This window comes from Miscanthus floridulus, chromosome 16 (genome assembly GCF_019320115.1).
Source record: "Miscanthus floridulus cultivar M001 chromosome 16, ASM1932011v1, whole genome shotgun sequence".
Taxonomy (NCBI): Eukaryota; Viridiplantae; Streptophyta; class Magnoliopsida; order Poales; family Poaceae; genus Miscanthus; species Miscanthus floridulus.
Genome location: NC_089595.1, coordinates 22,788,535 through 22,860,623, shown reverse-complemented (window position 1 = coordinate 22,860,623; position 72,089 = coordinate 22,788,535). Strand labels below are relative to the sequence as shown.

The 72,089-nt window shown below is 42.6% G+C and overlaps 1 protein-coding gene, 1 long non-coding RNA gene and 1 pseudogene across 11 annotated transcripts; all 3 read right to left on the bottom strand.

Annotated features, from left to right (window-relative positions):
* Window positions 1-25,321: 25,321 nt before the first annotated feature.
* On the bottom strand, window positions 25,322-35,142 carry LOC136512961 (uncharacterized). 6 transcript variants are annotated; one of them, XM_066506961.1, is made up of 9 exons: window positions 34,979-35,142; window positions 31,187-31,270; window positions 29,053-31,045; window positions 28,525-28,772; window positions 27,182-27,311; window positions 26,688-26,973; window positions 26,448-26,580; window positions 26,287-26,373; window positions 25,322-25,679 (listed from the first exon to the last, which is right to left on the bottom strand). In XM_066506961.1, exons 3-9 carry the CDS (start codon window positions 30,998-31,000, stop codon window positions 25,563-25,565), a joined length of 2,949 nt encoding a protein of 982 aa, XP_066363058.1. In that variant the 5' UTR covers window positions 31,001-31,045; window positions 31,187-31,270; window positions 34,979-35,142; the 3' UTR covers window positions 25,322-25,562. The 6 variants fall into 6 exon arrangements, 4 of the variants coding, with proteins under 4 accessions (XP_066363058.1, XP_066363059.1, XP_066363057.1 ...); XM_066506962.1 differs by lacking the exon at window positions 34,979-35,142 and adding an exon at window positions 31,725-32,251; XM_066506960.1 differs by lacking the exon at window positions 31,187-31,270.
* Window positions 35,143-37,400: 2,258 nt separating this feature from the next.
* LOC136512452 (uncharacterized) lies at window positions 37,401-55,558 on the bottom strand (annotated as a pseudogene).
* A 5,488-nt stretch (window positions 55,559-61,046) lies between these two features.
* LOC136512776 (uncharacterized) lies at window positions 61,047-64,150 on the bottom strand. 5 transcript variants are annotated; one of them, XR_010773207.1, is made up of 4 exons: window positions 63,319-64,150; window positions 62,581-62,683; window positions 61,318-62,472; window positions 61,047-61,224 (listed from the first exon to the last, which is right to left on the bottom strand). It is a non-coding gene; the product is annotated as an uncharacterized lncRNA (long non-coding RNA). The 5 variants fall into 5 exon arrangements; XR_010773204.1 differs by having other exon boundaries at window positions 61,318-63,492; window positions 63,602-63,669; window positions 63,752-64,150; XR_010773206.1 differs by having other exon boundaries at window positions 62,581-64,150.
* Between the last annotated feature and the right edge of the window lie 7,939 nt (window positions 64,151-72,089).

Below are 72,089 nucleotides of genomic sequence, written 5' to 3'. Positions count from 1 at the left end.
TTCATGCCCGAACTTGACAAGTTCATGGTCATGTTTATCGATGACATATTGATTTATTCAGAAAATGAGTCAGATCATGAAGTGCATCTGAGGATTGTCCTATCTAGACTGAGGGAACATCAGCTATATGCCAAGTTTAGCAAATGTGAATTTTGGATGAGCAAAGTACCTTTCTTAGGTCACATTTTATCAAGAGATGGAATCTCAGTAGACCCATCTGAAGTACAAGAGGTCATGGATTGGAAAGCCCCAACTTCGGTTCATGAAGTTCGGAGTTTTCTTAGGTTAGCAGGATACTATCGCCGGTTTATTCTAGACTTCTCAAAGATAGCTAAGCCTATGACTAGACTACTTCAGAAAGATGAGAAGTACAAATGGACACCAGAATGTGAAGCAACTTTTCACACCCTCAGAACCTTGTTGACTACAGCACCTGTGCTAGCACAACCAGACATTGAAAAGCCTTTTGATGTATTTTATGATGCATCAGGAATAGGTTTGGGATGTGTGCTTATACAAGAAGGGAGAGTAATTGCATATGCTTCTTGGCAATTGAGAAAACATGAAGTCAACTACCCTACACATGATTTGGAACTTGTAGCCGTTGTCCATGCATTAAAGATATGGAGACATTACTTGTTGGGCAATGTATGTCATATCTATACTGACCACAAAAGTCTCAAGTATATCTTTACCCAGCCAGAGCTGAACATGAGACAACGAAGATGGTTAGAATTGATTAAGGACTATAATTTAGAAGTGCATTACCATCCGGGTAAAGCTAATGTAGTAGCCGATGCACTCAGTCGGAAGTCCCATTGCAACACTGTGGAAGCATTGTTGGAAGATGGATTCAACTTGCTACATCCTGCTGTACTACACAATATCACAATCAGTTGTTTACTTGAGGGCAAAATCATAGAGCTACAGTAGACAGATGTAGGAATAAGTCACATCAAGAGAAAAATGCAAGAGCAGGAAACCAAACATTTTAGATTGGATGAAAGAGGTGTATTATGGTTTAAGGACTGACTAGTGGTACCAAAAGACCTTGAGCTGAGGAGTCAAATTTTAGATGAAGCTCACTCATTCAAATTGTCTATCCATCTAGGTAGTAGTAAGATGTATCAAGATTTAAAACCCCGTTTTTGGTGGACTAAAATGAAGAAAGAGATCGCAGCCTATGTTGCTAGGTGTGATAACTGCAGTAGAGTGAAAGCCGTCCATATGAAAACTGCTAGATTACTTCAGCCATTGCCTATTCCAGGATGGAAATGGGAGGAAATCAGCATGGACTTTATCACAGGCCTTCCAACGACACCACAAGGTCACGATTCAATATGGGTAATTGTTGATCGTCTCACCAAGTCAGCACATTTCGTACCAGTTCACACAACATATCACGTGGGGAAATACTCTAAGTTATATGTTTCCCAGATCGTGAGACTGCATGGAGTACCTAGGACTATAATCTCAGATCGAGGACCACAGTTCATAGCTCACTTCTGGGAGCACTTACACTAGGCTTTGGGAACCAAGCTAATAAGAAGTTCGGCATATCATCCACAAACTTTAGGACAGACAGAGCGAGTGAACCAAATCCTAGAAGATTTACTTAGAGCTTGTGTTATATCTTCAAAAGGTTCATGGGAGAAGTGGTTACCTTTAGCTGAATTCTCCTATAACAATAGTTATCAAGCGAGTATCAAAATGGCTCCATTTGAAACCTTGTATGGCAGAAAATGCAGAACTCTATTGAATTGGATTGAGCCCGGTGAAAGGAGATACTTTGGTATTGATTTTGTCAATGAAGCCAAAGAGCAAGTATGTATCATCCAACATATGAAGGCAGCTCAATCAAGACAAAAGAGTTATGCCAACAAAAGAAGAAGACCACTGACTTTTGAAGTGGGTGACTATGTATACTTGAGAGTATCACCCATGAAAGGTGTGAAAAGATTTGGGATGAAAAAGAAGCTTTCACCAAGATATGTAGGGCCATACAAAATTTTGGAACGAAAAGGGAAGGTTGCGTATAAGTTACAACTTCCACCAGAGATGAGTGCAATCTTTGATGTGTTCCATGTTTCTCAGCTAAAGAAATGTCTTCGAGTACCAGAAGAAGCTATTGCACCCACCAACGTGCAGCTTCAATCGGATTTGACCTATGAAGAAAAGCCAATTCGAGTATTAGAGGAGATGGAGAGAGTAAGACGGAGTAAGATTATTAAGTTCTATAAGGTGGTGTGGAACAATCATAGTGAACAAGATACTACGTGGGAAAGAGAAGATTATCTATGAGAAGTTTATCCCGCCTTTTTCCAAGAATGGTAGGTCTTGCAAATCTCGGGACGAGATTTTTATAAGGGGGAGGGGCTGTAATACCTTGGGTGTTAGCCTTGCATAACTTGACTTGCATAACTTGAGCATGATCATAAAGCATTCATATACAAGCTTTGACATTTGAAACATTCGATTGAAACATGTGCAACATTCTTATTATTTCATGTTTCCATGCGTATGTGCATATGATCATGAGTGTAAACATGTAGATGATTGTGTGACCTTGCAATTAGCTTAAACATGTTTAGAATATCATCATGAATAATTTTGGTATTTAGGGCTAGGGCTAATTTGGTCATTAAGTCATAGTTTGAGTATGTAGCATCATTTGAATGTAACATGTTTGACCAAAGTTGAACTAGGTGTTAGAGACCTTGCATGGAGGAGATCACTAAAGCAAAGTTGTAGTGTTTGACATAAGGAACAACTTTTATTTTTAGGTCATTGACTGATTCAGCTCCTAGCATGCTTGAATAGGTCCCACAAAAACCAGCAAAATCAAGCTTTCAACACTTAACGAATTTTCTAAGTCTTTGATTGACTGACAGACTGACAGGCCTAAGTTGGGGGTGATTTTTCTCAATCTCGGTTGAGAATTGGAGCATGATCCTTGAACAAAAGTTGTAGCTAGTACATTGGTTTATCATTTCGGTTTAAAGTGTTTGCACGTTGGAGCTACTGATTAGCTGTTAAATCGTCGTCAATTCTCGCTGTCAGGCTAATACGCGCGCGACTGAATCAGATGAACCACCGTCGTTAGTGGCCGACCGGTTCAGGCCGTGGCCGCCGCGTGGCGTGGGAGATGGCCACGCGTCGCCGTTGCCCTGACCGCGTAGGCCACGACACGCCTGAACGCGGCCTTAACCCCGCCAGCGCCTGCCCGAGCCATCCCACGCCCTCATTTCCCATTTCCCAGCCTCTTTTCCTCGCCGCAGCAGCAGCCGAGCGCCTCCTCGCTCCGCCGTCGCCATAGCCGTGCGCAAGCTCACGACGAGCCATCCATTCTTCACTGCAGCAGCACCACTAGCTCCCCAGCAACCTACTACCTCCTCCCGTGTCCATTGGTAGCGCTTGGTAAGCCACCGCAATGCATGCGAGCTCGTCGGAGTTCCGCCGCTAGCCCCGTCTCCGTGGCCACGTCGCCACCGTCCACCCCAGGCCGCGTTAGGGCGCTAGATAGCTCCACCACAGCTCGGTGCTGCTCGGCGTAGCGTTCGATCGAGCCACCGTAGCCCCCATCGGTGTACCGCCGTTGTCTAGCTCCGCCATGCCGCCATGAACGCCGCCACCGTACTTAGCTCCGTCAATAGGCTCGATCAAGTAGGTCACTAGCTCCGGGAAGTAGTGGGGGTCATGTCTTGAAGATGTCACCGCCGGCGGACTCGCCATCGATGAGCTCTGGCCGCGCCAGCGTAGTGCAGCGCCGCTGCCCTGTTTCGAGTCACTGACTCGTGGGGTCCCCTGACCAGCGGGTCCCACCGGTCAACGACAGTTAGAGTGTGTGATAGTTCATTTGGTCTAGTTTTTGAATTCTTTTGTGATTTTTGTATCTTCAGTTTGCTGGCTCCAAAAATTGTGAAATAAATTTGTGAGTGTTCCTTAGGAAGTGTAGTATTTAGGAAAAATATGTTCTTGACTTGTACAGTAGAAATTTTTGGAGATTTAAATAGGGATTTGAAATGTGCTTTTGAATGCATTCAAATTTGTTTATTTTATATCTAGAGTTCCTGTGCTCCGAAATTTATGAAATTTTTGTGGTAAGCTAGTATTAGCATATATGAACTCTGGTAAAAATTTGAGGACCAGTGCATGTGTAGATCTATAGTTATAGATTTTTCTTTTATGAATAATTAATCCTTGCATGAATTTTTATAAATTATTTATGAGTCCAAAATTCATAAAATTTGTTGGAGGTAATCCTAGTAGTATATGGATGCTAAGAAAAATAGGAAATCTGTTGCTTGACACTTTTCAATAGGGTTTTCCATTTATGCTATTTCAAGCCTTGCTTCCTTGTCATTTTTGTATAGGATGTTCTACTGGGTAAAATGCCATGAAATTTTTATAGTAGTCCTTTGATAGCATTAGTAAGGCACTGTAAAATTTTAAGAATTTATGAAGTACATCTGGTATATGTTTATTATTTAACCTAGATATCTAAATAAAATAATAAAGGCAATTAAATAAATAGTTTGGGCTTCACCATTATATTACCTTAAATGTATTTGGTATGCTTAAACTGTTGGTAGATTCTATGTTGTCAAATTTTGAATGATTACATGAAGTAGAAGTATTGTTACTTTGTATTGCATATTGAATAGTTTCCGGACAGATTCTGGAGTTTGATGAGTTGCATGTGGAAAATGATGTGTACTGTAAAAATGGTTAATAACAAAATGGTAGAGAATTTGATAAGCTTTCCAGAAAGTCTAGGATCACTATATTTGGATTAGTAGAACTCCAGTTATGAGTGAAACAAGTAGCTACTGTTTTGTGGCATAGTCGATGCATTGTAGAAGTAGTTAAGTAATAATCGAGAAGAGATATGCACCTACTCAATAAACATGATGCACTTGTTAACATATATGCATTCATAATACTTATGCCACATTCATGCATCTAGGATTGGAGGAAGAGATCACGTTGCTGGAATTCAAAGAAGCAGAGGAAGGGAACCAGCAGGAGGATCCGCAAGCTGCAGCTCCCAAAGGCGTGGAGTAGAACCCTAAAGAGCTTCCGGAGTGCCCTGACCACCGCCCTACTTCCTTTTTGTGAGGCAAGCCCCAGAGCATTATAAGTCTCCCAGTAATTTACAAGTGTTTACTTACGTACTTATGATTGGTGCATTAGGTTATAAGAGTTGAATGGAACCACTTGATGCATGTACATTCCTTGTCCAGATATTACACCTTTAACCGGTATAGGTCTAGGATCGAATGTATGCTTAGCCATGCTTAGACCGGTAGAAGTCAGGTGATGTCCTATCACCTGCGAGATATAGGTGGATACCGGAGCACGGTTGGCTATATCTGCCATCGTGGAACAGAACCATGAGGTAAAAGTAAATCAAGACCGGACGGGAGGTTGATAGAGAAGCAACAAGGCATGGAGGTCTTGGGTGTGGATCTATCCCCGTCTGTGTTGATCAAGGACCATACCATTGTTGGAACTTCTGACAAGATTGAACGCATGCCTCTCACTTAGCTGGCCAGATAACTCGTTCCAACCACGAAGCCGAGTAATTCAACTCAGGCTGGGACCCATTCTGTTGTGCGCTCCTTCCGGGGAACGATCAGACTGAGCCCAAGGGTAGGCTTGGCCTGAGCATCCTGGCATCTGGTGTTCTGAATTGTGCGGTGTGGTACGGACCCGCGAAATGTGTACCTGAGTTGTACCAAAGGTGACCTAAGGCTATCATGGCTGGTAGACCTGGGTTTGTGTTAGGAATAAATTCCCAGCTGGTTGAAATCGATTCGAATCGCCGTCTCTCCTAGATAGTGAGAAACTTGACTAGCTCCAACATTGTAGTAACTGTGTTATGAAACATGATGGTTCGGATGAAAATGGAATTACAATTCCTGCTATGGTTACTATTGTATGCTTCTAAATGATATACCACATGTTTGGCACAGGATAGTTGCAAATCTAGAAATGGATAGTTATAATTAACTTGATAAAGGAATCATAATTGTACAATGGGTCAATTGCCTTTTACGCAAAATGCTGTCAAGTTACATCTACTTATACAGCCTTGCATAATCCTTGGAGTCATTTTATTTCTGGTTCATGACGGGTAAGTCTAGCTGAGTACCTTCTCGTACTCAGGGTTTATTTTCCCATTGTTGCAGATGGCACTGTGTATCATGGTTATTGCAAGAGTTGCTTCTATCCCGCTGTGGATGAGGAGTAAGCCTTGGGCAGGCTTCTTTAGTAATTCCTATCTTTGCTTTTGTGGACCGTGATCTTACTTGGCACTGTATCAAACTATGTTGGAAACTTTATTTTTGAACTTATTTGCTTCCGCTTTAATTATCAAACTCAGTTTGTAATAACTTTTATTTGTACTCTGATGATGAAATGTATCTGCAAACTTTATGTAATATGTGGCATGTATGTTGAATCCTGTACGATCTTGGTTGTTGTAAATCGTTTATCGAGACCCGTCGTGGTACTCGACGGACTATCGGGTTTATATGGGTTCAAGTATGACAGTGCAACCGCTTGCAGGCTGCCATTGTACTTGTATTCTTATAAATTGGTCGGTTCTACGACACATAAGGGCATAAATGTAATCACCACTGAAGGTTTAGGGGTTTAAACTAATGAATTCCACGAGCTTTGGTGATTTCATGACTGCGGGAGGATTTATCTAGAAAATAGCTTCTAGGACTACTGTCATACACTCCAAACAAGCAAACCGACGACAACAAGTGACTCTACCTGTGACACCTACGAAAGTCGACTCTAGATGGAGCCCAAGCCTCACCACCAGAAGGAGGAGCCCACCTAGCACCATAGTGGGCCGGCCGGCCCACTAGGGAGGCTGCACGGCCCATGAGGGTGGCCCATCACCCTTCGCCATCGTGTACTCCTTCCTAGGATCTACACCGTTGATTCTAAGGCGGGTTTAGGTTAGTTCATCCAACGGTGGTCGGGAGAGTTGACGTGGATCAATGATGTGGCAATTCCTTGCCCTACTCCTCCTAGAGTCCTTGCCCCTTACTCCACCTCGATTCCTTGGACACTACTCTACCTCTAGCCTATATATAGCAGCCCCTACCCCTTCCCTTATCAGATCCTAAAACCCTAATTCATATTCTCCTCGTCAGGATCAGAGCCAGCTATCAAGAGAAGATTAGTCCTCCATAGGATCTAGTCTTATAAATAAAAATAGTGAGATAGAGAGTGAGGGAAGAGTTTGGAGGAGGCACCGGCTATCGGTGCTCTCTCTACGGCTTGTACCTTGGCAGATCCAAGTTCTATCTGAGCTTGCCTCTGAGATTTCTCTGGTAATCAACTTCTAATTCAAGTAAGGTTCTTGTTTATATTATTCATCAGGTTCACAACTTGTTTGAGTTCTTTATACTTTATCCAAAAAGAGTAAAGTAGTAATTGTAGTGTAAGCGTGGTGCTTAGACTCTAGTTACTTGTGGATGCATCCTATATTCCGGATCAGTGGTAGCTCACGAGGATGACTCTTATAGCCTCGTTGAATCCTCTGTAGTCCACCTCCTGTTTGTAAGGGCACGTAGGACACGGTTGCGAAGGAAAGCATCCTCTGCTAGTGTCTTTCCCTAGTAATGTCCCTAGTTGAATAGTAGAAGACATAGCTTATCCAAGTTAGAATTAGAGAACCTTAGTTTTCCTCTCTATGCTACTATTTATCCTAACCTTGTTGCTACCCTTAGTATTGTTACCCTTAGTTAAGTTAGACCATAGTTAGTCTCACATGTTTCCCTGTGGATACAATACTTGGAATACTTCTGGGTAAAAGCTACAGCGGTATCCGTGCGCTTGTAGATTTATCTATGTGCGTTAAAATATACCAACAAGCTTTTTGACGCCGTTGTCGGGGAAACGATTGCTGAATTAACTTCGAGCCTAGCTTAACAATTTTTAGCATGGATTCCACTCCTATTTATCAATATACTAAACCCATGAGCGCAAGTCTAAAGCCACTAGAATCCTCATAGCCTATCATAACATCTGGTTATGAGCTACGCCCGTGTTTAATAAAATTGATTCGGGATAAATCCTTCTTGGGAGAAGGTGATGAAAACCCCTACTCACACCTATGAGAGTTTGAGCAGATCTGTGCATACTTGCGTATCACTAGCATGTCTGACAAGACCTTAAGATGGAAGTTATTTCCGTTCTCTTTGACGAGAAAAGCTAAAACATGTTATAGTCAAACCGTAGGAAGTGTGCAAGGAGATTGAGAAACGTTATGGCCTAAATTTTGTTTCTGTTTCTTTCCCATCTCTAAAGTGGTTAGCCTTTGGAAAGAGGTTCTAAATGTTAGACAACTAGAAGAAGAATCTCTTGGTAGCCCGTAAGGGGTCGAGAAATGAAGTTCAGACAGGCCACAACTACGAACCCAACGCACACGCAACTCAGTACTTTCACAATCACTTCATGATCACAAAAACACTCCAGGGCTATTGTCGGGGTTATAACTCAGGGTGTCTCAAGGCATCAATTAGTTAGCAGGCCGAGCAGCCCATAGCACACCAGCTAGCAAAAGCCCAAACGACCGAGGCCTAGTTAAGCCAAGCAGACTAGACCAAACGCTAAGGCCAGGGTTGACCACGACCCCTCTCTTTTGCCTTAGCCACATAGCCACACAAAGGCTCATGACCTCTCCTCCGTCCAGACCCCTGAGATGAACAAGGAGAGGTCGAGCCCAGCTAAGCGTGTCTGCTCTGACAAGAGAAGGCATGCCACACTGACCCTGCAAGGACCGAGAGGACAGCAATCACCTTGGCCTGGTCAGACGCCATCCCTATGCCTCGCAGTTTAGACAAGACAACACCACCTAGCTATGATGGCTAGTACAATGCCCACCGTCCAAATATAGCCCGACAAGACGTATGTATGATTCTACCCACTATAGGATGGGATCCACGATGGAGGCCATCCAAGCCAATAAGAGCCTTGACCCCAGAGCTCGGTATCATGGCCACCTACTCCACAAGCTAACCGGGTGATCGATGACCTAGGGGTAGCTACCAACTCCTATACAATGCCCCTAGGAAATCAAGAGATGATGACGAAGGCCACGACAGAGACCACGTTGCATAGGATGGCTGGCGAACCACCACCGTGCCTACAGTGCTGCCACAGTCGGTACAGTAGCACCACACCACACTATGCCATGACATGGCCACAAGACCATGACGACAACCATGCCTAGACGTGTGCAACAAGATGGTGTAGCTTGTAAGCCAAGTTAGCCAAGCCCCTCCCTCAGGCTCATAATCCCTCGGTCGGGAGAACCTTCTTCTTTGTACATGCCCTGGCCCCAAACTCTATATAAGGGTAGCCAGGGCATCCTTCCTAGGGGAGATTCACTAGGATTCATTCTGATTCATTCCTCACACTATCCGAACTCCTGAAGCTTCCCTTCATGTAGTTCACCTCCTAGATCTAGCTCTCCGACCTCTTACACCATTCTTGCACCCCCCATTGTAAGAACTTCAGAGTATTCAAGCGAGAAACATGCACTCGATCATCTCTGAGACTAGACATAGGGCTTCATCCTGAACTAGTATAAATCCTTGTGTCTTTTGGATGCTACCATTATCTTCCTAGAGTAGCACGACAATCATATAAATTTACTAGTCCGGTTTACAAAACATCGACACAAACTTTTCCCTTTTCTGACATAAATTCAAAATCACAACTTCAAAATCATTTGGCAACAAGCCACTTGTCATGAAGTTGATGAAGTCAACAACATGACAAGAGCTATTTATCTAAATAAAATGTTGTTGAATAAAATAAAAGTTGAGTTGAATTCAAGCCCCGCTCGAATTCAACACGTAACCAAATCTTATATGATTTATTAGATTTTCCTAAAAACAAAACCCTAACTCTTCTCTCATCTCAATCAATGTTTGAGTGCCTTGAGTTGGATCTTCTTTGGGTGTTTGATTGATTGTTGTTTGAGTCAAAATTGCCTTAGCAAGAAATGGGAAAAACCTCTTGGGCCCTAACCACCCAGCCAGCCTAGCCCACCTCTTCCCTTGTAGTCTAGCTAGCCCGCTTGTCCTCTCTTTCCTCGTAGGCCCACGCAGCACCATAGCCCAACTAGCCTTGGCCCAACAGTAGCCGCAAGCCAATTCCCACGCCTAGGGCCTGCTCGCCCCCACCTGGCCTAGCTCACGTTGCCCTCCCTCTAGGCCTACCCCACGGCCTAGCTTGTGGGCACATGCGCCCCCACCTGGAAACCCTATTGGGCGCTCCCAGGGCAGGAGCCGCCATCGCCAGCATCCTCCTATCATTCATACCTTGACATCAGCGCCCACCTACCTGCTCCGTCCTTCTATGAACACCGAGGCATCTACGTCCATGCCACAAACCCTAGCCGTGGTTGTGCCTATAAGAAGCTTGTTGACGGTCGTTAACACCAATTATAAACCATCAACATATCCTGCATATGTACTTAATTTCATCACCAAACATAGGTATAGGGGTTTAAACTAATGAATTCCATGAGCTTTGGTAAATATTTGTATGCAGGAGGATTTATCCAGAAAATAGCTCCCGGGATCACTGTCATACAAACTGATGACAACAAGGGATTCAACCCATGAAAACTGCGAAATACAACTCTAGAAGGTTCCAGAAGACACCACACCAAAGCTTGGGCCAAATGGTCATGAAAGTCGGCCAACCGGCCCAGCCCATAGGCCGGCCGACCTGCCACGGAGCCCGCTCACCCTCCACCACTTTGTACTCCTTCCTACGATCTACACTGTTGATTTTAAGGCGGTTTTAGGTTGGTTTATCCAACGATGGTCGAGGGAGTTGACGCGGATCAATGATGTGGCGATTCCATGCCCCCTACTCCACCTCGATTCCTTGCCCCCTACTCTACCTTAGCCTATATATAGCAGCCCCTACCCCCTTCCTAGAGCCATCTTGAAAAACCCTAATTCATATCTCTCATTCAGATCAAGACACACCAGGAGGATTAGATCTAGAGCTCTCCAATGTAATAGATTAGTAGCTCAGGAGTGAGGGTCGAGTTGGGCTCATGTTCAAGTTCTGGACCTAGTCTTGGAGGCTCGACAAAGCCTTGTATCTTCACTTCTACATATTGTAAGACTTATTATCAATTTATCATATTCTTATCTACATGGCTATGTTTACTTTGAATATATATCTTGCTTAGTTAAAGGTTATCAATACTTTTATGTGTGGGTTCATAGAGCGCTTAGGTTGCTAGTTTACCGGTTAGGCTAAATAGCCGAGTCTCGTGTAAGCATGGTGCTTATATGATGCTCTGCCTATGAGTGCATCCTATTCTCTGGTTGGGTGGTAGTAGCGGGAGGTGATAGTCCCGTCTATCCTTTGTAGTCCACTCCAAATTAAGCAGGTTCTTAAATTGTAGGACCGTAGTCGCGTCAGTAGAGTTATGTATTGTGGGTGCTCTACCGTCTAAGCGGCGTCCCGAAGTGCACAAGAATAGAGTTAGTCTTAGCTATAGTCAGGTATATATACTTTGATCATGTAATAAGAATATCATAGGAATCTACCTCACCTGTTGTTCTCCTGAGTTGACAAGTTTACATAATCTTTATAGATCTATCCCCTAAGTGTCATTATGCTTAATTCCTATCTATATATTTACCCTCTACTTAAGCTATGCTGGTATGTTGATAGATATTCCTCTATTACTCAATAAGTCTTACTCCATTGTTTCCCTGTGGTAAAATATAAATAACGATACCTAGAATACTCCCGGTAAAATGCTACAATGGTATTCTGTGCACTTGCGGAATCCTTCATATTCTTTTTGCGTTAATAAATACCAACAAGCATTTTTGGCGCCATTGTTGGGGAAACAATTAGCGTAAAGATTTAGATCATTAGCATACCACTAGCTTTAGTAGGATTACCCCTATTATGTTGAATTGTGGAATAAGATAGGACAGTAGACGTCGTTTTGACCTTCCGGCAAGCTTCCACATGAAAATAAGAAACATTGAAGAACCCAGGGTGCCTGAACATTCAAGATCCATCAACATTGGAACTCTGCCATCTCATAGGTTTGCATAAACATATATATGTAACCATGTGTAGATTGGAGCAAAGGTCGACGTCACAAGAATTCAAAGCACATCTCAAGTGACGAATATAGACACTGCACTACTCATAAATTCCATCATGTGAGTCATGGTAAGTATGATCAAGAAAGATGAGATAGTCTTGCTCATGGACTTTAGACTTAATGAGTAGTTATCTTTTAATTTTTGCATACCACTGCATGTTTACTTTAAATAATTCATGCATCCACTCCGTTTAGTTTGAATTCTCTCATATCAAATTCATAGCATATTTAGTTACCTGCATATATCCTCTTGCATCCTTTGTCTTAAAAAAGAAATCACTCACTATGATCATGCTCTTTCATCTCTATAATGCTTTCATGTTATCTTTGTCTGCCATAGTATGCTTTAGTTTGGGAGTGCTGATCTCACTTGCAAAGGCTTTTTAAATTAAGCGTGGTGCTTAGGTTAAAATGCCTTCCTTAATCAAAATTAGACATGGAGTTTAGTTTGGTTATTGAACTAAAACTTGTTGTAGTAGATACTGGTTATTTTGTTGGACTAACCCCTGTAGAAAACTTTCAAACTCAAATTGGGGAAGTCCTGAGATAAATTCACACCAGAGATGAAGCAAGGTGAATTCCAAAAACTTTACACAAAGAAGACCCAGCTCATTCTTCATGGAAAAAAGAACTGTGAGTATCAAGGTTTATTCACTTATCTTTTATTGCAAGTTATCTTAGCCTTGAACCATGCTAGAATGTAGCCAACACGTAAAATTTGTTAATAAATAAAATCTATGCTAAAGCAATCCTAAAACCATCCTTTCAGTAGCATAGAGGAAAACTACAAAAGTTATGGACAACAACCTATAATGCAAATTTGTTGTATTCATTTGCAAGAAAGAATGAATATAAGTTGTGCCTATCCATGGTTTGGTATGAACATGCGAACCCAAACCAAACCACCACTTTAGATTTGGAACAAAGAGAAAGACAAGTGCCACAAAAAGGATCTACAATAGAAGCACTCACTCATAGGAAGTGGACGAACAAATCAATAGGTTACAGTAATGTCGAAGGCAACCTAGCATTGAGCCTTTCCAGGACTCAAGCTAGGAGGCTGATGAGAAGCAAGGTGCAACCCACCTCGTATTAGCCAGAATACGCCTGCTTCCATCATCTTCAAAAAGACCAGCTCGCACGTCATCAACAAGGACAAGACAACGAGATGCCACTACATCATGGCGTACATTCTCATGCCAACAGACATCATCAATCAATGGTTCATTGCCGATTGTGTCTCGTAAGTCCGAGAACGACCATGGTCACACAAAAGACATCTCTAGGTCATTGAAGATGAAGCTTTCACGCAAACACCAATAAAGTTCATTCTTTGATCTTCAAGACGGCTGGCGTATCGCTAACAAACAAAGAAGAATAACTTTCCGCCATGTCGTTAGACAATCAAGGAAGAACTTGAGTTGCATATCCAATGAACACCAATTCATCAACCAAGAATCAATAGAAATCAAGAAATGTTGATGGAAGAAGAGCATAAAATTGTTCGTATCCTCATCTCTAGGATCGAGGCTTAATACAAGAAAAGGTCCTGCTTAACGGATTACGAGCTCTCACCAACAGGTAAATTGGATAGGCCTCCTTCAGGTATGCTTGTCACTAATCATTTCAATAAAAAGAAGGAAAACATAAGGTATATCCAACCAAGCATTATGCAACATAGAATCACATTCATAGGAGAATTTTATCATCCAAACTTGATTCTGCATTTCGTAAAATTCAAGTGTGGGAGATAGAGTTCTTCAAAACATCTCATGTCATGTTGCTAGTTTGTCTTGGTCATCCCTACTTTTATGATGAGCTCAACTTGCTAAATCACTAACAAGTAAAAATTTAAATAATCATGCTCCTTTGGGTCGCCATATATAATCTTGTTTCTACTTGAATGAATCTTTTTAGTCTTTTAAGCTTCCTTGTTCTGTTACAAGTATGCTTCAAAATATTATTTAGGCATGATTATTGAATCAAAACATACTTGTATAGAATTTGGTTGTATATATGGACTAACCCTTGTAGGAAAGTATTCAAATTTTGTTGGGAATGGTAGGAGATCATTCGTAGAAATAGATCAAGGTTTGAGGTATTCTTCAAAACAATTTTACACATCTTTGCCTTAACCTTGTAGAAAATTTGAAGTAGTGGTGAACAATCAAGGTACATTATTTAAAACATGGGATAAAGATTCTATGCTAATTAAAATGTAAAAACTAACTCTATTATAGCATAGAGGATGACCTTCAGCTCTATGACAACACTATCCTTGCTTTGAAACATTTGTATATTCCTTCGGGTATGTGTTGTCTACTAATCTTTTGCAGAGAAGAAACAATAAAAGGAGCAGAAGGTCCAAACAAAGTGCTGAGATCCACAAAAGAAAGGACAAAGAGACATCATGACAAAAGAATGAGAAAGAAGGAGTGCGACATAGGAGACAAGATGCTCATGAATAGCTCAAGCAAGGAAAGCTTCAAGCATGAAGAAAAGACCACCACAGTCATCTACCTTCATCACATGATGTCATCACGCTCTAATGATGAGGTAACATCTTAATGTAAGTGGTCATTATTTAAAAACCTTTCCTTTGACCTTGCTATTCATACAAATAAAGAAACAAACATGTTTGAGTTACAACTTTGCTTGATCCAACCTAATTAACTCAACATGTTTTGTTCCTTAAGTTTGGTCATAGTACCACTTTCTTGATCTTATAGTCTTCACCAAATGAGCTAAAATTTTGCATATCTTATCTTTGGAAGATGATAGTTATAATCATGTAAAGTTTGATACATTTTGTAAAGATAAACAGTCCTTCCATAGGTTAAGCAACTCCACTCTTTTTGATAAATGTATTCAAATGCCACATTAATACTCATCCTTCTGATCTTATCACCCATGTTATAAGAACGAATGCACATAACATCAACCGTAACATGATTCGATGTGCCTAAGGTTAGAGAAGAATAAATAAGTTTTGGTTCTGTTGGTCTTTTTCCACTAACAGAGCCCATGCACTTGATCTCTACCCTGTCTTTATGAGCAGAACACACTTCAAGCAAGTGTGGGGGAGTTGATCCCCCAAATTCTACAAGTGAAAGTTCTGAACCGACAATAATGATGCACATAAGATGTCGCCAATTTCTACTACTGATGGTTGATTTTGAAACGCTGAACAAGGAGGAGGAACAAGTCAGGAAAGGATGAATCTGTCAAACCTAGATCAAACTCAAAACTAGAACAGGTTTGGCAAAATAAGGAGGCACCACCAGTGGAAGCGCCACTACTGGAGGCGCCACCTTCGGAATCCTCATCTTCAAGAATGAACCGAGGGTATCATGACTCTTAGGAGGCCTACCACCGATTCAACAACAGACTCGCAACCACTAAAGAGACAAATGCTACCATACAAGGTACGTTACATAATCATGCACAATGGTAGGTAAGCATGGGACACGAGATGGCCAGCCTCCAGCAACAATAGCAATAGCAAAATCAAAATTGGGAGGCTCTGTTCCAGCACGTCCACATTCGGCCACCTCGTTGAGCAACCACAATAACAACCAGCTTGGGGGAGAAGGCATCCCCCATGTATGCAGATAAGTATTTCTTTTCCTTTTATTATTCTCAGTTTTCTTTTTATATATTAGAAAAAAGATGAATAACTGAAAACAAAATAAAAGAGTGTGTCTAGTTTACTTTAATTTATTTTTAGGAGCTGAATAAAATAAAAAAGGACTCTGAAGATAATCTCTTATAATGGAAATGATGAATAAGTTGCTCTGTTGTAATTCCTTTCAAGTACCTAGTTTTTAGCCTTGAATTCTCCCAAGTTTTGGATAAAACTATTTTGATATAAGGATTTACTCTGAACTTGAAACTCGTGGGTAGCATATGCTTGATCTAAGTCTAGGTAATTGATGGATATGATATGAGAAGGTCTGAGCTATTGTTTATCTTGTTCCAAGTGATACTAAAGTTCTGAGATTTATCTTTTCGAAAAACATAAAAATGCTACATGATGAGTTTCCTGTATGACAAAGCTTGAATTCCTACCAGAGCCATACATGTTATTTAGGCTAGGAAAACTTCCGCGTATATGCTGCTTGCTTTTACAGTGAGTTTTGTCAAGCTTTGTTGACCCTTATGAGAGGTTTGTCATGCTCTTAAAATCAAGATCGCGTACACACCATCCAAATATGCACTTACTCCTACTCAGGGGGTAGGCGCAAAAACATGTCATCCATCTAGATCTACCCAAAAATGTTCTACTCCTACACTGGGGGTGAACACAAAAACATGCTTGTTAGGTTTTCCATCCACCAAATAAATGCTCCAAGTTCTTGTTGATGTCTCTCTCAAAGTTTTGTGGCAGAAAAGAGGCATGGGGCTATGCAAAAGTTATTCATAAAAAAAAGAGAAAAAAGAATTGAAAAAATGGACAAGTGTCCGAGATATCTAAAACAATGGGTACTTAGATGCCCGTCTGAAAAAAGAGATAAATAAGATAGCCCCTGTTCTCTTGCAAAATTGTTTCCAGGTTTCAAAAGAGAGATAAGTTTTCAAGGAGCAAAGTAGAATTAGGTTAGCCACCATGTACATCCACGCACATGCACATCTTGATTTGATTGTATGACTCAACTCTCTTTGGATCTATTGTTTGACTTTACAATATATGCATTGCAAGTATGCTCTAGCTTTCTCCCTACCTATGAACTCCACATAAGCTTTAGTGGTAGAAAGAGAAAAGGCATAACATCTTTATTGCCTTGGTGAGGATCCATAAATATCACAAATATTGAGAGACTTGAGAGTGTCATACAATGGAATCTTTGAGTTTTATTTTGAAAATTTATAAAAACTCCAGAACAATGGTAGAACAAAGAACTTGAGACATAGTGCTTGACTCGATCATTCTGTCTTTCAATTGCTCAAGACCCAAGTGAAGGCTAAGAAGCTCCATGGTTGAAGGTAATATGGGTAAGTTTGAAAGTCATATCAGTTTATTCTAATTTGGAGGAGAATTTTTGATTGAACACCTGTGTACTTTTGAGGCGTGAAAACATTGTAGCAACTCCTGATCCATTACTGAGTTTGGCTTTGCTCAAGGGACTAGCGAAGGTTAAGTGTGGGGGAGCTTGTTGATGGTCGTTAACACCAATTATAAACCGTCAACATATCCTGCATATGTACTTAATTCCATCACCAAACATAGGTATATGGGTTTAAACTAATGAATTCTACGAGCTTTGGTAAATATTTGTATGCAGGAGGATTTATCTAAAAAACAGCTCCTGGGACCACTGTCATACACTCCAAATAAGCAAACCGACGACAACAAGTGATTCAACCCATGAAAACTATGAAAAACAACTCTAGAAGGTTCCAGAAGACACCACGCCGAAGCTTGGGCAAAACAGCCATGAAAGTGGGTTGGCTAGCCCATCCCATAGGTCGGTCGGCCTGCCATAGAGCCCGCTCGCCCTTCGCTGCTTCATACTCCTTCCTACGATTTACACCGTTGATTTTAAGACGGTTTTAGGTCGGTTTTATCGAACGGTGGTCGAGGGAGTTGACGCGGATCGATGATGTGGCGATTCCTTGCCCCCTATTCCACCTCGATTCCTTGCTCCCTACTCTACCTCAGTCTATATATAGCAGCCCCTACCCCCTCCCTAGAGCCATCTTGAAAAACCCTAATTCATATCTCTCATTCAGATCAAGACACACTAGAAGGATTAGATCTAGAGCTCTCTAATGTAGTAGATTAGTAGCTCAAGAGTGAGGGTCGAGTTGGGCTCATGCTCATGTTCTGGATCTAGTCTTGGAGGCTCGGCAAAGCCTTGTATCTTCACTTCTACATCTTGTCAGACTTATTATCAATTTATCATATTCTTATCTACATGGCTATGTTTACTTTGAATATATATCTTTCTTAGTTAAAGGTTATCAATACTTTTGTGTGCGGGTTCATAGAGCGCTTAGGTTGCTAGTTTATCGATTAGGCTAAGTAGTTGAGTCTCATGTAAGCATGGTTCTTATACGATGTTCTGTCTATGAGTGCATCCTGTTCTCTGGTTGGGTGGTAGCAGCGGGAGGTGACAGCCCCGTCTATCCTTTGTAGTCCACTCCGAATTGAGCAGGTTCTTAAATTATAGGACCATAGTCGCGTGAGTAGAGTTATGTATTGTGGGAGCTTTATTGTCTAAGCGGCGTCCCGAAGAGCACAAGAGTAGAGTTAGTCTTAGCTATAGTCAGGTATATATATACTTTGATCCTATAATAAGAATATCATAGGAATCTACCTCACCTGTTGTTCTCCTAAGTTGACTAGTTTACATTATCTTTATAGATCTATCCCCTAAGTGTCATTATACTTAATTCCTATCTATATATTTACCCTCTACTTAAGCTATGCTGGTATGTTGATAGATATTCCTCTATTACTCAATAAGTCTTACTCCATTGTTTTCCTATGGTAAAATATAAATAACGATACCTGGAATACTCCCGGTAAAATGCTAAATGGTATTCTCTGTGCTTGCAAAATCCTTCATATTCTTTTTGCGTTAATAAATACCAACAAAGCCCAGCCATCGTCGCTCTCCATATTCCTTGTAGCCACCGTCGCACCCACCTGCTCCCTTCCTCCCCTTCACGGATTTGAGCCCGTACCTCCCCATGGAGGCTAGCACCGCCCTACCCTGCCGCACTGATGCACTCAGCCGGCTGTAGCCAAGAGGTGCTGTTCTTCTCCCCCTTGGGTTTGGATAAGAATGTGGCCCGATGGCTGCTGAGGCAAGGCATGAGAGGGAGTTCTCCTTGCCGCTTAGAGAGAGTGGTGGTAAGATGTGAGAGTGTGGTATGACTGTGTTGGATATGGGATGGGATGGATGGATGGATGGTTGGTTGGGTTGAGATACTTAGGCCATGTTTGGTTAGATAGGACTAGAGACTAGTGAGCCCATTTAGTCCCAAATAGTCCCTACTTTGCCAAACAGGGGACTACTAGAGGGACTAAAGTGGGTTTGGGCTGTAGTCCCTTGAGGGGTGGCTATTTGAGACTACTAGTCCAACTTAACACTCCATGCCCCTCCCTCTCTCCACTTTATTGCGTCGGGACCATCCCACCTAGGGTATTTTAGTCTTTGTTCAGTAGCTTTAATGCCCTTTAGTCCCTTCTAGTCCCTGGAACCAAACACGGTAGGAGACTAAAGTTTAGTCCCTATTTTAGTCTCTAGTCCCTGGACTAAAGAACCAAACAGGGCCTTATATATTATTATACTTGTTGTTACTCTGCATGCGCTAAGGATGAAAACCATAGCCAAACTATTAGGATCACCAGATCCTTTTATTTTCTCTTCCTGCACACTTCTGGTAGTGTGCAGAATTCTCGACCTGCAGTGATGATTAGTTGGATTCGTTCTACACTCAAGGTGCCTCTTGATTGGAGATTCGTCAAGCTTCACTTCCATGATAGAATAATAGTGTTTTGTTTATTGTTAGTTGTACCAAATTGTTGTAATTTATTTATGTATTTATACACTCTGGGGTTGTATGACTCTATAATCAGCTAAAAATTAGATGCCGGTGATAGCCGAGATATCCTAGGACTATTACAGAGGGGCAAAAGAGTTAGAATTTCTATTTTGGGAATCCTGGTCTGTTTTACTCCTCCTTCTGGTATCGGCTGGGCATCCGCCGTCTCCCCCTCTCTTCTCGATGCTGGTGAAATTCAGAGTGACGCGGGGCCTCACATGGGCACGTGAAACTATGCGAAAAAATGACTGCAGGTGAAAGGATCAACATGCCCAAGAGGGGGGTGAATTGGGCTCAACTAAAATTTCTTGCAATAATTAAGCCCTACACTTAGCCCATTTCACCCCCTGGTGCCTAAATGTGTTCTCTATTGTTCTATCGCACAAAAGTTTTGTAGCCTAGGTTCCAATCCTACTCTAGCATGGCAATTCTAATAATGTAAAGACATGAATTAAATTGCTCAAAAATAAATGCTCAAAGTAAAGAGAGGGAGAGGAACACAACGACGTTTTTCTTAGGTATCAGAGAGTTGCCACTCCCCACTAGTCCTCGTTGGAGCACCTGCGTAAGGGTGTAGCTCCCCCTTGATCCGTGCAGGGATCAAGTGCTCTCTATGGGCTGATTCTTTGACACTCCGTTATAGTGAATCACCCACAACCGCTCACAAGATGACTTGGGTTATCCACAAGCTCCGACGGATGATCACCAAGCATTCAATCACCACCGAGCCGTCTAGGTGATGACGATCACCAAGAGTAACAAGCGCAAACTCTCACTTGACCATGACAAGCCTAATGAGAAAGGTGGATGCACACTTGCTACTCCCTATGCACTAATGAGGTCCTTAATCTTGGATTATCAAATCTCAATCACCCCACTAGACTCTTGCTCTTTCTTGCACTTCAAAGTGTTTCCTTAGCTGAACAAATAGGCAAGAGAGCTGAATTGGGCGAGTAGGAGAAGTATTTATACTCCCCACTTTAAAACATAACTATTGGGGTCCCACTTAGCACATTACGAAGTGGCCAGACGCGTCTATCGATGTGATCGAATGCGTCCGGTCAGTAGCCAACAGCTACATGACGTCAACTGTCAGAGAGTATCAAAACAGTGATCAGACCCTAGGGGAGCTCGGTCCTCCCTTACCGGATGCGTCCGGTCATTAAAAAGTTGTTTTGTAACCTCTTTGATGTTGATCGGACACTGGCTCATGAGAGTCCGGTCACTAACCGGCCAGCGTCCGGTCTTGCCTTAGTGCCGAGCCCTTTCTGCTACAGTGGGACCGTCGCGTCCAATCTCTCCCTTGTGCCTGCGTCCGATCTTGTTGAAGCACTGTCGCACAGACTCTGGCACTGACCGGACTCAGCACCTCAGAGTCCGATCACTGCCACAGCAGAGTCTGGTCCTCTATTACCACTTCCATTCACTTCCAATTTGAAACACTTTGTGAATGGGATCGACTCCGAATGATCTTTGGGCTGTCCTTGAGCTAGCTAGTGCTAAGTTTAATAAGTGTGCACGGTACCCAAACCATTAGACTCACATAGGTCAAGCTACTAATTCATACCCCTCTTAATAGTGCGACTAAAGGAAAAACAAAGTCATAAACTACTCTAAGTGTCTCTCAACATCAAATGACACTTATAACTAGTCTGTCCTTAACCCTGTCGTTCATCCTTGAAAACCGAAACAATTTCCATCGATATGGGCATGAAAACCATTGATTGCACAAACAATCACCATTATCATGACCTAACTCAAATTGCCTATACAAAATACACGTTAGTCATAATAATCTTATGTCATTATTAATTACCGAAACCCACCATGGGCCTCGATGCTTTCAGTAGGAGCGGGCGGTCGAACGCCCCATCCGCCCGGACGCTAGCAAGCTGTCACGTCTATCTGGACTCTGAAGCATTGTTCGTTTAGCAGGTCTCCTTGGCGGTGCAATAGGAATGATCGGACATTGGGACTGTCCCGCATCAAAGGCTTCGTGGGCCATGGGCCTAGTCTAGACGTGACATCGGGGCCAGACTGGGCCGCATCAAAGGCTTCGTGGGCCATGGGCCTGGTCTAGACGTGACATCGGGCCCGAGGCCCGTCCGACCAAAACTTCAAATCTCCGCTTCTTATATAAATGCTTCTCAATGTTTCTAAAAAAATATATAAATGCTTATGAATTTGTCCTGCCTTATTGGAGTAAACACTAAGCAGTAATGCACGTGCCTTATTGGAGTAAGCAGTAATGCTCGGGTCGTGCTTCGCATCCATCAGGGTGGCACCTAGCGCCGCGCCGACCAGCTTTTTTGTTTTCGGCATCCGCGCGGCCTCACTTCCGCACGTCCCTGCATAGCCCAATTTCGCGTGTCCACACGTGGCCTGCCACCACCCAGCAGCTAGTTCGCTGGATCGTATTTGGCTTTTAAACCATGGCTTTTCAGTCAACAAATAATATTTTTCCTCATATTAAACCAGCCAACAGTACTTTCAGCCATGACTTATAAGCTAAACCAGTCCAAATGAACAGGGCGAAGAGTTGCATACAAAGCTGAACGGTGTTTCTACATGCATACACAATGCCTAGGAAAGTGAGCCAAAGTTTTCTTTAAAGTTTTAAAAAGCTGTAGTTGTTAAACTAAAAATCAAAATTAAATTTTGATTTTCACCATTGCGTTTTTTATAATAAATCATTCGAAACAAGATCTCACATGAATATATTTAGATAAATTATATTAACGAATATTTATCTCATGAAGATAGAACATTTTTATTTTATTGAGAAGAAGCGATATTTTATATCTCAAGAAAGATGTTGTCTTAATAAGACAAATGTTCTAAATTTAGAAAAATAATATTTCATATTAAGGATAAAAACATTCCAGAAAATGGTATTATAATATCCATGACGATAGAGGAAAGATGAATAACAAGAGATATAATATATATAGAAATAGATTAATAACATAACATAAATAGAAGAGAAAATAATAAAAGATAGAACAAAGCATAAGGAAAACAAAAGGAATAAAAATAAAAGACCACGTAATAGTAGAAAATAAAAAGAATAACACATTCATAGTAATCGAGTAACTTAAATATGCTATAGAATATTTCACGGGTACTTGAATAGTCAAAGATACTACATGAACATCGCATTTATACTACACGAACCTCACAAAATACATCATAAAAAATCATATGTATACCATGTGAATATCACTGAATACATCAACAAGAATCACATGTATACTACATAAATATCACAGAATACATCATAACATCACATGTAATAGGAGAAAAAGAAAGATAAAATAAAAACAAGAAAATAACAAATGAAATAAAGAAAATTAATTAGAGTAAAAAAGAAATAAAAGAAAGATAAAAATAAAAAGAACAATAAACTACCATAGAAAATAAAAAATAAAAAGGGAAAACTGATGAACGAAAGGAAATAAAAAAAGAAAAAAAGAAAAATGCACAATAAAAAGAAGTAAAAAGATAAAAATATGCTAAGAGTATCTCCAAGAGTTTCCTAATTTTTTCTCCTAAAAACTTGTAGTTTGGCAACTCCTAAAAAGATATTAGAAGAGAAAAAGATAGTCATCTCCAAGAATTTCTTCTAATTTTTTCTTCTAAAAACTGTTTGTTTTCGCACTTGAGATGATGGGTGGGTGCATTTGCACAAACACGGTGTGCCCTGCACTGCTGCACGTCATCACTCGACTACCGTACGTTGTCCGGGCATGCTCGCTGCTCGTCCTCGTCGTCGTTGTGGAGGGAGGGCGTCGTGGTAAATGCCGATGCAAAATCGCAGAGCACGGTAAATGCCTTCGGGTGTGTTTAGTTTCATCAAATTTCCAACTTTGATACTATAAAAAAAAAAAAGATTTCCCGTCATATCAAATTTGCGGTACATGTATGGAGTACTAAATGTTGTCAAAATCAAAAACTAATTGCACAGTTTGGTTGTACTTTGCGAGACGAACGTTTTGAGCCTAATTAGTCATCGATAGGACAATTAGTACCAAATAAAAATAAAACATCACTGTACCTACAGTGAATCTGCCGCCGCCGAATCGAGCCAACTAAACGAGGGCTTCAATGCAAACATACAGGAGGGAGTAGAGCGGTAGGAGGGCACGCGTAGCTACACAATTTAATGCACGCATCAGTACTCCCTCCAGCTGCTCAGGGCGCGTTTAGTTGGCAAAATTTTTTGGTTTTTGCTACTGTAGCACTTTCGTTTGTATTTGGTAATTAGTGTCTAATTATGGACTAATTAGGTTCGAAAGTTTCGTCTCGCGATTTCTCACTCAACTGTGCAATTAGTTTTGTTTTTCGTCTACATTTAGTACTTCATGCATGTGCCGCAAGATTCGATGTGACATTTTGAGGTGAAAATTTTTAGAATCTAAACAGGGCCTCAGCCAGAGCCCAAAGAACGGCACAGCACTACACTTCAGGTCTTGAGCAGCGAGTGCAGCAGCAGGACCGAGCTCGCTCTAGGCTCTCCTCGCCTGTCGCCTCTGGCCTTGAGCCAGCTCCTACGTGCGGCCATGGAGAACGGCGAGGGAGGGGGAGGAGGAGGGGAGTACACCAAGGACGGCTCCGTCGACCTCCGTGGCAACCCCGTCCTCCGCTCCAAGCGCGGTGGCTGGACCGCCTGCACCTTCATTTTTCGTCGTCAGAGAGATTCAGAGTCAGCTAGCGGCGCTCTCTCGTTTCTCCAGCCAGCCGGCCGGCAGCAATGTTTCGCCGCCGGGATTTGCTTCGCGTGCCCATGGGCCATGGATCTATGACTATGCTACGCATGCATATGCAGTGTACGAGCTGTTCGAGCGAATGGCCTACTACGGCGTGGCGGCGAACCAGCGCGGGGGACGGATACCCGCGACGGGAGCAGCACGTAAAGTTACGCGTTAGGGAGAGGAATTTCCCATCTACTAAAAGATTAGGAGTAAATATTAAAAGTTGTTGGAGAGAGATTTTTTCCTATCTTTCTAAAAAACAAGGATTAGAAGGATGATTAGAGAACTCTTGAAGATGCTCTAACTATATATCCAATATTTATAGCAACCCATGAACGAGCAAAAGAAATATTAAAAAAAAAAGAAAAACAAAAGGATAACAACCGCACGAGAAAGAAAAGGGAAACGAAAAGAAAGAAGAAATATAAGCAAGGAAAGAAAAGATAAACGTACCAACCTGGAAGTGAACACACACAAAAGAAGAAAAATAATTAGAGTAAAATAAAAATAGATAGAAGAAAGATTAAAAAGGAAATATAATAAAACAAAAAAGAAATATATAAGAAAAAAAGGAAAGAAAAGAAATATAAGAAAAAAAGGAAAGGAAAGAAATATAAGCGAGTGAATTCAGCGGCCACGGAGTGTGCTTGAGCTTATATATGTTGTTTGACGACCACCTGGTGAGGACATGGACGACAAGAAAGAAACACGGTTGGATCGGATACTAGCATCCGACCCCTGTTATAGTGATAATAAGGAATCCGAGTAATAATCATGTAAAACATGATTCAGCATTTGCACACAGATATAAGCTACACGTACTACCAAAAAAAAAAAGATGTAAGCTACACGTAGCATTGCATGTTTCAAAACTGACCAAGATGCATCAGATCAGGACGATCCATTGTAATAACAAGTCTAAATCATATGTACAGACTAAAACAAAGCAAAGTTCCAAACCTAGGGGAATGCAGTAATGAAAACTTTCTGTTCCACACCAATCACCTGCACGAAACCCCTGATCGTATGATCTTAAACTCGCAATGACACCAACCGAAAACCACATTCCAGTTCCAAATGCTTCACCGAGGCAGAGATGGTGACTTGTTCAGTAACGGGCACAGAGCCCTGACGACAATGTTCATTTCAGGTCTGAAGTCAGGCACCCACTGTATGCAAAGTGCAGCAACAGCAGCCATCTGTTTGCCAAACCAAATCAATAATTACACACACACAAAAGAAAATAAAAGTGCGTTTGTTTAGCGTACTACTTTCAGACCAAGAATATATTGTTCTCTTTTAAGACTACCAATATTAGTTGTAACTCTAAAGAGTAGCAAATTTGACAAATAATATTTGCTTATGGTTTTCAGTTTATTGTGGTGTGCACCTGCTCCATAAAAAGTCGTACTCTTAGTTAAAGTGTCTGTGTATAATCTATTTTAAAATAATATGAATATTTAAATCCACAGAAAGTTTGTTTGCTTTATGTTGGTGGTTCGTGTCAAGATTCACAAGCCATTGCTGACTGAGGTTTCCTCCATATCTTTGGAGGGGTAAAGCTTGAGTCATTGTGGAGCATGCGCTCTGTCTGACACTCTGACCCTAAATACTATTTTCTGGATAAGTTCAGCTAAAATGCAGGACAAACAAACATGATCTAAAAATTCCTTTTAAAAGAAGAAATAGAAAAATGATTATGTCTTCCTTTTCCAATGTCAAAAGATGGTTATGTTCAAGTCACACTGTATAGACCTCTACTTGCTCACTCGAGCACACAACATCCAGTCTTAACAATTTTGGTACCTTGCTGACAGCCTTTAGTGGGTATCCTCCTCCAAGCCTTGGATCTATGCACTGTTCCACCTTGTCTTCACTAAGTCTTGGTGAAGCCTGCACCTTAGGATAAGCAAATTAGCTGCTGCATCCTATACAGAAACTAGAAAAGTGAATGCTGGCATATGTACCCATGTAACTAGGCTCCTCTGGTTATGTGGCATTGTATTATCAATTACTTTGCGACCAGTTAAAAGCTCCAATAGTACAACGCCGAAGCTGTAGACATCGCTCCTTCTGCTATACATTCCTGTGATTGCCCACCTAACAAGTTCACAGAAGGAAACAGCACACAAGCAGCAGAATGCATATCATTTATCAGCCTAGGCATTAGTGTAAATCTGAAAGTGTGGAAGTATTCTGTCACATACTCAGGTGCTTCCCATGCTGAATTGGGATCGTGAGAAACCCGAACAGTCTCATAGTACTCATCAAACCAGTTACGGGCTACATGTATTGAGACACCAATATCACCTATTTTTGCAACATCATTGTCAAAGAGAAGTATGTTGCTGGACTTGATGCTGCCATGAATAATGGGAGGATCAACCTTCTTATGGAGGAACTCAAGGCCTTTTGCAGCACTTACAGCAATCTTCACACGCTGCAACCATGACAGAGGTGGTCCTGGTTGGGCTCCCTTGACACCCTTTTTACCTAAAATCATGGCGAATTCGAAGAATATCATCTGGGCTTTCCAAGCTTGATACTTTGTAGATTATTTAGTAGACTAACAATGTGATTGATACGATTGGTTCAAAAATTTTAACATAATCATGCCATTGCCCTATGTCTAAGGCTAACAAGAAAACACCAAATGATCAAGCTTGAAGCTTATGAAAGTAAATCTAGGGTTATTCCATACCATGAAGAATATCATACAGGGATCCCCTTGGTGTGTACTCATAAGCAAGAACACGAGTTTCCTCTTTGACAAAATATCCAAGAAGTTGCACAACATTGTCATGCTGACTCATTCCTAAAATGGCCGGAACCTGCAACACAAGTTGTTAGAAACTAATCCTTTGTTGTGCATACTAAAAAATGAAAATATAATGGCCCAGGATCAAATAGGCCCAATAAGTGATAAAATTAGGCTCGTGAACAGTTCCACAGGTACTTTCGCCTAAGTGGACACCGGACAGTACCATGATTACAGTAGCACCACCGCCGGGACAGTGTTTTCTAGGTTAGTTTTAGGAAGAGTCCAGATAATGGATTTACTTGGACATCAAGTTGGATCCTTCCTATAAATAAAAGGGGAAATGCAACTATTTTGATAAAGCAGAGACAGGGTTTTGCCGACAATCTTCGCTACCGACCAGTCGGCGCACCGACCCCCCCCCCCCCCCCCCCACTCCACCCCTCCCCACTGTTTATCTTCCTCCCTCCGCTGCTCAATTTGGCCCAGCGCGGCCCAGCAGCCCACCAACGCGCCTACGCCTCCACCCGAGCTCACTGGCGCCGCCCTCGTCTCCATCTCCGGCGGCCCCACCCGAGCTCGCCTGCGCCGCCCTCGTCTCCATCTCCGGCAGCTCTCTCCCTCCCTCGTTTTCAACTCTGGCAGGCTTAGAAGGAAGGGGGTTGGGGGGAGGCAGAGAAGCCGTGGGGATGGTGGCTGGGCGGTTTAGGGGAGCTGGCGGCGGCTGCTGCGGCCGGGCCAGGCTATGGCGGGGCGCGTCACGGCTCGCCGTTGAGCATGCCCATGGTGGCGGCGGGAGTAGGGCGGGGGAGGGGAAGAAGGAGGCCGGTGCGGCCACGCTAGGGTTCGGCCACGGCCGCGGAGCTCCGGCAAAGCCTAGCGCGGCCGCGGCGGTGGGCGGTGGGGTGGCGCCGGCGCGTCGCGAGGAAGAAGCCGTGGGCGGCAGTGGCGGTCGCGAGGAAGAAGGAGGCCGCGCGTTGGTGGGCTGCAGTGGGCCGCGCGGGGCAGGGCGAGGCCCAATGTCGCCCTGGTCGGCGGGCTGCACGGTGCCCCCCGGGTCGGCGCATAGGACACCCCGGGTTTTGCTCCTCTGCCTTTTTGCTACAGTCTTCTAAACAACTCTCACTTCCTCATCCTAGCTGCCACCGCCTCTCCCCCTCCATACCCCTCTCTCCCTGTGCCCATGCCACCATTTCCATCGGTCAACTCCTCTCCCCCCAATAACTCGGACCCAGAAAAACAACAATAACTGAAAAAGGTGGAAAAGCAAGGCGCAGATGCATGACCTGTACTTGAATTTCTTTAACAGGATCAAGCTTTTTTATGGCAGAATTCTGTCCATCTTTAAGAACTGCCAGGAAAGTTTGGGCATATGATCCCTGCCCTATAAGAAGATCAATACTGAAGTTCCTGGTTACTTCATTCAGTTCCTCTAGGGAAATGGTCGATGTAAGAGTAAGAGTTAGATGAAGTTTAGCAGTATTGCTGACAGTGGCAGGAACCGTGTGTTGGCTAGACGTATTGTTATCACCAGCTGCATTGAAGAAACGAAAAAGTAAATACAATAGGCTAAGGTGATTGCTTCGCCGGAAACTCTTATTTTCTTAGAAAAAACAAATATTATATTTTGATATACATGGTACAGCACTTCAAACCAAAATTTAATGAACGGTGTATATGGTAAGGGTGCATTTTTATTGTGCTGAAAGGTACACCTAAACCTTAAGTACTGCAGGTTCTATTTATTTTTTATGTGTGTATCTAGAAGGTTAAGCCTGACAGACCAGAACGAGAAGAGAGTTCATTGCGTGTACCAGTGAGTTTGCTTCTGATACTTTGTGCTGAAGCGATAATCCGGAGACGGGAAAGTACAACATTCATTTCTGGCCTCTTTTCGATATGAGGTTGTAAGCAATCAACAGCAATGGCAATGGCCTCGTGAATGAAGGACTTGCCTTGTTCATCGTAAACCTTGCCAAAAATTTCTATTGCACCATGGTCAGTTCTATAGGAATGAATGAAGTCTGTAGTAAGCACATGAACCCTCCCATCATACTTATATCGCACTGTCTTCCAAGTGATGAGCTCTAAAAGAACAACTCCGAAGCTATAAACATCAGATTTCAGGTTAAAAAGCTGACTAGAAACATCCCTTGGGTCTGAATAATACTCTCGTCCATTGTCATGAACAGCATTCTGCACAGTTGAATGTCCAAGAAACGTTGACAAGTTCCAATTGAAGATTTTTGGCACAAAATTGTTGTCCAGAAATATATTGACAGACCTGAAATTTCCCAAGAGGCTCGCACCACACAAATCAGGACTTTCAGCTACTAATGAATGGATATGAACCAGGCCCTCTGCACACTGGACTGCTATTGACAAACGTTGATGAAGGGGAATTTTTTCTATGGAGCAGATAGTGTCATAGAGGTTTCTGTTCGATAACGATAGAGAACCAAACTTTGACTTGGATAAATCACAGAAAGACTCGTATACACACTCTAAAATGGATTTTCCTAGGTGAAAGCCAACAACATTTGCAATGTTTTTGTGATTCTTTTGGCTCAATATGCTCATAGTGTTTAGGAACATTTCTCTGTCAGCATCGGAACATGTTTTAAGTTGTCTTACTATAACTGGACGATCCTCGTCAAGGACTCCATTGTAGAGACATTCACATGACTCTTTCCGAAAGGTCATGCGGTAGTTTTTGGTCATCCTTTTCATTTCAATTTTATTGAATTTTTTTAAATTGCCAAATTGGTGTCCCGATGTCCATACAGTTAGCTGCTGACTCAGATTTTCTTGTTCTATCTGCATAGCTTTCCTGATCATCCTTAGATTACTAGCTACTTCAACTATTTCAGGACGTGTTTTGACGTCCCTCTGCAAGCACTTAGCTGCTAACTGTCCAATGTCTCCAAGAAACTTCTTGTTCTTTGCAACACTGATTTCCTCATCAAACATGTGCTGCACATCCTCTCCTTTTGTAAGAGCCTCATTAAAACTTTGAGCAAGGGTAATGGTCCCATCCACTGCTTTTTTCCTTGTGATAACTTCCAGCAAAACTACTCCAAAGCTGTAAACATCACTCTTTGGGGTTAGAATTCCACTCTCACAGTATGCTGGATCAAGGTAACCTATGGAACCAATGATAGTGGTGGTTTGCTGGGGACCATTAGCACAAAGGAGTCTTGCAATTCCAAAATCTGATATCTTTGGTGTAAAATTTTTGTCTAGCAGTATGTTAGCCGGTTTGATGTCACCATGAAGAACAGGACTATACATCGAATGCATGGACGATAATGCTTCAGCAACCCCGGTGGCAATTTCTATTCTTTTCTCCAAAGGGAAGGGAACCTGACCATTAGCGCTATTGCCATGAAGTATGCTGTTGAGGTTTCCATTGGAGATAAACTCCATGACAATCATTAGAGAATTATTTTCCGTGCAGCAGCCCAAGAGTCTAACAACATTCTTGTGGTTTATTTGAGAGTGCACTATCACCTCCTTGGCAAACAACTCTTTCTGGGTCCCATGTATATATTTCTTTACGGCAACTGAGGTTTGGTCTTCTAGTGTTCCTTTGTAGACCTCACCAAATGCCCCTCTTCCCAGAATATACTTGTACCCATCAGTTATGTTTCGTATCTCATTTTCTGTGAAATATTTCAAGCTGTAGTTGTTTTCCACTCTTTGAAGCACCTGATGCCCATTCGTTTGAAAGAAATCTCTAAGCTTGTCCCCTTGGTAATCCATATGCAACCCAGCACAGTGATAGGAATGCTATGGGTGGTTGCTTGCCTGCATAACAAGGAGGTCAAGTAATGTTACTATTCTTTGATACGCAAGTAATCTTACTATTGAAAACAAAGAAAGAAAACTATTCTTATAGGGAATTATAATGCCTACTAGCTGACCAAAAGAACCTCGAAGAATCCTAACCTGCCAGTGTAAACTTGGAGTGTAACATATAACACGTTATCAGAATGACAACTCCGCAGCACTCATTACACCAGAGTACCAGACCTAATATGATATGAACAAACAAAGGCACTAGTATTACAGATTTAACGGTATAAACTTGCTCTCTGAAAATTCAGTAGGCCAGAAAATGCAACACATTCTTAATATGAGAGCTAACAGGTAGTTTTAAAAATTAAACTAACTGAAACTTCGATATCTAAGGTTTGAAACATAAATCACTAATTTTATTTACATAAGTAAGGTTCACCAGCGACTAATTAATCGAAAGTTTGAAGGCTGCTGATGAATTTCAAGCGTGCTTCGGCAATTTTTCATACATCGGAGAAAGTTTTTAGAGTTTCAGGGGCTTCAGGCAAGTGTCAACAATTTCATAGGGCAATTTCAAAGCCTTCAAGTGAGTTTGGGGAAAGTTTCAGAGAAACTAGAACAATGCTTCAATTAATGTTTCAGAGATAAAAAGAAAGCAAATTTCAGAGAAATCGACTTGTATCCATACTTGAGGTGGAAACAGCCCGCGGCCCCAACACACAACCTGTGCTGAGGAATCAGCCAGCCGCCGCCGCTCCGTAGCCAGCGGCAGCGCCCCGCGGCCAGCCATCGTGGCTCCGCGTTGACCTCGTGGTACTCGCATTCTGCAGCACCGGAGCGCCCCCGGAGGATCCATGGTGGCGTAACGATGCGTATGGATGGAGTTGGGATGGGAAGGGGCCGGCCTGGCCTGGCCTTGACCCGGCCCGTGGTCCAAAGCCATTTTCTTTTTCTTTTTTTTATATATATAAAAACCCATATAAGGAGCCATTTCGATCCTTTCATTCGGCAGGAATTGGAATCTACTCGATGTATTAGGCTATTTGGTTTAGAATTTGACATTTCACAACTTTCCTAAGTTCACGTATAAGTCTATCTCAAATTCATAAGGTGTGAGATGAAAATTTATTCTATAGATCACCATGCTATGTTTCTCAACTTATAACATGTTTTTCAATTCGCTTCTATATAGGAAAAATGCAACATATAAGTATCTCTCTTGAGTGTCTATTGGCTAACAATAATGTACAAATATATTCCATATTATGGAACCATAGTAGCTTAATTAATTTATGCCTAAATTATAATTATTAGAATGAATTCAATTCCAAGACCCCTTAGCTAATTTTAGAGACATATATCATACACGATCTATTTCACCCAAAGTTATGATATTATTAGTCTAACCTGTAGCATGAGTCCTTCTAAATATTTTTCTGTTATATCAAAGTATTATCAACATTTCTAGAAAAAAATATGATAAAAGAATAAAAAGTATCATGATAGCACACTAAGATTATTAGCAATATTTAATAAGTTTGCAAGTTCACTATAATTTTAAATTTCTCTCTTTTTCTTCTAAAATATGATATTTCTCGATATACTTCGAGTATAGACTTATTATAAGTTATTGTCGAGCCTGATTATTAAAAAACAAAAAGACCAACAAATTAAGAAAAAGGATTATTATGTGATGATTGGGTTGATCCATTTGGTCAATAGGTTCCGACCCTATTGATCCATTTTAGACACTAAAGTCAATTCTTGTGACCTATTGACTTTTAACTTTGCGGATCGGATTAAATTCCTAGTGGCACATTTGGATGGGAATTAGGATAGGGAAAGAGAAATAGATTGGGATAAAAAGGAGGGGGTACGAGATGGGTATGCTAGTCTTTATTTCCCTATTCCTATTTTAATTTTCCATTATCCAAACATAAGATTAAATCTATTTCACCCTTTATTTCCTTATTCCAACCCCCATTTCTCATGAACCAAACGCCCCCTCCTCCCTCATTTCCTTATTTCATCCCTCATTTCTCATGAACCAAACACCACCTATAGATCGATTCGGTCCATTATCATCCCTACAAGAAAACACAAGATTTGTTTCTTTGTTTTTTTTTTTGGGGGGGGGGGGGGTTGACTTCTCATCTTGTGAATGAGAACAGTTTAATTTTCTTTATTTTCACTCCTCATGATGAGAGAAAATGGTATTTTTAGCATGAGTACGCGCCTTTCTCGTTCTCCCTTGAGCAAATCTTTGTATACTCCCTCTGTATTGGTAATTCAAGTCGTTTTGGAAAAGGCTTGGGTTAAACATTAGGAATATAAATCATGAATAACTTTTAAGTTGTTCAGTTTGGAAATGTGAAAACCATATGAATATATTTGTCTTGAAAAGTACTTTCATAAAAATATACATATATCACTTTTCAATAGATATTTTTATAAAAATAAGAAGTCAAAGTTATACTTTGGAGACATTGTCGTTGTCCAAAATGACTTGAATTACCAGTACGGAGGGAGTACCTCTTTCTCCTTTTCATATCTAATGGGCTGTTTTGGTTTGGTTGGTAGTTTTTTCTCGCCTCATCTCATCTAGTATTGCCAGAATATAGCTCTCTTCTAAACTCACAAGAAAAAACTTACTGGCATGGAAAACGAGACAGGCAAACAAAGGAACCAAACACCCGTGATTTGTTCCAATTTCTTGCCCAGCGAGACAAGGCGAGATGAACTTAGCGAGAGATCCAAACGCTCCCTAACTTTCTCCCATGTTTTTCTGAGTATATTTACGTATGCAGACATTACATTTATATAGAAAAACCATGTAACTAGAAAAGTTAAAATGATTTATAATTTGAAACAGGAGAGTTCAAAAATTATCTCAAATTACCAGAGACTCTTGGCAAATAACTTGTCAATACGGTCTATAAAGAAATGATTCACGTATATACCTACCATTAATAATATCTATCACCAATCTAAATATAATAATTATAATATCTACCCATGATTAAGGTATGATTACATGCGCTTTTTGTTCATCAATAACATAACCTAGAATTCCTAAAGTACATTATAGTTAGGACAAAGGTGGTATCCGAGAAAAAACCTTCTTTTAGGTCTGACGTACTCATCCGTACGGATCACAGCCTAAAATGGACTTTAAGTTCATGTTTAGAGGAAATATAAACAATAATACTTATAATGTCTAATGGGTATCATTATGTTCTCTATGAAATGTATTACCTCTTTGATGTCCTAAATGCTAATATTTTTCTCAATAACTTTTGTAAAACTTAAGGTAATTTTTTTAGATTCAGGAATATAAACTTAAGGTAATTGGACTTAGTATAAACTCAAACTAACTTTATTTTAAAATAGGGAGAGTACCATTTATAAGAAGCTTTAGTTATATTGTCAAATAAGATTCACCACTTTAATGACGTGTCAAAGTTATCTTAAACTGGACGGGGCCTAGACAGTGAAATACAAACCTCAAAAAAAAAAATCTCAACCTGAAGCTACCCAGCTTGTGGGACGGTCGTCGTAGGCGTGATTACTTTCAGTTCAGGAGTATACATATATATCTCAATCAATCGGGGGTTCAAGAAAACTGAAAGGTTAAACTGAACGAATGAGTTCGATGCTAGGCCCAGACATCTCCCTGGCCCCGTCAACTTAATTCACAGGATGAAGATGAATGAAATTGGGTCAACATATATACATGGATGCAAGGCCAAAGACCTCTCAAACTAGGACGTACAATCTATGAAACGAAGTCGTCATAAACTAGCTCACAATAGGGATCATCAGCTGAAACCGAAACAAGAACAAGAAAACAGAGAGAGACAGAGACGACTGACCAGTGACCACACCATAAACTAGGATGAGTGCATGAGCTAGTAGCCTTATTAGTACTAGTAGGGTGCCTACCTGTCGCAGAAGTACAGCAGTAGTTAATATGCGCTTTGGCGCCACCGCTAGGCTCGCTGATTGGAGTCGATCGCTTCTTCCGCGTACGCGCAGAGTCGCAGAGAGTCCGCGACGAGGACCTCGCCCCTCGGTAATGGCGGGGCACCGGGGATGGTAGGTACAGCTACCGGTATCTACACGGGAAGTCAATGGAGGAAGAGGCCAAGAAGCCGCTCTGGTCTGTTTCAGTCCACAACTTGACATACGAAAAATATCTCGAGCTTCTAGATTTTTGAGAAAAATCTAAGAGATAGATTAGGACATAAGAAAACCCGTAGATTACATCTATGCCCTAATTAGAGGTAGATTTTTGGGGTGGTTTCATTAATTTTAAAGACCTAGCGCCTGTCGTCTTGTCTCAAAGAAGGTTTTTTGGGGATGGAAAAAGGAAGGGGGAGTCAAATATTTCGGACTAGTTTTGTAGAGTATTATTTTGTACTGAATAAATTGGGCTATAGGAACGAAACTTTGATCAATGATTTTATTTTAGATCACATCCCCTTCTGTTCCACCTTAGAATTGGGTTGTATTGTACCCCATCTTGAGCAAACTGTGGCACTTGTTGCGCCTTAATCTTGAAGCCCCAAGAAAATAGTCTATGGGTTGCTTTTGCACTGACCTCAGAATTGAGTTTCATGATTGATGTTTTTTCCTGTTATTATGTTTGATGATCTTGTTGTCTTCTTCGTCTCTAATGACAATAATTCCAGTATGTGGTGTCTTGAGTTGTGGACCACAGCACTATTTAGCTGGTACCGTTTGGTGGTCAAGTTCATTCCTTATCATCAGGGATGAAAACGGTACGGATATTTTCCGACCGTATTCAAAACCGAATCCGTTTAGAGGGGTTGAGATCTATCCATATCCGAGTCCGGATATCCAACATCCGATACCATATCCGTATCCGAATACTCAAATCGCATATTTATGATATCGATATCCAATCGTATCATATCCGACATAGTTGACACTCCTTTGACATATTTGGCGTTGACACTAAGCTGTAAGAATGTATTAATCTTTATATTAGACTCTTTTTTAGCAAATTTATATTAGACTGTTGTGTTGTGGTGCCAGGGACATATCTGTTCTTTTGATTGCCTCTCGATGCTCATAAGCGATTTCTTTCCATTAAACTTCTGTCTGGTCTGGACTCTGAAGCTTTGTTCGTTTAGCAGGCCTCCTTGGCGGTGCAATAGGAGATCGGACATTCGGACTGGACCGCATCAAAGCCTTCGTGGGCCATGGGCCCGAGGCCCGTCTGACCAAAACTTCAAATCTCTGCTTCTTATATAATGCTTCCAAGTTCTCCTAAAAAATGCTTCCAAGTTCAAAAAAAAAAGAATTTGTCCGGACTTCTGAGTAAGCAGTAAACTATATTGCCCCGGACGAAGTGTGCTTGAGCTTATATTTTTGTTCGCGCAAACTCTAACGTGCGCACAGTCACGCTCATCTCCGAGCGCGGGACGCAGGCCCTCCCTCACGGCCCACCCCACCCTCATCGGAGACTTTCGTTGGTGTGGAGACGGAGACGGAGACCTCGCCGGCGTTAGGGTTCCGGCATTTCTCGCTCTCCCTCTCTTCTTCTCCATCTCCGCGCGGGCATAGAAGGGGCCGGCCTGGGGGAGCCAGGCCGGCCAGGCAGTGGGGGAGGAGGCCTGGCGATTCGGGGCCCTAGTGGCGGCGGAGGCGGCCGGGCTAGGGAGGGGCGGGGGCATCATGGTGACCTCGCCGGCGCGCTGCCCTGGGGTTAGCGTGGGCGGGTTGTGGGTGGCGCAGCGAGGCAGCGTGTCGCCGTCCGTCGATAGTGGAGGTGGGGGCAGGGGGGAGGGCGAGGATGAGGACGACATCGAGGAGCTTGCCCTGTATTTAGGGTGGGCAGGGTCGTTAGGCAGCGGCGGGATGCGGGCGGCGCGGCCGGTGGCGAGGAAGCCGCGGCCGGGCGGCGGGGGAGGAGGCAGGGGTGGGGGAGGAAGGGAGCGCGGCACGGGGAGGAAGAAGGGGTCGCGGCATGGGGAGAAAGAGGAACAGGGGTCACACGTTCCCTGACCGCGCGACGGGTTGCGGGATAACTGCGTCCTTTGTTTGACGACCACCGGGTGAATGCATTCCGGCGATGATGGTAGTCAGGTGAGGACATGGACGACAAAAAAAAAAGTACGGTAGGATCGGATACTAGCATGTGACCCCTGTTCTTACTTATAGTAATAATAAGGAATCTGAGTAATAATGGCCCTATTCGTTTTTCTTATAATTCATCTTTTTCAGCTCGTTTTTTTCAGCCGGAACAATATTTTCCTCTCACAACAAAATCAGCCGAAACAGTGTTTTAATTTGTTTTTTTCAGCGAAGCGAACAGGGCCAATGATGTAAAATATGATTCAGCATTTACAGAGCTGTGGATATGATTCACCATTTGCAAACAGATGTAAGCTACACGTAGCATTGCATGTTTCAGAACTGACCAAACAAAGACGCACCAGGATGATCCATTGTAACAAGTCTAGATCATATACGTATATACAGATTAAAACAAAGCAAAGTTCCAAGCCTTGGGGAATGCAGTAATGATAGCTTTCTTTAATTCTGTTTCACACCAATCACCTGCATCAAACCCCTGATCATGTGATCTTGAACTCGCAATGGCACGCACTGAAATCACATTGCAGGTGCTTCACCAATGCAGGGATGGTTACTGCTGTCCAGTAACGGGCTCAGATCCTTGACGACGGTGTTCATCCCAGGCCCCCACTGCCGCAAGCACAGTGCAGCAACAGCAGCCATCTGTTTGCCAAAGTAAATCAAGAATTACACACACACAATAAAATAAAAGTTCGTTTGTTTAGAGTACTACTTTCAGAACAAGGATATGTCGTTCTCTTTTAATGCAAAATACCAATATTAGTTGTAACTCTAAAGAGTAGCAAATTTGGCAAATAATATTTGCTTATGGTTTTCAGTTTATTTTGGTGAGTACCTTCTCCATAAAAAGTCGTACCCTAGTTAAAGTGTCTGTGTATAATCTATTTTAAAATAATATGAATATTTAAATCAACAGAAAGTTTGTTTGCTTTATGTTGGTGGTTCGTGTCAAGATTCACAAGCCATTGCTGACTGAGGTTTCCTCCATATCTTTGGAGGGGTAAAGCTTGAGTCATTGTGGAGCAAGCGCTCTGTTTCTTCAATATGGAGAGCAGATGCTATATCTGTCTGACACTCTGACCCTAAATACTATTTTCTGGATAAGTTCAGTTTAAATGCAGGACAAACAAACATGATCTAAAAATTCCTTTTAAAAGAAGAAATAGAAAAATGATTATGTCTTCTTTTCCAATGTCAAAAGATGGTTATGTTCAAGTCACACTGTATAGACCTCTACTTGCTCACTCGAGCACACAACATCCAGTCTTAACAATATTGGTACCTTGCTGACAGCCTTTAGTGGGTATCCTCCTCCAAGACTTGGATTTATGCACTGTTCCACCTTGTCTTCACTAAGCCTTGGTGTAGCCTGCACCTTAGGATAAGCAAATTAGCTGCTGCATCCTATACAGAAACTAGAAAAGTGAATGCTGGCATATGTACCCATGTAACTAGGCTCCTCTGGTCATGTGGCATTGTATTATCAATTACTTTGCGACCAGTTAAAAGCTCCAATAGTACAATCCCAAAGCTGTAGACATCGCTCTTTTTGCTATACTCTCCTGTGATTGTGCACCTAACAAGTTCAAAGAAGGAAGCAGAACCTAAGTAGCAGAAATCCTGGCATATCATTTATCTCTCTAGGCATTAGTGTAATTCTGAAAGTGTGCAAGTATTCCATCACATACTTAGGTGCTTGTGCTCCCCAGCCAGAACAGTACTGGGGACCCCAAACAGTCTCAACCAGGTAACCAGCCCTGTTAGGGGCATGATGTATTGAGACACCGATATCACCTATTTTTGCAACATCATTGTCAAAGAGAAGTATCTTGCTGGACTTGATGTTGCTGTGGATGATGGGAGGATCAACCTTCTCATGGAGGAACTCGAGGCCTTTTGCAGCACTTACAGCGATCTTCACACGCTGCAACCAAGATAAAGGTGGTCCTGGTTGGACTCCCTTGATGCCCTTTTTACCTAAGATCATGGCGAGCATGAAAAATATATCAGCTGGCGTTTCTATGTTTGATAGTTTGTAGATTATTCAGGCTAAGAATACAGTCGATGCAAGTGGTTTAACAGTTTTAACATAGATCATAATATTGACCTATGTCTGACAAGAAAACACCAGATGATCACACTAGGAACTTATGGAAGTAAATCTTGTGTTCCTCCATTATACCATGAAGAATATCATTCAAGGAGCCCTTTGGGGCGTACTCATAAGCAAGAACACGAGTTTTCCCTTCAAGAAAACATCCAAGAAATTGCACAACATTGTCATGGTAACACATTCTTAAAATGGTCGGAACCTGCAACAGAAGTATAATTTACAAGGTAATCCTTTGTTGTACACAACAATAAATGAAGAACAATAACTGGAAAAGTTAAAAAAAAGCAAGGCACACAGGCATGACCTCTACTTGAATTTCTTCAGAAATATCAAGCTTTTTTATAGCAAAATTCTGCCCATCTTTAAGAACTCCCAGGAAACATTTGGTGGATGGTCCCTGTCCTATAAGAACATCATCATTGAAGTTTTTGGTTACTTCATTCAGTTCCTCCATGGAAATGGTTGATATGAGAGTTGGATGAAGTTTACTAAAGAACGTGAAAGCATAAACACGATAGAAGAAAATACGCAAACCAGAACGACACTGAGGCACAATGTTTCTTAACGAGGTTTGGACATCTGTTAGTTGTCCCATTGGTTATAACAGGGATTGGCCTCACTTTTTATGTCCCCCTAGGTTACAAAGTCCGACTCAAACTCTATCCTAACCCCTAATTGAACTCAAGTCCAAAATGTAACCAAATTGAACTAATATTCGACACATATTTAACATTAAGAAGTAAATACAATAGGTTAACGTTATTGCTTCTTTGGAAGAGCACTATGGCACAACAAATAGTATATTTTGAATTATATACATGGTACACAATTACAAACGAAAAGTCAGCAAAGGAGGGTGTATATGGTAAGGGTGAAATTTTATTGTGCTGAAAGTTATACCTAAACCTTAAGTGCTACAGGTTTTATTTGCTTTTTATGTGTGTATCTACCAGGTTGAGGCCGACAGACAAATATGAAAAGAGGATTTGTTTCGCGTACCAGCAAGTTTGCTTCTAGCAACAATGATCCGGAGACGGAAAAGTACATGATCCATTTCTGGCCTCATTTGAATATCAGGTTGTAAGCAATCGATGGCAATGGAATTGGCCTCATGAACAAAGTACCCTTCATGTTCATCAAAATAATCATAAACCTTGCCAAAAATTCCAATTGCATTACGGTCTCTCCTATAAGAATCAAGGAAGTCTGTGGTAAGCACATGAGCCCTACCATGGTACATGTATCTCACTGTCTTCCAAGTGATGAGCTCTAAAAGAACAACTCCAAAGCTATATACATCAGATTTTTGGTTAAAAAGTTGACCAGAAACATCAATTGGGTCTAAATAATACTTTTCTGGTCCATTGTCATGAATAGGAAACACCGTATTTTTCTGTGCAACAGAAAGTCCAAGAAATGTTGACAAGTTCACATTGAAGATTTTTGGCACAAAATTCTTGTCCAGAAATATATTGGCAGATCTGAAGTTTCCTAAGAGGCTGGTGCCACATGAATCAGGATTTTCAGCTGCTAATGAATGGATATGAACCAGGCCCTCTGCACACTGGACTGCTATCAACAAGCGTTGTTGAAGATGAAGTTTTTCCATGGAGCAGATAGTGTCATAAAGGTTTCTGTTAGACGACGATATAGAGCCAAACATTGTCTTGGATAGATCACAGCAAGACTCGTATACACACTCTAAACTGGATTTCCCTAAGTGGAAGCCAACAACATTTGCAACATTTTTGTGATTCTTTTGACTCAATATGCTCATAGTGTTCAGAAATCTCTCTCTGTCAGTTTCTGAACTTGCCTTAAGTAGTCTTACTATAATTGGATGATTCATGCCGAGGACTCCATTGTAGAGACATGTTGATGCAAAAGTGGATCTGCAAACACAAAGGGCTAATACCCGAATCGATATCCAAAGCGTGCCAGTCGATTTGACCTGCTAATCGACAAGGATGAAGATACGAACACTTTGGTCCTGACAACAGCGATACGCCTGGAAGTCACGGCCAAGAGGTGCTCACGCGGAACTCGAGAATCGCCGAAGGTCGCACTGAAGCGATGCAGCTCGCCGAATCAATGAGAACTCGTAAAAAAGGGAAAATATGCAAATTGACGAAGTCGCCGAAAAGTAAGTAGACGCAAATAGGAGTAAAAATTGGTTTTGATATTGATTGATATGATATCTATTACATTGCCCCTTACTCCATATTTATACCCTGATCTAAAGAGACACAACCAAACACAACTAGGACACCAATCCCATATCTAAGGAAACACGTGACTCTTACATGAATCATAACCTAACAAATACAGAAAAGGAAATCAACTCCTATCTATTTCCCTGTCCGCCTCAATTACGATGGAAATCTCACCGTCCTCCTTCCCATCGGCATACTCCCTATTTCATCGGCAGTAGTCTTCAAGTCTTCCTTCATCGGCATACTCCCTGTTTCATCGGCAGTAGTCTTCAAGTCTTCCTTCATCGGCATATTCCCTGTTTCATCGGCAATAACACCTCCAACCTCATCGGCAACGCCCGAGTCCAAATCAACCTTTACATCGACCATCACCAGCTATCGGCAACCATCTTTACAAACTGGCTTTTATTGGCTATCAAAGTATTCAATAACTTTCCCCTTGCCGATTAGTCCACTCCGATTATTTTGACACGTGCAAAAAAACGGTGTCAACACATGCCCCCCAATTTCGGAGTATAAAACCATTAATGCTCCGAAATTTACTCCAGATAACGCTTGCCTTTGCCCGATTACCGTAACTCATTCTCCAAGCCAAAACTTGATTTGCTATCAAATCCAATCAAATCTAATCTTGATTCACGCACTTCAGTAAATATCGCACAATCGTCAACCACTCTTGCCTTGATTACGGTTGAGATACCAAAACAATAACCCATCGGCAAGATCTTAACATGATAATGCTGCCATTTTCAGAATTAAAATATCATGTATCGATATCCCTTCCAAGTCATAATTACTTGTTATCAACTCATCTGTACAATCCCCTGATTATCGCGCGAACAGTTACCATATCCCTCTGAACCGCCTTGACCTATATGCGCGCGACATAGAGATAAGTCCAAAATACCCTTATTCTGGGCGGCTTATAAATAGATTTCTCCGGAACCCTCATTTTCTATCTTCAGCCTCCAATCCTTGGCATTCTCTCTCTCCGGCGGCGACTCCGACGAACAACCGCGTGACCTCAACCAACAAGAACCCTTCCCCGGCGCTAACTTCAAGTTTCCGGCTCGTACCTCCACCTTCCTCAAGACAATGGCCATCAATTTCGACGTCCCCGCGGTTCGCTCCACTTCCATTACCTTTTACTTTGATCTTTTTGCAAATTCATTCAGTTGGTGATTTTTTCTTTCTTCTGTCTTCTGGATTCCATAACCTTAGGAACTGCGCAACAAATTAATTATCCCAACCGATCAGCCGCACGTCCAATGCCTTGGACCAATGGGCAACCCAGATCCAACCGATCTGATCAACGCAGAGGTTAACAGAATCCCCTTTAGAGCCCAAAATTTCTCTCTGAATTTGTGGAAAGACACATTCCGATCTTGGCCCAAAACCACCAAAGGGTGGAAAGATTGGTATTTGAGGGTTAATAGATCGATGCAAGTATACTGGGCAGAACGAAGGTTAGACCAATGTATCAGGCTCTCTATTGCCGATATGCAGAAAAATGAATCAATGATAATTGCAGCTGCTTATTTCTGGTCAGACACGACCAATACTTTTATGTTTGGACATGGCCCAGCTACTCCTACCCTTGCCGATGTCCACATGCTTACTGGCTTGGACATCTCAACTGCCGATGAAGGCTCCATCTATGGTAGAAAGCCTGAATATAGAGTGAATACCCGTAACATCGGCGGTTGGACAGGATATATTCAAGAATACCAGAAAACCGGGACACTTAGCTAGAGGGAACATGCCACATTCCTGAATATGTGGTTAGAAAAATTTATCTTCTGTGGTCGATCAGTAGGACCAACCAACGCCTTCCTCCCTGCAGCTGAACTTCTGGCTAATGGCGTAAGGTTTCCTCTTGGCCGATACCTTCTGAGCTCCACTTATCTTCTTCACCAAGTGTCTCAGAAACTTTTGCTTGGCGAACCCATCGGCAACCTGGGAGGCCCGTGGTGGTTTATCAACATGTGGCTGAATGCCCATATGCACAAACGTTTGCAATGGGACTTTTTTGCTCAACAATTCCCACGAGAAATTGCTGAAGATTATGTGCTCGGGGATGATGAATCGGCAACACGCTCACCCCTCAATTTTGGTGAAGCCATAATTGTCCTTCCTGGAACAGAAGCCAACGAAGACCAAATCGGCAGATTCTTTCAAAGCTTCTACAATGGTCTTTCTCGTGATCATAGGACCTGGGTGCCTTATATCGACGAAGAAAACAGATTCCCCCTTCTTTTCAACTTTGCCGATGACACTCTGAATCAAGATAATGAGCTCATGATGGCTATCATCACTCCCAGGGCAATTCCAGTAAACACATTCGGCAGCGGGAAAAACACCAACATTACATATGAATTTTACAACCCATCGGCAGTATCCCGCCAATTGGCTTTTGGGCAATTGCCAATCAAACTCTGCTTTGCCGATGTGATCAAACCCAGGGAAACAATCACCTGCGGAACAGACTGGAACAAGGTAGTACAACTCTCTCCTGATGCCGATACTACAGATGTTGATATATCCACCTGGACACCAATATCTTTCATCACCGAGTCATACAAGCAATGGTGGCGAGAGTGGAAAGAACAACTGTTCGCAACTTCTGCTCACACATATCGGCACATGATCGACCCTGAATATGCCATCCCTGACGACGCGGTAAGTTTCCTTTAACTCCCTTCTGCTTTTCCCTTCATTTATCAGTAACTGATTCTCTTGTAACAGGTCAACAACCCAGCACCATCGGTGAGCAAAAGTGGGAAACCCTTCAATCTCCGGCCTGTTTCCCCAACATCGCCGATCGGCTACAACGCTCCCACCTTAGCCGCTTTGACCCACCAGAAGATTCGTACCAAGACCATCACTTCTAAGTCCAAATTGGCTACATCCAGGGCTACTCCATCGGCCGCTGCTACAACCTTGGTCAAAGCCTTTAAGGTAACAACCTTGTTTATTTTCACTTATGCCGATCACAAACTGTATTAACTTTAATCATCAGGGGGTAAGAGCTGCTACTGGATCGTCATCGGCAATTCCGCCGATATCAAGCACCACTTCTTTCGATGAACCTTCAGAGGTAGCTTCTTGACTTTACATTTTATCTGTTAAATATCATATCTTACACTTGTTTTGCAGCAACAATTGGGTACATCGGCAAACGTACCAGATGTCCAAGCTTCACAACCAACAAGTGTCGATGCCCCCCAGCCAATCGTTGCCGATGCCCAAGCAAAGCGCAAAGCTTCAACAGATACTGAAGCACAGCCAAAACGACAAAGGTCTATGCCGATCCCTACATCTGCCCCAATGTCATCGGTCATCATACCTCAAGAGCCCACCACCGATGAAGTCACAGAGGATATCCCATCGGCAAGCTCAGCCGATCCCCCACACGACATACTCCAGGTTGCTTCCTCCAGTCAAGCACAGGAAATTGCCTTGAAACAGGTAAACCAATCAGCCTATCTGATTTTACAATACTCATACTTACCCCTAACTGATCTCCTTTTCTCTCTCTCAGGAACAAGACTCCCCGAACAGCCTATTTTCCTTTGCCATTGACATTTCTGACGACGATGGAGAGGAGACAAGTTCGTCCCTTGCGCTGGGAACAATATCGGCAGAGACTAAATCCAAGTTGGAAACCCTCCTGAACTTGCTACAGCAAGGAACCGCCCAACTGGTAGATGACTCGGACCCCGCAAAGGCAATTTTCAAAACAATTCGTGGCCAGGTCCCTGCCGATGTTGAAGAAGTACTCTTCCCAGCAGCCCATTTGGAAAGCCGCCAACTGCAATATCAACGGGCTGCTCAGCGTATTGCCGATAGAGCAGCTCAAGCTCAACTCAAAGAAGAAATGCTACAACTGAAACAAATCGCTGATGAGAAGCACAAGGGCATCGTCAACTTGCAGACTTCGAGTGCTGCACTTAAGCAGAAAATCTTGGATCTATCGGCAAGGAAGGCAGCTCTATTGGCTGAATTGAAAGAAGTCGATGCAGCCTTAACTCATGCTCAACAAGAAGAAAGCCAGCTACCCAATGCCGTCAAAGCCCTTCAGCAAGAAAGAGATATCCAAGCTCGCAAGGCTTTAGCCATGAAGAAAAAACTCAAGCCTGTGGAGGGTACTGCCGATGACGATATCAAAGAAATGGAGGAAGCCGACCAGATTCGCCTGCGTGCGATATTAGCTATCCAATCCTTGTTGAACGTGTAATCTTATTTATTGTATCGGCGTTTTATGAGACATTGACATCCTTGCATAATTCTAGCCGATAGTACTGTTATCGGCACTTGTACTTTTATGCATCTATCCAGATACTAGGGTAATATTTCTTTAAATATTTTCCATTTAACGCTCTAGGAAACACAACCCCTTCGAGGGTTTCTAAAATATATGCATTACCAGGAACAGACTGATTTATCCGATATGGACCTTCCCAATTGGGAGACCACTTTCCAAACTTTGAACTTTTAGTCCCAATCGGTAAAATCAATTTCCAGACCAGATCTCCATCGGCAAACTCTTTTACTTTCACCTTCTTGTCATACCATCTAGCTACTCTTTTCTTATTTTCTTCGATACTAACTAAAGCCCTTAACCGATGACCCGCCACATCTTCCAACTCATCCTTCATAAGAGTATTATAATCATCGGCTGTCAGCTGATTTTGAGAATGTATTCGTCTAGAGCCAACCTTAATTTCCCAAGGCAATACTGCATCGTGTCCATATACTAACTGATAAGGCGTTACTTTGGTTGCACCATGATATGACATCCGATATGACCACAAGGCTTCATTTAATACTGTATGCCACCTCCTAGGATTTTCTTCAATTTTGCGCTTAATGAGTTTGATGATCCCTTTGTTAGAAGCCTCAGCTTGACCATTAGCTTGAGCATAATATGGAGAAGAATTTAAAATTTTAATTCCCATACCTACAGCAAACTCATCAAATTCTCCTGATGTAAACATAGTACCCTGATCGGTAGTGATAGTCTGAGGAATACCAAATCGGTAAACAATATGCTCTTTCACAAAATCAATCATATTGACCGATGTCACCTTTTTTAAAGGAATTGCCTCAACCCACTTTGTGAAATAATCGGTAGCAACCAGAATAAATTTATGTCCTTTACTCGATGGCGGATAAATCTGACCAATGAGATCAATAGCCCATCCCCGGAACGGCCATGGTTTGATTATAGGATTCATAGCCGATGCAGGCGCTCTTTGAATATTACCAAACTTTTGACACCCCTGGCATCCCTTAAAATATTTAAAACAATCTTCAAGAATAGTCGGCCAATAGTACCCATTCCTTCTGATCATCCATTTCATCTTGAAAGCCGATTGATGTGCCCCACATACTCCTTCATGAATTTCACCCATCAAGCTTTTCGATTCATCATTGCTAACACATCTGAGTAAAACTCCATCTATAGTTCGATAATATAATTCATCATCGAGGAGCACGTATTTAGTAGCTTGGAACCTTATACGTCTCTCAACCTTTCTACATGTATCCTTTAAATAATCGACAATCTCTTTCCTCCAGTCATCGGTATCAACTGCCGATGTTAGCACTTCCTGAATAGGCTGATACCCTGAAGCATGCTGAGCTAGTCGATTAGCTTCCTCATTATGCAATCGAGAGATATGTTCAAGACGAAAATCTCTAAATCCTTTCAACAATTGCAAACATCTTTCATAATACGAAATCAAAGCTTCACTTCGGCATTCGTAAATTCCAGCCAATTGATTTATAACTAGCATAGAATCACCAAAGATTTCAACAACATCGGCACGTATCTCCTTTAGCAATTCTAACCCTTTTATCAAGGCTTGGTATTCAGCTTGATTGTTTGTCGCTGTAGCAACAATCGGCAATGAAAACTCATACTTCTTTCCTTGAGGTGAAATTAACACAATGCCGATACCTGCTCCTTCACCACATGTGGACCCATCGAAGAAAAGTGTCCAGGGAGCAATCCCCAGAGAGTCCACCGTATTACAATGCTGAGTGACAAAATCAGCCATCACTTGCCCTTTAACTGCCTTAGTTGATTTGTAGCGTAGTTCAAATTCTGATAATGCTAAAATCCATTTGCCGATTCTACCACTTAACATCGGCATTGACAGCATATACTTGACCACATCGTCTTTGCATATGACCGTACATTCGGCAGATAACAAATAATGCCTTAATTTGACACAAGAAAAGTATAAGCACAGACACAATTTTTCGATAGCCGAATACCTCGTCTCAGCATCCACTAATCTTCTGCTCAAATAATAAATAACACGTTCTTTCCCTTCAAATTCTTGAATAAGAGCTGAACCGATAACTGCATCATCAGCTGACAAATATAACCTGAAAGGCTTCCCATGTTGAGGTGGAACTAGCACTGGAGGATTTGATAAATACTTCTTAATTTCATCAAGGGCTAATTGCGATCAAAGATTGCAATTCAGTCTTATTAGCAGGAGCAATCACCTTGTTAATTGCATCAATAGACTTCCTACTGATTTCAATGCCCCGCTGATGCACCATAAAACCCAAGAATTGTCCTGCCGATACACCGAATGCACATTTATTAGGATTCATCTTCAATCCATGCTTCCTTGTGCACTCCAGTATCTTTCGCAGATCGGCTAAATGTGCTGTGATATCTCCAGACTTAATCACTACATCATCAATGTAGATCTCTACTAATGTGCCGATATACTCATGAAAAATAAAGTTCATAGCCTTTTGATAAGTAGCACCGGCATTTTTCAAACCAAACGTCATGACTATCCACTCGAACAACCCCACATGTCCTGGACATCTGAAAGCAGTCTTGGGAATATCTTCCTCAGCCATGAATATTTGATTGTAACCTGCATTACCATCCATGAAACTGATAATTTGATGTCCAGCCGCAGCATCAATCAACAAATCAGCAATCGGCATTGGATAGCCATCCATCGGTGTGGCTTTGTTGAGATTCCTGAAATCAATACAAACACGAAGTTTTCCATTTTTCTTATAAACAGGAACCACATTAGAGATCCACTCTGCGTATCGACATTGCCGAATAAACTTTGCTTCAATTAATTTAGTTATTTCGGCCTTAATGTCAGGAAGTACATTAGGGTTGCATCGGCGCGCTGGCTGCTGATGTGGCCGAAATCCAGATTTGATAGGTAACCGATGTTCAACTATCGATCGGTCTAATCCAGGCATCTCAGTATAATCCCAAGCAAAACAATCTTTATATTCTTTTAACAAATCTGTTATTCGCTGCTTACACTTGGAATCTAACTTAGCACTAATAAAAGTAGGTCTTGACCTATCACCATCACCGATATCTACTTCTACTAAATCATCTGCCGATGTGAACCCTTGACCTAATTTTCCATCATCGGCAAACCTATCCATTACAACTCCTCTTCAGAACCGACTGCTTGGATCGGTGGAATTTCATAATCAGCAACTCTAAGGAACTCTTTTTCCCAAGCTTCTCCTGATATGCATTTAGTTCGCTCGTAAGTATCTGATTCTGCCGATGCGATGATATAAGAAGAATCACCAGGGACGACCTCAATCTTATCCCCAATCCACTGTACGAGGCATTGATGCATTGTAGAAGGAACACAACAATTAGCATGAATCCAATCCCTCCCTAGAAGCAGATTATATGCACCCTTGCCGTTGATAACAAAGAACGTCGTTGGCAAGGTTTTGCTGCCAATGGTCAATTCAACGCACACCGCCCCTTTAGCCGGTGACACATTGCCTTCAAAATCTTTCAACATCATATCGGTTTTGGTCAAGTCTTGATCTCCTTTACCAAGTTTCCGATACATCACGTAAGGCATAATATTAATCGCAGCCCCTCCATCAATAAGTACCTTAGACACAGGCTGCCCATCAACTCTGCCCTTCACAAATAAAGCCTTAAGATGCTGTCTCTCGTCATCGGTAGGTTTCTCAAAAACAGCCATCATTGGATCTAGTGTTAGCTGAGCTACTTGATCAGAGAGAACAACTTCTTCCTCATTATCAGATAGTGCCAGAAACTCCATCGGCAACATGAATACCATATTAACATCTGCCGATGGACCCTTATTTTTGTGTTTCACCTGCCACTGCTGATGACCAGGCCTTTCATTGGAGGAATTTTCCTCCTGGTATAAATCCTCCTGGCGCTCACGTTGCATCCTCATTCTCTGCGTCTTTGTCAGACCCTCTGGGCACCATCGAGGAAACTTGGTTTTCCAAACCGGCTGATAACAAGTCCTAGTTGGTTCTACACGACGTATATTAGGGTCCCTGTAGAATATTTCCTCATCGGGAACTCTTGCGTTTGCCATCTCCTCAAGCTCCTCTTGATTCCTTGGAAAATATCCAGCGCGTTTACCAAGCCTCTCATGTACACTAAGTCTGCCCCCCAGCCGATCATGCACTGATGCTCTGCCTCTAATCGGCTCATTGATAGACAAACCCTGATTACCACGTTGAAACCTCCTTTCTGAACGATTGACTCCGTAATAGCCATTACACTCAGGGCAATTTTCAACAGTTGGCAATTTAATACCTTCTTCCCAGCAATGGATGAAAAACGGACATCTCCAATGATCTTTATGTCGATTCCATTCTTCCTGACGTCTCATTTCTTGCTGTTGCCGATATCGGTCATTACGTTGACGCCAACCCTCCTGCTGCCTTCGATGAGTAATCACAATGCCAGGTCGAGGATGATTTTTAGAACTACTGCTTTCTCCTAGCAAACCCTTACTCTTTGCATCATCGGTAGTTATCCGATGTTGGGGGTCCACTGACGCGTTTTTCTCAGCAGCCTCTGACGTCAATACCTTGGTCTTTCCTTTGGCATCCAACATATTTGTTGGAAAAGGGTGTTGATCAATTTTCATCGGCTTCTGGGTCTTGGAAGTACCAAACTTAATTCTCCCAGATTCAATAGCCGATTGTAACTGTTGCCTGAATACCTTGCATTCGTTTGTACTGTGTGAAGTTGCATTGTGCCATTTGCAGTACAAAATCTTCTTCAACTCTTCTGCCGATGGGATCACATGATTAGGTGACAGCTTAATTTGGCCCTCTTGAAGCAGAAGATCAAATATTTTATCGGCCTTGGTGATATCAAAGGTAAACTTTTCTGGCTCTTTTTGACCAAAGGGACATGATATCGGCTTTTTATTCTTAACCCACTCAGCTAAGCCGATAACTGGTTCTTCATCAGAGTCAGAATCTCCTATGTCTTCAACAAATGATACCTTTTTACTTCAGTTCTTTTTAGGTTCAAAAACCCTAGTATCTTGATCAGAGATCCTTTGCACAAGATGACTGAGGCTTTCAAACTCCTGAGAAGCATATCTGTCCTTAAGATGTGGCAATAACCCTTAGAAAGCCAGATCGGCAAGCTGCCGATCATCCAGCACCAGACTGTAGCACTTATTTTTTACATCTCGTAGCCTTTGTACAAAGCTCTCCACCGATTCATCATTACGCTGTCTCAATTTTACTAAATCGGTAAGCTTCTTTTCATGGATTCCAGCAAAGAAATACTTATGGAATTGTTTTTCTAGATCAACCCAAGTAATAATAGAATTTGGTGGTAATGAAATGAACCATGTAAATGCTGATCCAGACAAAGATGATGAAAATAATCGAACTCTTAATTCATCTCTGTTAGCCGCCTCTCCACATTGAATAATGAAGCGATTGACATGTTCCATTGTTGATGTATCATCTTGCCCAGAGAATTTAGTGAAATCCGGTACCTTGTACCGATTTGGGAGAGGAATTAAATCGTATGCAGGAGGGTATGGAGTCCGATAAGAATAAGTATTGACCTTGGGCTTTATCCCAAACTGATCCTTCATAATTTCTGCTATCTTATCGGTCCAAAAAGCATCAGCCTCCTGCTGACGAACTGGTTGAATTTCTACAGGAGGTGCCTGCTGACATCCCTCCACATATCTTTGTGGCCCACGATCTCTAGCAATCGGCATATTTGCCGTTACTTGTGGTCCATTAACCTGTTGGAAAGGATTCATCGGCTGGGCTGCCGATGGTTGATTCTGGAAACCAGCTTGCATATGACCTTGTTGAATCCCTGCAACCTGCTGATTTCGCTGAACTGTATGTTGAACAGGTAACTGTCCTGACCAATCATTATTAGAACTCATCGGTACAAAACTTACCGATGGCTGGTAATTTGCTGATATTGTTGGATAATTATAACTGGTTTGAGGCATGAACTGAACCCCAGTTTGACTCATAGCAGGGGCTTTCTGCTGCATCGGCAGTAAGCTCGCCGATGGACTTGAATTGAATGTTTGAACCATAGGCATCTGGAAACCTCCTGGAGTTGGTTGCGCAGAAGTAGTCGCGGCATATTGAGGCACTTGAGCCATCGGCGAAACGGCCGATGGTATAGGCGCTCTTCCTACTGCATCAAACACTTGAGGTAATCTAGGATTGACAGCAGAGGACTCTGGAGGCATGCCATATCCCCACCAATTAGTAGGAATCTGGCTATTCTGAGACACAGGGCCTGACATAGCTGATGCCGATAGATCTGTATTAAGCTGAACTCGCCCTCCTGGTAATACCTGATCTGATTGTATCGGTGTAGATTGAATATTAGGTGAGCCTGCCAATACTGGAGGGGAAGTAACTTCTGTACCCACAACGGCCGAAGGAGCCGATGGAGTTTTGACAGATGCCGGCTCTGGTTGATGATAGGCAGGCCCAACGTAATGTGGTGCCGCTTGTCCTTCTTTGAGAGTTCGAACCACAGCATTATGAACAGTATTGGACAGCACATTGGAGTGATTAATCAAAGCATGATTTACTGCAGAATTAACCATCTCTTGAAGTTTACCAGGATTGGAGTCAAAGGTAACCTGCCGAGGCAACGGCAAATCTTGCTTCTGGATGACTTGTCCACTCTTGTTCAAGCTAAACGATCTCAGACAAAGCTGCTTGTATTCTTCTACAGCCTTTTCCATAGCCTGCCTCTGTTCTTCCTTGAGATCTTCTTCTGATACTGCGATAATGTTCCCTGGATCAATCTCGGAATTGAACATATTGGTTGAAGTGTCCCACCGGGCGTGCCAAAAGATGTGTTGATGCAAAAGTGGATCTGCAAACACAAAGGGCTAATACCCGAATCGATATCCAAAGCGTGCCAGTCGATTTGACCTGCTAATCGACAAGGATGAAGATACGAACACTTTGGTCCTGACAACAGCGATACGCCCGGAAGTCACGGCCAAGAGGTGCTCACGCGGAACTCGAGAATCGCCGAAGGTCGCACTGAAGCGATGCAGCTCGCCGAATCAATGAGAACTCGTAAAAAAGGGAAAATATGCAAATTGACGAAGTCGCCGAAAAGTAAGTAGACGCAAATAGGAGTAAAAATTGGTTTTGATATTGATTGATATGATATCTATTACATTGCCCCTTACTCCATATTTATACCCTGATCTAAAGAGACACAACCAAACACAACTAGGACACCAATCCCATATCTAAGGAAACACGTGACTCTTACATGAATCATAACCTAACAAATACAGAAAAGGAAATCAACTCCTATCTATTTCCCTGTCCGCCTCAATTACGATGGAAATCTCACCGTCCTCCTTCCCATCGGCATACTCCCTATTTCATCGGCAGTAGTCTTCAAGTCTTCCTTCATCGGCATACTCCCTGTTTCATCGGCAGTAGTCTTCAAGTCTTCCTTCATCGGCATATTCCCTGTTTCATCGGCAATAACACCTCCAACCTCATCGGCAACGCCCGAGTCCAAATCAACCTTTACATCGACCATCACCAGCTATCGGCAACCATCTTTACAAACTGGCTTTTATTGGCTATCAAAGTATTCAATAACTTTCCCCTTGCCGATTAGTCTACTCCGATTATTTTGACACGTGCAAAAAAACGGTGTCAACAAGACATTCACGCATCGTTTTCCCAAAGGCCATGTGGTAGTTTTTTGTCATTCATTTCGGTTTTATTGAAAAATTTTAGATCTCCAAGTTGGTATGCTGCTAACAGTACATCCTGCTCTCTCTGCATAGCTTTCCTGATCATCCTTAGACTAGTAGCTACTTCAACCATTTCAGGACATGTTATGACGTCCCTCCGCAAGCATTTAGCTGCTCACTGTCCAATGTCTCCAAGAAACTTCATGTTCTGTGTAGCACTGACGAACATGTGCTGTACATCCTCTACCCTTGTATTGGCCTCATTGAAACTTTGAGCAAGGGTTGCATCAACTACTTTATTTCTTGTGACAGTTTCCAGCAAAACCACCCCAAAGTTATAAACATCACTCTTTGGGGTTAGAATTCCACTCTCACAGTATGCTGGATCAATGTAACCTATGGTACCAATGATAGTGGTAGTTTTCTGAGGCCCATTAGCACAAAGGAGTCTTGCAATTCCAAAATCTGATATCTTTGGTGTAAGATTTTCGTCTAGCAGTATGTTAGCAGGTTTGATGTCACCATGAAGAACAGGACTATACATGGAATGCATGCACCCCAATACTTCAGCAACCTTCGATGGAAATTTTTATTCTTTTGTCCAAAGGGAAGGGAACCCAACTGTTAGTGCTGTTGCCATGAAGTATGCTGTCCAGGTTCCCATTAGAGATAAACTCCATGACAATCATTAGAGAATTTTCTTCTGTGCAGCAGCCCACGAGTCTGACAACATTCTTGTGGTTTATTTGAGAGTGCACTATCACCTCCTTGGCAAACACCTCTTTGTGGGTCCCATGTATATATCTCTTTACAGCGACTGAGGTTTGGTCTTCTTGCGTTCCTTTGTAGACCTCACCAAATCCCCCTCTTCCAAGAACAGATTTATACCCATCAGTTATGTTTCGTATCTCATTTTCTGTGAAATATTTCAAGCTGTAGTTGTTTTCCACTCTTTGAAGCACCTGACACCCATTAGTTTGAAAGAAATCTCTAAGATTGTTCCCTTGGTGATCCATGCGCAACCAAACACAGTGATAGGAATGCTATGGGCGGTTGCTTGCCTGCATAACAAGGTCCAGTAATGTTACTATTCTTTGCTACTCAAGTAACCTTAAACTATGAAAAAAGATTTTTTGTTTTTCAAACGATCCAGAAAACTATGCTATTGAAAAGGAAGAAAGAAAACTATTCTTATAGGGAATTATAATGCCTAGCTGAACAAAAGAACCTCGATGAATCCTAACCTGCCACAGTGTAAACTTGCAGTGTAACATATAACACGTTGTCTGAATGACAACTCCGCATTACTCATTACACCAGACCTAATATGATATGAACAAACAAAGGCACTAGTATTACAGATTTTCACAGTATACAGCTTGTTCTCTCAAAAATTAGTAGGCCAGAAAATGCAACACCTCCTTAATATGAGAGCTAATAGGCAGTTTTAAAAATAAAACTAACTGAAACTTCGATATCTAAGGTGGTTTAAAACAGAAAGCACTAATTTTATTTACATAAGGTTCAACAGCGACTAATTAATCCAAGGTGTTAAGGCTGCTGATGAATTTCAAGCGTGTTTCGGCAATTTTTCATGCATCGGAGGAAGTTTTTGGAGTTTCAGGCAAGTGTCAACCATTTCATAGGGCAACTTCAAAAAGCCTTCAAGTGAATTTGGGGAAAGTTTCAGAGAAACTAAAACAAAGCTCCAATCGACGTCTCAGAGGTAAAAGGAAAGCAAATTTCAAAGAAATCAACTTGCATCCATACTTGAGGTGGAAACAGCCCACGGCCGCCACACAAAGCCTGCGCTGAGGAATCAGCCAGCCGCCGCCACTCCTGGTAGCCGGCGGCAGCGCCCCACGGCACGCCATCGTGGCTCCGCGTTCACCTCCTGGGACTCGAATTCTGCAGCACCGGAGCGCCCCAGGAGGATTCATGGCGGCATATCGAGTTATCTACCAATGGACCAAGACACAGGGGACTCCAGATTTCGTTTTCGGGGACTCCCCATTTTGTGAATGGTGATTTAATTTTCGTTTCACTCCTCACAAAGAGAGGAAATGATAATAATCCTTGTCTCCAAAATAAATATAAATACACCTCTAAGATTGTGTTAGGACCCATGCTACTAGTTCTCCCTAAAAAAAGACCCATGCTACTACAGAAATTACATTTATACCCCTATCAAAACTTATTGGAGCATATAATAATTACACTTTAGGAATAGAGAAAGTAAAAAAGGAAAAATTTGGATGCTAGACATGTATTTATTTTGGGACGGATGGAGTAACTTATGTGCTCCCTCTGTCCTAACAAAGTTTTAGGATTCAAATTTGTTCTAAAATAATTATCATTTTTACTTTTCAATATACATTTCTCTTCTTCCAATATATTTTTTTCTCTATACATCTCTACATTTATCTCTCTCCTTGTTTTTTTGTACCACATATTTTTACTCACAAATCTCATGTCCAAACCTAAAATGTCAAATATTTTGGGACAGAGAGAGCATGATAAGTGCCTGCCTTTCGCATTGCGAGCGTAGCTTGCTCGGTTAGGTCTATGTGGTGGAGCATGTCCATCTAGCTTCAAGTCCTCGACCTTGATTTATTCTATTTTTTGGTGGCAGACGATGTGCCCGTCAGGCTAGTCCAACTAAGTCCTTCGAAGCTAAGGTGCTCATATGGGTAGTGTATACGTGTGTGTTCATAGAGGTGAGCATATACACTCGTTTTTGTGGGCGTCTGTGCCTGCACTGATTTAACGGTACTATTTTTTCAATGGTAGACGAGATGCCATCAATATGGTCCAACTAAGTTCTTCGAAGGTGCTCATAGAGACAGAACGTAGATACGTGTTGATAGAGTGAACGTACAACTAAGTACTTTAAAGGAGTTCATAAGAGTAGGGTATATGTGTGTTTATAGAGATGAATGTATGGTCATGTTTATAGACACCCCAAGCCATCGAGAAGAATATTACTTCCATGGAAAATGAGACAGGTAAACAAAGGAACCATACATCTTGATTGTTTCATGTTCTTGCCGGACGAGACAAGATGAGAGGAGCTTTGCTACGTTTTAAATTATAAATCATTTTATCTTTTCTAAATACTTAGCTTTTACTATGTATATAAATAAATAATTTTACTATGAATATAAATATACGCTATATCTAAATACATAGCAAAAACTATGTACCTAGAAAACTAAATGACTTAGGGCATGTTTGGTTCTTTACTCCCTTGACTAAAGTTTAGTTTGGATCCAGGGAGTAATGACCGTTAAAACTGATGAACAAAGACCAAAACGCCCCTGCTCGGCTCTCTTCCCCGCCAGGTCCGCCCGGCCAATCCAATCCACGCGCCCGCCTCCATGGAGTCCGCTGCGGTGCTCGACGCCTTCCTCGCCGTGCCGCACCACCAGCACCGCCCCCCATCGCTAGTTGGAGACCCAAGCCGCCGCCGGTGATGGAGACTTGCACCGCTGGTGATGCAGATCAGGAGCTCAAGCCGGACTTGGCCATGGCAACGGTGGCGACGCAGCCATGCCTCCATGGATCCAGTTTGCGGACCCAGTCACTGTCGCGGCAGTCCCTGAAGCCAGAGACGATACGAGAAGGCGCGATCGCCGGAGCTGTCGCCCAAGATGGGTCCGAGTCTGGGAACATGGGAGCGCGGCTACGACGGAGGAGATGATCCGGTGGGTGGAGGGGCTGGAGGCGGCGGCAGCTCGGACACGTAGGGAGGAGATGCGGAGGACGTGGCACGGGGCCTACGGCAGGAGCTCGACGCCGAGCGGGCCTCCTTCACCGACGAGGAGGATGAGGAATCATACGAGGAGGCGGGCGCCGGTGCATTAATGAGGGGTAGTGGGTGTCTTTTGGCTATTTTAGTTCCCTTTAGTCAACCCAAGGGACTAATGGCAGTGCTAGCGTCCGGACGGCGCTGGCGCCTGCACTCTATTTCGCGTGTCCACGTGGGCCCGCGCCACTCGAACATCGCCCGTGCTACTCGACCCCACGCGAGGACTGCTCGCGCTCCCTCAGCTTCCCTCGCCTGGACATATGCGCCCGCTCGACGACGCCCTGCAGCTGGCGGCTGCTGCAGGTGAGTCCCCAGCAGCAACACCCGATCTACTTTTGAAACATCCAGATAAAATATTTGCAACATGTGTCTAAAGACAAAATGAAACACTTGAAACATGTATATGAAAAACTTGCAAATAATACATGAAACACTTGAAAAAGCCATTGCAAAATATATGCAACATCCAAATCCATATGTGTGAAACATATACATCATCCAAAGAAACACATCTCCAATGTACATGTGAAAAAACAGACGAAATATTTGAAACAGATGCTTGCAACATACATGTACACCCACCGCAGCATATGCAACATCCTGATCTACTTTTGCAACATCCACATGAAACACTTGCAACATACCTCTAAAACATCTAAAATAATTGAACGTACACTTGCAACATGCGCTTTCAGTGCAACATCTCCTTGCTGCTTGGGAGAATGGAGGCTCGTCGGCGTGTGGAGTTCACTGGAGCCAGTAGCCTGGCAATGCTTGTAGGCGGCACACCGGCGGTGGCGTCTGCACGACGTGGAAAGGAGGCATCGCCGCGCGATGCAGCAGGGAGACAGCGGCCGCACAACTAGAGAGGGCAGCCGCACGCCGCGCCTGGCAGAGCATCGCGACTTAGAGGCGGTCGCGTGTCGCACCTGGCAGGGTCAGAGGCCGAGCGCTGCGCCTCAGAGGCGGCCACACGCCGTGGCTGGCTAGGCCTGCGGTCGAGCGCTGGAGGCAGCAGGCGAGCGGATTGGCGTAAATGAGCGGATATGAATGAGTACGTGCGGCTGAGCGCTGGAGGCAGCAGGCGAGAGGAAAGGAGCAAGTGAGCGGATAGGAACGAGTTCGTGGATGAGCGGATTATTTTATTTAGAAGAAACGGAGGAGCGGGGGGTCTTGGACCTGGCGTCGCTGCCCACTAACAGAGCGTCCCAGCAGACGGACGCCCGGCTTCCCAGCATTACCGAGGGACTAAAGGACTAATTCCCTTTAGTCATATTTTTTATTTACTTTTTAGTCATCTTTTAGTCAGCCTATTTAATATTTTAGGGACTAAAAGTGGCTAAAATGTGGTGATTGAGCTTTAGTCATGGAACCGCCCTTATAATTTAGAACGAAGGAGGTATATAATATCTAGGCATTTAAGATCCGAAGAGACTCTATGCAAATAACTTGTCAGTAGGGTCTAAAAAAAAGGCAGCACCTACATATCTACCATTAATATCTTTCACTAACCCAAATATAGTCATTATAATAGCTACCCATGATTAAGATGTGGTTACATATATGCTTTTTGTTTACCCATGACATAACCTAGAATTCCTAAGATACAAGATAGAAGGCATCCCATAAAATAAAAGTACTCATCCGTAAGGCCACGAGCCTAAAATGTCTACCGACACTGAAATGCTAATCTTATTAAGGTTCACTAGGAAACGTGTCTGTGCGTTGCCAAGCAACCCAATACGTATAGGAATCGAACTCCATATCATTGCTAGACATGAGTTATTCTAACTTGTATAAGCGCGGGTCATAAGTGTAGATCATATACGAGATAAGCAGGATGCGACCCAATAGGTACGGGAATCAGACTCAGTATTCATCACTGCTAGACACGAGTTGTCCTAACTCATATGAGTATGAGTCATGAGTTTGGGTCACATACAAGACAAGGATGGCGTGAGTTCAGTTTGAGAGGTAAAAAAAAGCGGGACGGAAGAAACTCTCCATTGTTAGGGTTGTTAAGAGGAGATGGACAAAAGATGGGAGGGAAAATTTTCCTCTTTAATATTAATTTGCAAATATGCATGTTCAGTTGCAACGGAACCCTATACATAGAAATTAGTTGGACTCCGTATCACCACTAAGCGCAAATCATGAGTTCGGATCACATATAAGATACGTACGGTGTGTCCCAATACATATTGGAAATTTGGAATCAGATTTCGTATTCATTATCGCTTGACGCGAGTTGTCCTAACATGTATGGCCCTGTTCGCTTCTCTTATAATCCGTCTTTTTTCAGTTTGTTTTTTTTCAGCCGGAACAATATTTTTCTCTCACAACAAATCAGTCAGAACAGTGTTTCGGTTTGTTTTTTCAGTGAAGCGAACGGGGCCTATATGAGTATAGGTCATGAGTTCGGATCAATATGACATGGAGGACATGAACACAGTTTGAGAAGTAAAACAAGTGGGATTCTACCATCCGTGTAGCAAGAGGAGGTCGACGAAAAAAATAGGTGGAGAGAAATTTCGCTTATTTAATGTTATATAGGTATATACTCTATAGATACAAAGTTAAAACAATGTATGTACAAAACCTAAAATATCTTATAATTTGAAAAAGATGATAAAATAGTGAAGGAATTAAAAAACACCTTTCACCTAAATAATCCTTACTAAATACTAACCCTATATTAGAGCTTAGATCATTTCATATCTTCAAATCTAAAGATCCACATTGATGTATTTAATTGAATACAAACTCGAGAAAAATCTTAGCCCAAACCTTAGCCATGTATTTAATTGAATTATTTTCATTCACACTTAAAATTTAGCGGGCGACAGCGTGTGGGACGGTCCTAGGCATGATTACTTTCAGTTAAGGAGTACTATCGGGGGGGGGGGGGGGGGGGGGGAGGCGCTTCTCTGCGGGTGGTGTAAATTATAATTAATTGCATATGGATGATGGATGTAATCATCGTCGTACAACATATACAGCCTGTTCGTTTGGCTGTGGCTTTTCATAAATAATCATAAATTTTCAGCCAAAATAGTATTTTTCTCTCACATAAACCAGCCAATAGTACTTCTTCACGAACCAGCAACGATATAAAATAGCCAACCGAACAGGCTAATAATGTTTAGAGTCAGATCAAATTGACAACGTATCATGCGCAATTCAATCAACCTGTGTAAACTTAAAAACTACCGATCAGGACCACTAGATGTTGATCCAATGGATGGGATGAGAGATGAGATTTTTTTACGCTTATGCCCCCCACCCGCCGGCCTTTTTTTTTTTTGCACTTAAACCCCCTCATCCCATCCATTAGATCAGTATCTAGTGGTCTTAATTAATAATTTCCAAGTTTACATAGACTGGTTGGTTTGCGTATAATATGTTGCCGAATTAGAATTGCCTTGTTAAGCAGGGGAAACATTAGAAGGTACGTTTTATACTCTACAAGATCATTTGCGGCCAAACTTTACTGTAGTTTCATTGCTAAGACTCTCTGCGTCACCTTGCATAAGGGAAAAGAAAACCTTAAATAGTAAAAAAAATCAAGTATGAATGCGTTTTAGGCCTAAACAACTTGGCCTACACAAGAGATGAATCTATCTCATCATGAGCTATCCATCAACATTTGAAACGAAATTTACTTCCCAGCAGTAAATAAGGCTCCTTGTTAAAAGTTTGACCTCTATTATGAGAGGCTATAATGTAGTAAAAAAACAAAACACTGAATAGAGATCAATGTACAGCCGAAACGTTCAAAAAGATCAGGCTGAATGCCTTGATTAAGCATCCAAAGGCTACAAACTGAAAATGAAATCATGAATAATGAAGAATCCAGACCATGTTGCAGTAATAATGAGGACCAACTCTCTGATTATATATCCCTGCAAGCACATTCTGATTAGAAGATTGTGGTAGGTTTTTAATAGATCAATATAAGGCCTGGTGCAGTGGTGAGAGCTGTCTCACTGAGTCACCTTGTCGTGGGTTCGAAGCAGCCTCTCCGCAGATTTTGCGGGGGAAAGGGTTGCCTCGGTTTTTCCCTTCCCCAGACCCCACTCATGTGAGAGCCTCTGGCACTGGGTCTGACCCTTTAATATAACTTTGTTGGAAAGTAAAATATGAACCAGGTTTAGGGTCTGGGCCAACCTCGTTGCTAAATGAACATAATATTGCTTTTCTTCTTAACTATTTGGAAATATCAAAAGCACCGAAGCTGGCATAAGAAACAGCAAGAACGAAAGGTAACACTTAATCTATTTCACATAAATTTTAATCTGACAAAGAAAGGAGAAGACAATAAATGATACTGGGTACATGAAACCTCAATTATGCCCAACTGGATGTATGAGATGCTGAAATCATTTGAGAGGTATGTAACCTTTGCCTATGCAATATCATAAACATATGTTTATAGAGGAAAATAATAGCAGTGGTGTAGTTGATATTCGTACAATGTAGTTATTTATCTTATTACTGAGCTGAACCGGTAAAATCATGCCAAAGAGTGCCTATGTTTTTGAAGTTTTTTTTTATTAAAAAAATGAGATAATTACTTCCTTATTTAGTTAGGCTTACTTGCTTAAGTAGTCAAGCCGAAGGCTTTTAACGGAAAGCTTGAGCATAGCACGGGCATACAAATATAAAGATAAGATACCAGGAAAAATAAAGGCAATTATTTTTATTCATAGAACTGCTTTATTACCTCTGGAAACAGGCATTGTGTAACTCGTTTGGACTCAAATATTATATTCTTGCTAACACACTATTCTGAGATCCATATTATTCAAAATAAGTATGATTTCTGTTTTGACTTTGAGACCAAACAAACCACATATAAGGATAGGAGCACCGTGTTGTAGCAAGCACTAGTTGTGGCCAACTGTGCATGAGAGCATTCAAATCATCAAGTCTCAGTGGCCTCTATTTTATTCCCATAATTAAACACATACATGATTTGAAGGGCATTATTTTGAAAATTAATATTTGTAGTAATAGAAAGATAGGTAACCTATGAAGTATTGCTGTTTAATGGAACTAACTGTAACAAATCAGTGCACATGCTGATTCAAAAGAGAGGTGTGTTTGCATACCAAAAGCACACACCAAGAGATGACCATGAAATGAAGTACCTAAAAGCAGTGGGTGTTCATCAGGATGGCAAAACAAAAGTTGCTGAACTGATTAGTCCTCTTCACATGAAAAAACCCAATACAGAAAGGTGTGCTAAGAAGACTGACCTGTAACAAATCAGTGCACATGGTGATTTAAAAGGGAGCTGTGTTTGCATAGTAAGGCCAGGAAACGATGAGGAACCTGCAGAGTGTCGTCGGTCGATTGAATCTAAAGCATGAAAAAAGCACAGTAAGACATTTTTATAATCAGATACGGCATGAATATACACCTTGAAATCTGCATGGAGGAATTTAATATCATAATACACAAATATTGATGGAGCGAACACAAGAATTTTTTTTAATGATTGGTTAATGGTGTCTACCTCATATGTATCAATGCATGTGTAGCAGAACTTTAGCCAAATTGACAGAGAAGAATCTATAAACTATGGAGTATACCTCATATGTATCAACAAAACTAAACCATGTTCATCAGAATTCACGAAGGCTGTAAACAATATGCTATACCAGTTTCAGTTTGATTTTTCAGTAAGAAAATTACAGAAAATACTTAGCACAAGGACATCAAATTAGGTTGGTGGTAAAGGAAAGAGCACCTCTCATTCTTGAAAGCAAAATTGAACTTGCTAATTATCAATCTCTCTTAAACCAATATCAAGGAAGACATGCAATCCAGGGAAGGAGGTGGATCTTAGGTTTTTGTTCACTGAATCAGCCTTTTTTTTTGCCAAAACAAATCTTCAGAACTCGGTGACAACCAGCAGGAAAGAAAGGGGTAATAGGATGCTAAACGGGCCATATTAAATGAATATGTCAAAGTGAATATAGAGTTGCCGTAACCTTGCATGGGGAGCTGCCGTAACCTTGCATAGGCAATGTCATAAACACATGGCATGGAAGAATACAAGCCAAATCTGATTATCCAGCAATAGACCATGCTTGAATCATAATAGATGCCTGGTACATCAAGGGCCAAAGGATGGTACGGACCCCCACTTCAGCCCCCACTCAGCACTGATCCCATCCATCATCACACCGCGCACCAGTTTCAATTTGATTATTCAATATTTCAATACGAAAATTACCGCTCTGATTATTGAAAGCAAAACAGAATGGTAATTACCAATATCTCCTAGACCACTATCAAGATATGGAATCTGGGAAAAGAATTCTTGAGAACTGTGTCACAACCTGCAGGAAGTAAAGGGGTAATAGAACATCCGATGCAGGGGCAAAGCGAGAAGGAAATCAGGTGCGAGGGCGAAGGCCTGACCTAGATCCGCGCCGCCGCCTGGTGCAGGGGCCACCCGTGCAGGCCGAAACGGTGGAGGTCGCCGGTGCTGAGGCTGCGGAGCCGCCGGGGGACGGTTGCATAAGCCGACGCGAACAGCGCCGCCGTTGGTGGGGCTTCCACGTCGGGCACCCCGCATCGGTGCGCCGCCCGAGCAGGGGTTCGCCCAGCAAACCGAGGCCGCCGACGCCGCGCCGGGACCGGCGTGGTGGTCCGCGGCCAGGGGCAGGCATGGCGGCCAGCGGAGACAGCGAGCTCTGACCGCCGTCTGCGGAGGAGCTGATGGGGGCGGCGGGGAAGAGGTAAGGTGCGAGGCAGCACGGAGTGGCGGACCCATGACTGGAGCGGAGAAGGCGGGGTTAGGGATCGGGCGAAGGAAACGACGACGGTCATGAGGTGGACGCGGGCACACGTGCGAGGCCGTGGAAGGATAAGGCCGGTGAGCAGGAACAGTAAAGCAGTAGCAAGTGGAGAACCGTTGGATGACCGGATCCGACGGCCAAGGCTGGGACATGGCACTGTAGGACTGTGATGTCTCAAAAACTAAAGATAATATATAATAATAATAATAAAGATTTGATATTATTATATTAATTAATTAATATATATATATATTATAATAAATAATAATAATATAATATAATATATGTATTTGATATATATATAATATTTAATTTGATTTGATATATATATATATATATATATATATATATATTATATATTATGATATGATATGATATGATATGATGATATGATACGATATGATGATAAGCCCATACATATTCCCCGGGCCTGGTTAACTTACAGCGCGTTTGGTTAGCAGCACCGATCGGTCACAGAATAATCCGAGCCTACATTACTGTTTTTGTTTAAGTCATGGAATAATATATAGTTGGACTTGTTTGGAACCTAGGAATTTCACAAGGGTTTGCAAAGAAATTTCATAAAATAAGTTTAATTTCATAAAAAGTTAATCACAGGCCAACCTGCACAACTGTTTGACTCTGTGAAAATTCGTCGGACCAACTTCTGCGGAATCAGTCTATGCTAGATGGGGCCAGCTGTTAAACCAAACACGCTGTAAATTCACAGGACGAAGATGCTGAATGCAATTGGGTCAACATACATGGATGCAAGGCCAAAGCTCTATCAAACTGAAGTCGTCATAAATTCACAATAGAGATCATCGGCTGAAACAGAAACAGAAACAGAAACAGAAACAAAAAACAATAAAACAGGGAGAGACAGAGACGATTGACCACACCATGATGAACAGTACATGGAGTGGGGTGCCTACTATGTTTAGTTCCCACATTGAAATTTTTAGATGTCACATCGGATGTTTCAGGGATATTGGATGGGGTTTTCGGATACTAATAAAAAAAACTAATTACATAACTCGTCTGAAAACTACGAGACGAATTTATTAAGCCTAATTAAGCCATCATCAGCGCATGCGAGTTACTGTAGTACTTATGGCTAATCATGGACTAATTAGTCTTAAAACATTCGTCTCACGATTTCCAATCAAACTGTGCAATTAGTTTTTTTTTCGTCTATATTTAATACTCCATGTATGTGCAGCAAGATTCAATGTGATAATTTGGAGTGAAAATTTTTTGGAACTAAACGTCTGTCACCTGCTGGGACCCCGCAGCAGTGCAGTACCTAGTACGCGTAGGCGCCACCCAGGGTCGGTCCTGAGTTTTTAGGGGCCCAGGGCGAAACAAAAATTTGGGGCCCTTATATATACATGAATAACGAAACTTTTAGCGTGTTCGAGAAAAAAAACACATGAATGATGAAATGTTACTGATAAACACTTAAATACATAGCAAAAGTAATACATAAAAAACAACTCAGATATATTAAGTTACATTAAAAATTTCTTCTGACCAAAGGCGAAGCTCCTCTTTGTCAAGGTCCGCCGACCCTGATAAATTTTGCTAAATTCACTAGAAAATTATTGTTTTGTGTTGTTGATAACACTGATGAACCCAGTTTGTAATGTTGAAAACCTCATTCTTCATGACACTAATGACACCATTTAACTTGCTCGAGATGTTGTATAGTTCTTTTCTCACTACCGGAGGCATATTTTCTTGATGACATGATACCATTAAACTTTAAAGAAACAATTAGTTCAAAAAATTAACATGGATCCAATCCAATCAAATTCAATTCCAAGCACGCCAGCATGGGATTCTCCACGGATACCGGATACACACTAATATAAAATCAAGGACGTTGGGGGTGGTTTTGGCCTTTTGGGGACTTTGGACATTGGTACCAAGTTCATACGGAGATACGTATGCCTTGTTGGAGTCTAGAGACTTCGGCTCGTTGATTCTCTGACTCCGAGTTGGCCGCCCGCCGAGGCGCCGCCGTTGAGTTGGGTGATCACATCGCGCGGTTGTTGTGTCGTGTAATCGTGTTCGGGAATTTGCCGATTTGGTTCCTAGATAAAGGAGTCGCAACTCACTTGTGTTTCAACAGCGTTGCTCGCGTGGACAGGCCTCGAGGAGTCGCAATCATAGTCTCGCAGAATCGACAAATCACGAACGTCGATCACTCTTCTAGCTACTAGGCTGCAGTGGGCCTTAACGAACCAACCAAGCCATATACTAATATAGCTACATACTGAGTGTATATCTAGGGTGGGGCCCCATGGGATTGGGGGCCTAGGGCGGCCACCCCGCTTGCCCGCCCTCAGGGCCAGCCGTGGCGCCACCGCTAAGCTCGCTGTTTCGACTTTGGAGTCGAGCTGCTTCGGCGTACGCGCGCAGAGGGAGGAGCTCGCAACGACGACCTCGGCCCTATGCAATGGCGGGGCACAGCGGATGGTAGGTAGAGCTACGGGTATCTACGATGGCAAGTCAACGGAGGAAGAGGCCAAGAAGCCCGGCTCTGCTCTATTTCAGTTGACAACTTGACAATATAAACATGGGTAACATTGGCCGGGCACAATATATTGGGAGCTTAGAGTTTCCAATAATTATTGGACGTCCCAGCCTAAACCTATGTTTTCTGATTCCACCAAACCAGCTCCCCACCCAACCAGCCATTGCCAGCCTGCCTGCCCACCAGCCCACCCACCGGCCCACCAGGCCCAATCTTTCCGGGCCCTATATATTCTCCTAAACCCTAATTCCCACCCGTCTGGCAGCCCCCCTGACCAGATCCAGATCGAATCATTCCTGGCGGCGACGTCCATCCCTACTCCTCCCATGACCGACGACGGCACGGCTCTGGCCCTCCCCGACCGGCGATGACATGGCCCCGCCCCTCTGTGAGCAACGATTGCGTGCCCCTGCATCCTCCTCGACCGGCGATGGCGTGACCAGGGCCTCCCCGAGCAGTGGCAGCGTGCCCTTGCGCCCTCCTCGATCGATGGCGGAATGACCAGGGCCTCCCCGAGTAGTGGCGGCACGGCCCCTCCCCTCCCCCACCAGCAGCGGCGGCGGAGGCCCACCCCTCCCATGACCGGCGACGGCGTGGCCCCGCGTCCTCCCCAAGCAGTGGCTGCGCGCCCCTGCACCCTCCTCGATAGGCGGTGGCACGACCAGGGCCTCCTCGAGCAGCGGCTGCGTGCCCTTGTGCCCTCCTCGACCAGCGGCGGCGCGACCAGGGCCTCCCCAAGCAGTGGCGGCGCGGCCCCTCCCCTCGCCCACCACCAGCGGCGGCGGAGGGCCCTTCCCCCACCCCCACCAGCGGCAAGGTGTCCCATGGTGAATTGCATGTCTGCATCAACCTTGGCACGAGAGACATCATAGGTATGGTTTCTGTGCAATTGATTTTGGATTTTTATGCTTAGTGGGTTCTATGCTTAATGAATTAGGCTTTACACATTCAGATCCATTCCTGCGTGGACGCCCTGACCCCTCACAGACCCCTCCCCCACCACCAGCAGTGGTAGCGGTGGCCCCTTCCCCCACGTGTGCTGGGAAGGCGAGTCCCTAGAGCCCGAGCACCGAAGGCCGGGTAGATCTCCACTGGTGTGGCCTGGTCGAGTGGTGGCGGTCTGCTGCATGACACAGTCACGGCGGCGACGCTGGTGCGAAGCAGCGGTGGCAGTTGGTGGCGTGTAGTCCACGACGGCGGCGCTGGTGCGAATCAGCGGTGGCGGTTGGTGGCGTGGAAAACAACAACGACGCAGCACGACACGGCCAAGGATTTGCATATTGTTTCCTGTTTTTTGTGTTCTTATGCTTGTGTGCATAAGTTTCTATGCATGGCTAAACTCTAATGCATCCTATACATTGTTACAACAAATTTGTATACATTGTTGCAACAGTTATCTGTGCTGCAACTTCCTTCGATTTTTATGCATTGTTGGAGCGCAATACTATACATTGTTGGAGCAGTTCTATGCTGTTTTTATGCAGCAACAAATTTACTTTTTATTCATCGAACTATTAATTTCTATGCAATGTTGGCACCAAAAACGTTTAAGCGCATCTTGACTACTGATTCTATGAATCCAATTGTCCATCATGTGCTATTTTTTAAATTTCAAATTTTCGAGAAGATGAGATCGTCTCCATGTTTACGTGTACGGTCCCCATGTTATAGGTATTGTTCCCATGTCAATTATACATCCTCATATTGGGAAGCATGATGTTGGTGGAGGCAACCACAGTTGTGTCAAGCGGAATGTCCATCCCGTGAAGAGGTTTTTACGCAGCAACAAAATTAATTTTTATTCATTCAACCACTAATTTATATGCAAAGTGGCACAAAAACCTTTATGCGCATCTTGACCATTGATTCTATGCACCCAATCGGCCATCACAGTGGGAAACATGTTGTGAGATGGGACCATTATGGATAGTCTACCCTAGTTGGTAGTGTTTTATTTGTTTGTATGCATTGTTTCTCTATTAAATAAATATCCACGTAGAGGAAAGCACGGTGTGGGTGGCGTCGTTACAATGTTCGTTTATAATAATACCCTAGTGGGAAGGGTTTCGTGGGTTTCTAAGTATTGTTCCTCTATTAAATAATTATCATATAGTGAAATGTCCATCTCGTGGAGAGTTTTTTTTATGCGGTAACAAAATCATTTTTTATTCATCAAACTGTAGCTACCTGGTTGCACCAAACCATCCTCCCACCAGCCCAACCGAACCAGCCCACCGGCCCACCAGGCCCACCCACTAGCCCACCAATCCAACCTTCCTAGGACCTATATATTTCACCAAACCCTAATCGCCACCCATCCACTCCTGGCCGCCACACCCTGTTGCACGACGGATGGGACGGCAACAGCGTCGCCCCATGCCCTCCCTGAGGAGCGTCGGCGTGGCACTGCCCCTCCTCGCCTGGTGAAAGGTCCTAATGGCTAGAGGGGGGGTGAATAGCCTATTAAAATTTCTATAACAATACTTAGCAAACAGGTTAGACAAATATGAGGCGAAGCGAGTGTTGCGCTAGCCTACTACCACAATTCTAGTTTCTATAGTCTCTATCCACATAATGGCTATGTCACTATACTGAGTTAGTGTGCTCTCAAAGGCTAACTAAAGAGTCACACTAACCAAAATAACAAGCTCTTACGACTAGCTACACTAAAAAGCTTGACAACTAGTTTGCGATAATGTAAAGAGAGAGAGCAAGATGGTTATACCGCTGAGTTGAGAAATGAACCAATGAATCACAAGAATGAATACCAATGAAGACCAATCACCTCAGAATTAAATGATGACACAATGATTTTTACCGAGGTTCACTTGCTTACCAGGTAAGCTAGTCCTCGTTGCGGCGATTCACTCACTTGGAGGTTTACACGCTAATTGACATCACACACCAAACCCTCAACAGAGTGCCACACAACCAACATAAGATGATGATCACACAAGCCATGAGCAATTTACTAGAGTACCTTTTGGCTCTCCACCGAGGAAAGGTCAAGAACCCCTCACAATCACCACGATCGGAGCCGGAGACAATCACCAACCTCCGCTCGACAATCCTTACTGCTCCAAGCCATCTAGGTGGCGGCAACCACCAAGAGTAACAAGCGAATCCCACAGCGAAACACGAACACCAAGTGCCTCTAGATGTGAACACTCAAGCAATGCACTTGGATTCTCTCCTAATCTCACAAAGATGATGAATCAATGATGGAGATGAGGGCTTTGGCTAAGCTCACAAGGTTGCTATGTCAATGCAAATGGCCAAGAGAGTGAGCTAGAGCTAGCCAAACGATATTTATAGACATCCCCAAACAATAGAGCCATTATCTCAATTATTGGGCTAACTGCGGGACTGACCGGACTGCGCAGGTTGTGTGCACTCGACACGTCTGGTGTGGTGACCGGACGCATTCCGGTCGCTACGTCTGGTCGTAGCCTGACCGCCATGTGTCCCTTTCAAATTGTTTAGCCATTGAAGCCCAACGACTATCTCTACGCACAGTAATACTACATGATCGGACGCGCTGTTAGAAAACGACCGGACCCAGGTAGACGCAGCGTCAGGTCGAGTGTAGAGAGCTCCTAGAGCCGCTCTGGGCCAACCGGACGCGTCCGATCACACTAGACCTGGCGTTCCCAGCGTCTGATGAATTATTGCGCTGAAAACCCGAGACTTGCTGGCGACCGGACGTGTCCGGTCGCACTCTGCAATCCTACATCGGGCTATATCACTTTGACCTAACGCTGAACAGTAATTCATTAGCGTCCAGGTCACTCCACTGAGCTAGAGTTCGGTCCACTTTCACTTAGTCGCTCACCTCGATTCCAAATATCGGATGTGTCCGGTTCTGATTCCAGACGTGTTCGGTCACTTCTGTCTGACTACCTCAAGACTAGATAAAATACCGGACGCGTCCGGTCCTAATTCTGGACGTGTCCGGTCACTCTGTGACCAGCTGCGACTAACTCCTTTTTAACTCTATCTTCTTTACCCTTGCTCAAATGTGCCAACCACCAAGTGTATCACCTTATGCACATGTGTTAGCATATTTTCACAAATGTTTTCAAGGGTGTTAGCACTCCACTAGATCCTAAATGCATATGCAATGAGTTAGAGCATCTAGTGACACTTTGATAACCATATTTCGATACTGAGTTTCACCCCTCTTAATAGTATGGCTATCGATCTTAAATGTGATCACACTCACTAAGTGTCTCGATCATCAAAACAAAAAAGCTCCTATCAAGTTTCACCTTTGCCTTGAGCTTTTTGTTTTTCTCTTTCTTCTTTTTCAAGTCCAAGCATTTGATCATCACCATGCCATCACCATCATCATGATTTTCACCATTGTTTTATCACTTGGAGTAGTGCTACCTATCTCATAATCACTTTGATAAACTAGGTTAGCACTTAGGATTTCATCAATTCACCAAAATGAAACTAGAGCTTTCAATCTCCCCCTTTTTGGTAATTGATGAAAACCCTTTCACAAAGATATGAATTGAAATTCATTTGAATCTATGTTGCTTGCCCAAGCATATTTACCATGTGTAAAAGGGTATAGACAAGTTTCATGAATCCCTAAATGGTAGCAATTGCTCCCCCTATATATGTGCTAAGAGTTTGGATTATAGCTTGCACATATGCTTAGATAGGAAATATAGGAGACAATGTCTACCAAATGATGCTAAAGTATAAGAGATGGACCTTTGAAGCGTGATACCAATCGGAGTGCACCAATATACCATCCTTAGCACCATTAGTAACTAGACATACACAAAAACTAGAATACCCCATGAGATCAATATTAGAAGCAAGGGTCTAGTTTTCATAAAATAAACACAAGTCTAGTTTCTTAACCTATGCATGCTAGTTTTTATTTCATCATTCAATCCTATAACTAGCATATACCACGCAAGCATAAATATTGAAATTTAAAACTTGTGCCATGCAAGCAAACATATGAAATGCACATTCAAATGCATCCACCAAGTTTATGAGCTTGCTCCTCCTACTTGTGTGCTCAAAATTTTAATTGATCCCTTACATTGTCATATCTCTCCCCCTATGTTCAATTTCTCCCCCTTTGTTATCTTTTCACTATCTTTGTACACTATTTCTCCCCCTTTGTCATCAATGACCACAAAGGTTTAATTTTTAAATAGGTTGAGATTATCAATGTCAATCAATAGGTTGAGGATCATTTTCCCAAATTTGGTCCAATCTAGATCACTTGCCAAAGATATTTAACTTAGTTTGATCCAAGGACAAGCTTCTTCACACCTTCAAATAAGGGTTATCTTGTACCATATTGAGTTAAACATTTATAGCTCATTTTCTAGATCAAACACTAGGTTTATAAGCCCACAAATATGTCATATGCTACCACTAGACCAAATTAAGC

Excerpts from the sequence above, each read along its gene's own strand:
- LOC136512961 (XM_066506961.1), bottom strand. The coding sequence starts at position 31,000 with ATGGATTACCAAGGGGACAAGCTTAGAGATTTCTTTCAAACGAATGGG. Across the intron at positions 28,773-29,052 it reads TATCAGAAGCAAACTCACTG|CTGGTGATAACAATACGTCT; the intron begins GTACACGCAATG and ends TCTTCAATGCAG. Across the intron at positions 27,312-28,524 it reads TTAAAGAAATTCAAGTACAG|GTTCCGGCCATTTTAGGAAT; the intron begins GTCATGCATCTG and ends CTTGTGTTGCAG.